We start from the raw sequence: 72,089 nt of genomic DNA, 5'->3' as shown, positions 1-72,089 counted from the left end.
ATGTAGCATGCCAATTGCGTATGTGCCGATATAGACTCGCAAATCTTTTATAACAGTTCTGGCGTCAGCCGAGCGCTGGTGTCTACATTTTTAGTGATTCTAGTCTTAAAAAATATACAATGGGACGCATTTTTCCTATTTGATTATGCGTATAGATCGCCTTATGCTCTCTATTTGGGGTCCTGGCACTACTCTGGCCGGTTCGCCACTGCGATCTCTGTTGCAGTTTTGACAGCTCATTACAAATTTGTAATGTTGCAGGCTCATCCCCGGCCACCAGTATTCTGATTGTAATTCTCTCAGAGATTCCTTGATCCCTCGGTGCCCTAGACTTTCACCCATGTGTGCGTCTGCTATTAACAAGACTCTCCTGTTCGTGTTTGGAATTACTCTATCCCTCACTCCAGGGTTTTGAGCAAAAGGAACGGAGTTTACATTGATTATGTATGTATAAATGAGTGGATAGTTCAAAGGTAATGCTGCACAGTTGCCTTGTAAAGACGTTTATACTGCCAGCATGGTTTCTCCGTCTATGTATTTTTCTGAACGCTTTTTCGTGGCTACGGAAGCCGGTCTAGTTGCTTCTGCTTTGGCTGTGTTAGCCAATGAATTCCCTGCAGCATGAACGCCATCACGCTGATGACTCAGTGTATGTATCACGTGAGTCTTTTGTAGTTCTTTCTGCAAAAGAACTATTTGTTCCCAAAGCGATTTCTGCTTGATTGTAGCACCTGTGTCATCTTGTAACCGTTTTGAACCCAGTTCTGCCAGTCATTGTTGTAGGACTTGACGCAGGAATGCGAATCGCACACTAATAGTGTCGGGAATTCGCGATCGGCAATATCAAGCGCCATTTTTAAAGCTATTAATTCAGTTTGTTGACATGAATTGTCTTTTACAGATTGAGACATTGTTACCAGTGGTCTCAATTTACCTCCGTGCCACCGGTTTTTAACAACCGAGCACGTAGCATTGTAAGCTTGCTTTCCCCAAACTGAGGGTTCTGCATATCCGTCTGTATATATTACACAGGCGTACTGTTGTAGGGGCAGAATTTCGATTGGCAGAGGATATTCTTTTTCATACGTCAGATCTTTCAGTTTTTTCATTTCTGGGTCAAAATAGTATTTCACTTTTTCTGTAGCAAGAGAATTTTCCCATTTGATCCATTTTTGATCTAATGCCACAGTAGTTAAATTACGTGGGCTTGTTAATGACTTAAAAGCTGATTCTGCTGTTAAAACAGTTATCCTTTTGCCTTCGGCTTGGGCTCTTTCTTTTGCTACAGCAGTTTGAACCGCGTTTACAATGTTTTCCGTAATACTGAATGTTTTTTCAGCTTGTGTGCACAAATGTGATTTGTAAGCTATTGGTACCTTTTCTCCCTCATTAGAGGTCAGGTACGTGAATCCGCATCTTCCTGGGATGACTCGGATTATAAGGTTGCGTGTGTTATCACGAGTTTGCAATTTTGTTTTAGCTAACATGTCTGTTTGCAATGATCTCCAAATTTCTGTGTGTTTTTGAGTCCAATTGATTGGTTTAAAATCAGGTTTTATTAGTTCATAGAGAGGTTTAACCCGCTCTGCGTAATTTAGAATGTAAGTTCTTCCGAAATTCAGGAAACCTAGTATTGATTGTAAGCTCTTCAGCGTTTTAGGTGCTTGGAGTACAGCGCATTTCTCTAAGAAATTGTCCGCTAGGCTTTTGCCTTCACTTTATAATTCATATCCTAAAAACAGGACTGTTAGATGGGCAATTCGTGACTTTTTAAAGTTGAATTTGTAACCCTCTGCTGCAAACCCAAGTATTATGGTGTTCACTCTTTTCAAGTGAGTATCCAAGTCATCATATGTTAGATAGATGTCATCGACATAGGATAATGCCTCATCATCATATATTTGTAGTAACTCTGTTACTCTTGCTGAGAATAATCCTGGGCTATTCTTGAATCCCTGTGGGAGTCGACAGACATTTCTACGACCCCATTATTGAGAAAGAGGTCAAATACCTGCTTTCAGGTGCTATGGTTTGACAAAAGAAACCATTAGAGATGTCTAATGTTGTTTTGTATTTTTTGCGCACAATGTTATTCATTAGTGCTGCACTGTGTGAGTTTTGTACTGCAAATGTCTTGCAACATGAGTTAAGGTGTCTGTAGTCCAAAACTAGACGATATGAATCGTCTGGCTTGGAGACAGGAAACAAAGGATTATTCATTTGTGAGGCGCATGTTTCAATCACCCTCTGGTATTCAAGTTGATGTAAGATCTCCCTGACTTTCTTTTTAGCTTCTTGCTTAATTGGGTACTGCCTTTGTGCAGTTGGTTGACATTTTAACTGGATTTTGTGAGGAGGAGAGTCCTCATCCCATCCTACATGATTTTTATATAATACAGGAGCTTGGGCTACTGCCCATTTTCTTGCATACGTATATTTTTTATGAATTGGAATATGATTTGAGAAGGCAGGCATAATCATTTCTTCGCCATGAGGGCACTCCCTGACAAACTCTGGTGGCCAGTCTTTCTCGGCTAGAAGGATGTCATAGCCTTTGGAAAGGTTATCCCAAAATAGACCCCTTACTTTCCTAGTCTTATCTCCCTCTATACGTAATTTTATTTTGCATATTTTATGAGGTTTGCTAACTCTGGTATCTGCAGTTTCCACCTGAATGTATTCATTCGTGTCCACTGTCTCCAGAAGATTCATTAGGATCCTGCGAGCTATGGTCACTTCTGCTGCACTGTCTAGCATTGTCTGGGCCCACTCTCCGTTTTTCAGTTGTGTCCTCAGTATCCTCGGCATGTTTAACTATTTTAATACTGGCTACCTTCTTTCTTGGAAATTGTAATTTTTTACTTTGATGAGCAGGTTCCTTGTCTTTGAACTTGACGTGCTCTTCTCTGTGTTCTGACCGTCCTCTTCTTTCCCATTTCTGCGAGGAAGTCTGAAAAGATCGAGAGGGACGTGTATCAATGTCTTGATATCTATCAGGTTTCATCAAATGATCCCTATTTCTAAGGTTGTATCTTTTCTCAGAGGGCTCCCTGTGGGGAGACTTATGTCCTTGGTCCGGAGATCTTTCTCTCCGCCGAGGAGACCTTCCTCTGGACTGGAATCTTTTTTCTTTGGGAGTGGATTGTTTATTTCCATCCCAGTTCTTTTTTGGAGTGTTTAGATTATTTTTAATAAATATAATTTCAGGATTTTCAGTTAGTTGTGGTTTTACTGGTTTCCCACCCAAACTATCTCTTCCTAGTTCTTCATAGGATTTTTCTATGATTCTGGCACGTTCAAATGGCTGTTCTGCTATATCTGTTTCTTTCAATTTCTGGAGGTATGTTATGTCCTCCGTCGCCAATTGAACTAATTCTCTATATGCCTTTGTTAATTCTTTAATTTTAACTAAAAGTTCTTCACTTGACATTTTTTCAATGTCGGGATGTGGTGTGTAGCTGGCTAGAACCGGCCACGTTGCTCCTGGTCTACCTAGTGGACCGAGCCTGGTCATGTGATTATTATGTTTTAGGGCGCCTTTAAACCAGAGCAGGTGCTCTTGATATTTTAGTGGTATTTCCACCTCCTCGAAAGGGGTGTACTCATCCGGAGGTTACTCTATTTTGTAATAGTGGAAGTCGTGTGTGACAGCGTTTGCTGCTGGAAAGTTTATCCATGAATAGAATACCTCTGTCTGACGCTATTCATGTGCCTTAATTACGAATACGACTATTCCACCTCTCGGTATTAGTCCATTTTCTATAAGTTTAAGAGTTATAGTTTTCTTTATGTTGACCGGAATGAGTATAACACTCGGGTCATTTTCTTGGAGACTTGTGTCATCCGCTAGGAGACGAGCCGCTATTCTAGCTTCCTCCCTCTCTTCTTCACTTTCTGACAGAAAGGTTTTTGTTGCAGAACAAGTTTCAAGGAAACAAAGATTAGGTGCACAATATTTTGGAACACTGTATCCTTCAACGTTGAATAAACCAAAAACTATACATAGGAATCTCTTCCTACTAAGTTCCGGCGGATTCTAACCTTTTACTCACTCCAGACGTCTTTCGGAGTATTTACGGGAAAAGGTTCTGTGTGAAAAAGCACGACTGAGTTACTCTAACGTCTTGCGTTAGATTTATCGCCTTACCAAACGTTGGGCGCCATGTAGTGTAGTTCCTATATTCCCAATAGGCTCTGCGCATTGGAATAATATATTCAGCAGTGTAGACGTTGGACTGGGGTTATCTAGGTCTATACTGACTATATTTGACTTACGTTTTTGCCAGCTAGCTCAGAGGTCACTAGAAACTTTCTCGAATAAACGAGGAGGAGTTTAACCTCCCTGGATAGACAAGAAGGGATTAGCTTCTGACAACCATATAACATGACAACTTTGCTCCCTCAGAATAAAAGTGTATCTCTAGAGTCGTGTGAAAACAATAGACAGCTATTTCACTCAGTCAAGTTTGCAAACTTATTTTCACCATAGTGCAGAGAAATGAGTGACGGGCGTTTTCAATAAAAGGTGTAATTTATTGAGCAGTCTTCTTCCTCATACAAGAGAAATGAATTGCCACGACTGCAATACTCATAGTAAAGTAAAGTGCGTACAGTAAAAGGAGGATTAAGAAATAATACTGTAAAAGCATTGATATGGTTTCTTAGCCATAAGATACTTTAAAATAGATAAAATATATATACATATATACATTGACTAACGTACTCAACTGGTGCTTCTAAATACGCCTACCCCGGTGTACCTGACCTAAGCCTAATACGTGGGAAGGAGTAAGTAAGTAGCAGTTTAAGTTAAGTTGGTTTTGCCAAGAATCTGACTCAAGAATTCTCTCTAAGGGTTTAGTCAGCTCCGTACCTGGGTATTAGAAAGCAGGAGGTCTGGTATCTCTCTCTCAGAACTCGATATCCCAGTATCCCGCGAAGGTATCTGCAAACACCGGAGCTGGATTTCTCGGCAGGAGAAAAGACAGCGTCTCTCTCAGTGCGTCAGAAGGGAGGGGCAGCGTCCGTGGGCTCTCGCATCAGCTGGGCTCTCGGGCAAGTGGATAGCTGCTCCCAATACCACCACCGTGTGTTTGCTTAAGGCAACGTTGGTATATTTATACCTGAAAGGTGCTGGGTTTGACGTAAGGTTGGACATAAGACGTCAATAAAGATGTCACTAAGAACTGGCCGGTCTTACAGTGCTTTACAGGAGTTCTAGGATGAAATCAAAACAAAAGCAAGGGGGATTTCCCAGGTTGCTGGAGGTTTGGATTGTTTAGAGATCTCGTTGTGCTTTCTAGGGGGCCGGGGAAGTAGCCTTGCTTAATGTGACAGCATGTGCTACGACTGAATATGGATATGATTATTATGCCGTTGTATGGATATTATTGATTATAACCGGACAAGGGCATAAAATAGTAATATCGATTTAGGCTCCTGGATAAAAACACAATACCACGTTGAGCGGCTCAGCGTCACCTCATAGATATGATTGGGAGGTTTGCACCACCAGAGCCTCAAAAAAAGTGACACAAGCCTCTCATAAATAAGTCCCTTAACACCATCCGTGCGGCGCATTTTCCCGCTGAGCGCTGAAGTTTTAAAAAACCCGCGTTCATGACGAGCTCAGCTCGTCATGAGCGTATGAGAGGTGTGCCTCATGACGAGCTGAGCTCGTCATGAGCGTCGAAGGGGTTAATGTTGAAATTAACTCATCAGTTCATTTCCTAAACTCAAATGTCACCACTGCGGTCGGCACACAATAACCCATTTTTTCCATGCTGTCTGAAATATGTTTCTAGGAGTTTTCACATGAGTTTCATTGAAGTCCATTTTTCAGGATATATGAGAGAAACTAAAAATCTATTTAAATAGAGAATGTTGCAAGTGTGTTACACCCAAATGCAAACTCTGCTTTCCTGCTACCACATTAACTTTCTCTGTTCCCTCCCTGTGGCCCTCGGGTGCTCTTCATTATCAGGTTTAATAAATCCGTGTAAGAATGCAGGGGCAAACAGCTCCACTTTTAGAGTACATTCTGATGTTTCTCCTATAGTAAGCATCATGCAAGTCATTACAGATTAATGACTTGCATAATTTTTGGGCCTATTTTCAGACTTTGCTTTGCATCATTTCGTAGCATAGTTGTACCCAGATAGTTATACCCAGATAGTTGTACCCAGATAGTTGTAGTTGAGCTGCTCTTTCCGTCCTTTTGAGGGTCCGGTGACATAAAGTGCATGACAAGGAAGGGTGTGGACTCTTGTTCCCTGATGTCCACAGCTGGTGTCTCTCTGATTCTCTCTCCACCTATCCTGGAGAGCCAGGGGAAGAGAGAGGCGGAGACTGTGGACCTGCATACAGCAATGTTGAAACCCTTGGAAGTATCAGGATGCACGGTCTACTGCTGGTCCACTGTCTTCAATGGAGCGCTCAACATTCCAACCTTCTTCCATAGGTTTGTAGCTCGTCATACCCGATTGTATCAGACATTAAAAGACCACATCAAGGGTCGACCCTTGCATCAGAAGTGAAAGCCTACGGCGAGTGAGTAGGGCTTTGATGAGTATAAAGGACCCTCCTACCCTGAACTAGAACTTTACGAGAAGATTGCGGCCCATGAGGTGGGCTTCCTAGTAAACACTCCTCACCTCCTGCAGTGATTGCAGAAGCAAGAAAAGGACTGCTCCAGTGTTAAAGGTCCGGGCCGAAGACCAATATCTGTACACACGGAGTAGGACCGTAACGAGGAGCAAAACCTCCTAGAGCAAAGTATGAGATTCTAACACAACAATAAGTGTATTGTGTCCTAATTAAACTCAGAGGGGGTAAGTTGAGGTTCAGCAGGCAGGGTGCCGCATCATAAGTATATCTTGCCTTCCAGACCCTTGGTGTGCCCACCAGAGAATGCTTCACCGGTCCAAGCCAAAGACATGGGACCGCTGACCTGAGGGTGTATCAGGAAGATGGTCATCAGCGGGGCACAATCAAGAGTCCTACTGCTGTGACGGCATGACACCCTACACCAGGAAACTGTGAGTCAAATCCCCTGGTAGCTCCAGTCTCCCTCATGAGTGGGAAGAAGATGTCCTTCCTCTTCCTGTCGACGGTTCCTTTGTAAAGTCTTCCAAAGTGACAATTTAAGCGGTATTTATTGTCATAAACACATGCTACTGGTATATGTCATGCTGTGGCCTCAGCACACATTTGATATTTGTCTGCACATTGGATTTCTGACTCAATATCATGCAACCAGAAGTCCCTAGTGATAAACGGTATCATTTTCCCGTGTCCTGTATGTCCTGATGCTGGTGAATCGTGACTCCACTGTAAAGGAAAACAGGCACTTGTTATAGCTCCTGGGGGTTTTAGATGTATCACGCATGTATCACGGACTTAATGACAAAAGAGCCCGCATCGTTTAGATAGTGAGAACCTGTATTAGCAAGTTTATTGTGTTTCTGTGCATTTTCAAAATTATGTAAACTGTATTTATTCAATGTACGATTAAAAAGTTTTATGACTGAACATCAATGTAATTTCCATATTAGTTTGCACTCATCTTTTATATAAATATACCTTTCAGGCCTCTCAGAGGGTAATATTTAAAAGCTCAAATGGTGTTACAAGGAGGAAAACCTTCTTGTCAATAGGCGCGCTATTTCATACATGAACCACAATGGGATTCTTCACGTGTGTAATTACTTTTATTCACTTTTAATCCCTAGTCATATATTTCCTTTTGGCTCCACTTTTAATTGATTATTTCATCTCATAATCATGTCAATTAAACATCATATTTCCATTTTATCATCAGCTTATCAACACCCAATGCATTTCGGGTCATCCAAAAAAATTGACCCTTCGTCAGGGGTCTGTAACGAAATGAAAAACAGGACCATTAGGTTCACCGACCTTTTTACATAAACAAAATGTACTACAACATAACCATAATACTCAAACGATTTAGCACATAACCGTTCAAGCGCTACCAGCTTCATGAGTGACTTAGTTACTCCTAATGCTGAACGTACTAGTAAAGTGCATGACCTGCTCAACACATTATTCGACAATCATTACAGACTCTGTGTACTTAAAGTGATTAGACAACGTTAATCGATGTGCAGTTTAAAGAAAAGACCTTTACGCGCAGCAGTGTATCGATAGCAACACTTACATCCGGATCAGCAGATCTCCATTCCTGTCTCTCTAGACTCAGTGTCTTGTCTGTTTTACGCGCCAAAATCTAACTCCTAACTAGAACCAGGCTTTAAATCACGTGATCGGCACAAGTACCAATCGGCGTGATTTAGCTTCGCGCACCAGTGTCATGTCACGGGGGTACAGACCCGCTTCCTAGTGAAGCGAACATGATGTTGTCAATAAAGTTCTTAAGAGCGGCAATGTGAATAAAATGTGGTAGCATTATCATAATGTTATGCTGTTCTACAAGTCTACAATATGCAAATAATATCACAACACGATAAATCCAAAATGCTATTTGCACAATCATTTTGAATCAGTCCCAATAAAATTTTTTAGCCACATTTTACGTGAGACCCAGTTATCCTTAAACACATGCAGTAATATATACAGTTTTTCATAGAAAACATGAGTGTTCAATACGATCATTAAGCCCCATCGGGTGGGCGGATTTTAATTTCTTAATCCAAAAAAATTCATTCCTCAGTCTTTGTTTTGTGGGATCCTGATCTCGGCGTGTTGTGAGCTTTTCCAGAACTAAGAATCTTAGTTGTGAAATTTGATGGTTGTTTTCCATCCAATGTGTCGCAATTGTAGATTTAGTGTTTTTTAAACGGATGTTACTTTTGTGTTCCGTTATGCGTGTCTTCACTTTTCTTTCAGTTTGGCCTACATAGACCTTGCCACATGGACATTTGATCATATAAATACAGTTCATCGTATCACAGGTACTTGTGTGTTTGAGTTCAATTTGAAATCCCTTGGTGGGATGTGTAACTGTTTGGCTCTCAATGACGTTTCCACAATGTGTGCAGTTGTGACATTTTAACATTCCTCGATGTTGAATGACAATTTCTTTGGTAGTACTCAATATTTCATTAATATTTCTTGAACGTTGAAAAGCATATGTTACTCTCTCATTGTATAATCCAGCTAGATCAGGTTCTAGCTGGATAAGTTTCCAATGTTTATTGATGATTGCTTTGATTCTGGAAGCATCACTCGAGTATTTCATTATACACACAGTTTTTGTGTCTGATGTTTTAGTTTGCTCTTCCATCAATTTTTCACGAGATTGGTTTGCTACTGTTTTTAAAGCTATGTTTAACACATCATCAGGATATCCTCTTTGACAATATTTATTGGTCTGTATTTCTAATGCACTTTTCAAATCTTCTTCTTCGGAAGTGATGTGTTTAATTCTGATGAATTGGGATGTGGGAAGATGTTTCTTTAACGAATCAGGATGAAAGCTTTGAAATAACAATGATGAATTTTTGTCGGTGGGTTTAATATGAACTCTGGTGATGATCTTATTCTCATGAATATTTACTTGTACATCCAGAAATGATATTGTTTCTTCATCAATGGTATGAGCAAATTTAATCCGTGGATTACAGGTGTTCAGAGTTGCAATATTCTGTTCCAATTGTTGAGAAGTACCTTTCCATATCAGAAATAGGTCGTCAATGTACCTTTTGTATGTTATCAAATGCTCCGTCCAACTTGGATTTTCTAATATGTAGTCTGTCTCAAACTTATTCATGAAAATATTAGCATATGAGGGGGCACCCCCAAAGCCCATAGATGTACCGCTGCTTTGATTGTAAAATTTACCATCCCATTCAAAGTAGCTGCTGTAAAGAGAAAATTGCATCAGTTCCAAAATCAGAATTTTTTGTTGATCTTCCAAAGTACTTTTTAATAAGACCCACTCCAATGCTTCAATGCCCTCATTGTGAGGGATTGATGTGTACAACGCTGTTACATCAATTGTGCAAAGTAAATATGTGTGATCTTTCTCCAATTGAATGCTTTTCAAAAGTTTCAAAAATGCCGTAGTATCTTTCAGATACGTGCTGCAGCCTTGCACAATAGGTTGCAAAAATGTATCAATAAACTTGCCAATCGGTTCTGAAATTGACCCACATGCCGAGACTATGGGTCTGAATGGAGGATTAGTTAAACTCTTGTGAATTTTGGGCATCATATAAAATTTTGGTCTTCTGGGGTATTTAGTGACAAAAAATTGTTTCGTTTTTTCAGTGATCCAGTTCATTTCGAACGCATGTTCAATGATCATGTTTAACATCAACTGATATTCAATCGTGGGGTCCGTAGCAAGTGGAAGATAAATGTCTGTGTTGTTAACATGGTCATTCACATTTTGCATATAAAATTCAGTGTCCATTACCACAAGGGCTCCTCCTTTATCTGCTTTTTGAAATGTTAACTTTGTGTTCTGACTCAAATTTTTCAATGTGTTCCACTCACTAGATGACAAATTACTTTTCTTCGGTTTAACAAACTTAATAGATTGTATTTCTGAAAGTACTGTATGGTTTTGTGAGTGAAAGGGGCACAAAATGAGCTCTCAGGTTTGAAATCTTTATCCCATGCTGTTGTTGATGAAGTTTGTGGTGCATCTTTAAAAAAATATCTTAATCTCAGCGTTCTAAAGATTTTAAATAAGGCAATATCCATCTCGGCTGGATTGGAACGATATGTAGGCACAAATGTCATACCTTTGTTCAATACTTTGGTTTCTGTTTTGGTTAGATTTTTTGCAGAAATATTCACAATTAGTTCATTTTTGACATCTGGCTCCTTGTCCTTTCTGCTATGCTTCGATCTGTTTCTGCCACCTCTCCTGATTGTTCTGTTAATGGTGGGGCATTCGCTGCCGGACTTATCTCTAAAAAAGCCTGTGTGTTAGAGCCACTTGTTGTTGGTTTACTTATTGGTTCTTTAGTTTTGCTGATCGGTGCCCTTGATTGAGATATCTCTGAATCTGAAACCATACTCTCTTGAGATGAAGTTATGTTAGAGGTTTTTTTAGTCTGTTGTTGGTTGGGTTTCTGTTGCCATTGTTTTTGGGTGTAGATTTCGGCCCATGTATATACCTCCTCTAACTTATAGTCCAGTGTATCTCTACGATATTTCCTCACTTTTCTGTCATTTACTTCTTTTGCATATTTTTCTAATTTCAAATTAATGTCTTCAAGTGTTTTTTGTAGATCAGGTACTTTATTTATCTCTGTTTGTAAAGTTGTGATTTCTTCTTCTAATTCTGTTAATACTTTAGATAGTTCTTCCACGATCAATACGATCAGATCTAAAGAACACTTGTTGAGGATTTGATACCAACGTTCAATGAACTTCTTACTGTTCTTGCATAGCATAGGTTTAAGGGCTATTCTTAGGCCTCTGGGTATCCGTTGATTTTTATGGTAATGAATCAGGGTGGTGGCATGCATCCTTCGGTTGATTTATTTTTTACTCATATATTCAAATTGACGTAATAATTGTGCTGTGGTGGTTTTTTGTGGGGTGAACAGTCTGGTCTCCTGTATCAAATCGTAAATCTCCAAAGCTGCTTCAGGTGTAAAACCTAATGTCTCTGCCTTGTTTGTAGTTAATAATGCTATATCATCAAGCTGCATGATTTCACAGTTGGTGCAATCAGGGATTAAAGGACTGCAGTTCCAATAATATTTCAATGTTATCCCCGTGCACGGGGATAACATTGAAATAATATTTAAAAGCCCCATTTAAAAACACAGTGTCACTTTTTCAGATGTAGTGATGGCGATAGGAGCTTTTCCTTAGTCGCAAGCCAGTGTTCAGCCAATTAATTTGGTTTACCGCCACTTTGTGGATAAGGCCCCCTTTTTTGCTGTACTTAGCGTAAAAGGGGTGGCCGATGGGTGTTACCGAGGGTGTTCCACTGCACCACCCATTGATTTGGATGCTGCCCCATATTTACAAGGGCAGCGGAAATATGAAACAGATGCACAATTAAGACCAGGAAAACCCTTGTCTTATACAGGCTCAGTGAGGAGAAAGTGTCATTTCTCCACGCTGTTGCTGTTTCTATGTGTCCTGCACCTCACATAGAAACAGCAAACGGCCATTGATTACATAAACAAGCACATTCTATGCGTGCTGCATTAAGCTAGTTTATTCTGAAAAGTGCACTCCAGCATTCCTATAAATTCCATGCATGTCCCAAACACAGATTATTGTTACGGATACAGCCCATGTGTTGGTCTCGGATGGATGCAGAAACAATTGTATTAACATGTTTCCTGGCTTTGTTAATCTCTGGACAAAATTGACTTGACCACTTTCATTTCTGCATATATTAGAGTACACCAAGAGAGTGTGAGGGAAAAGCGATATCAATTCTGCAAAGGTATCTTTCATTAGAATTTCCATCACTACCCGAGGCGATGTGCCTAGGTTGTTGCCACCACAGTGCACAATCATGAGGTGAGGAGCACGGCAATCTATAATGGATTTAACCAAAGCCAGCAACTGATGAAACTTTAACCCTCTCTGGCCAAACCAAGTAATCTCCACATTTGGCAAACCCAGGTCTCTGTCAATACCTTTCTTTTTTGCAGCCTTTTTAGCCTAATAGACATAGCTGTGGCCAACAATCCACAATCTAAGAATTTTGAAGTAAGGAGCAGTAGCAGTCAGTAGAAGGCTGGAGCTAAATGAGGTAGTTTTCTAAATGAAAAGCAATTAAAATGGCGGTGTTTTAAAAAAAATATATTATATTAAAAATATATTTGAGTGGAGTAGTGTGGCTCACTGGTTAGAGGCGGCAGGCCTGAGAGCAGAAGTCAGCCCGGGACCAGGGTTCAATTCCCGACGCGGCAGGGTCGTGGACCTTGGTAAGCGGACTCGATAATTCTCGCTTCGGTGCTTACTCTAATCAGGGGTTACACTCGGCAACTCTGGGCATTAGCTTGCCTAATCTCCACAACGGCCCCACCAATTCCGGGGATGCCTGGCTCCACCTTGGGGACTCCCAGCAAGGGACCATCCCACAGGGAAAGCCAGGACGGGTTCCCCAGAGTTATACAGCGCCGGGACGCCCCGTTGCTGGGGCAGCTGTGCGCTTTACAAGTATACTACATTGGCTGCTGTCAGCATGAAAGTGAAAAGAATTAGGTAGAGTGTTGGATGCCTTAGCAAGAACTCCTATTATTGTCTGTCGTTTAAAAAAAGAAATGTGATACAGACATGGATATGGTTTTGAATCTGTGGAGTAAACTGCACCTGCTGTATCTCATTTGGAAGTAGCTTATTCCTTCTGGACTGTGCTGTGAGCTTGTGACCTACTGGTTCCACTGGGTTACAAGGTACGCTGAGCTAAGAGTGTGTTGGAGGGGTAGGGTGTTAAAGAGACAAACTTTTTTTTTAAAAGAGTTGCAGAGTTATGACACAAATTAAGTAGTTGCAAACCTTAATTTCCAATGCAGGACTATCTAATAAACCAGTTGTTCAGTATTTAGTTAAACAAAACTGAAGGTAAATATTGCTGTGTACTATCGTCGTATTTACAATTATTCCATGATAATCGTAAAAGCATTGTGAGCATGCTGATACAGGAACCTCATTTTGAAACAGAGGGAAAGGGTTAACAGATGCTAACTATTCACAAGTGGAGAGGCAGTAGTCTAAAATGAAAGACCCCCACTCTGTACATAAGAAGCTAGGCTCCTGCATGTCAAAAATAGCTGATTGGATATGTAAATGCTCCCTGAAATTAAATTGGGATATAACGGAGCTTATGTTCCTGGGAAACCAGACTGTACACAGGAACGTTATCAGCCGGCCAATCCAGCAGGGTGAACCCCCAATCCCCAAGACAGCCATCAACAATCTGGGAGTCTGGCTAGATGATAATATAAGCATGGAAACCCAAGCAAAGAAACTCTCAGGTAAATGCTTTGGATTACTACATATGCTCCGAATTACGGGAATTCCTTATACCTGGGCGCCCCAAAATATGTCATCCATCAGCTGCAGGTGGTTCAGAATGCTGCAGCACGGATCTTGCTCCAGATTCCGAGAAAACATTCAGCCAAAACCACTCTAAAGACTTTACAGTGGCTCCCAGTTCAGGCAAGGCTCACCTTTAAAGCAGTCTGTATCACCCACAGAGCCATGAATAATAGAGGACCTGTGTTACTAAGAAAACTGTTTGCCCACTACTTCCCAATCAGGGACTTAAGATCCTCAAAAGATCTTCTCATGCACCAAGGCAGAATAAAAAAGGGCAGATGGGGAGGAAGATCTTTCCTTCACCTGGTTCCCAAGATCTGGAACTCGCTGCCCAGAGAGACACGCTTGTTAACTGATGAATTAACCTTCAGGAAGAGACTTAAAACACTGCTCTTTCCCTACAAACCCTACCTGGTGAACTGAACAAGACCACCGTTGTCATACCCTCCTAGCGCTGGGAAGCCTACGGGCAGCCATGCGCTTTATATATCCATAAACATAACCATCATTTCTTTGCTGCCTTTTTCTTGATCATAGAGTGGAACGTTGAAGAGGTTGTGTACCATTTGTGTGCTTAGTTTTTATAAATCTTACCAGGTTCAAAACTATCCAGCAAGAGCTAAAACAACAATATAATCTACACATTCACTTCACAGGTATGTATATAACTTTTTATTTAAAAAATATACATTTGAAATGAAGATGTATACGGAAGTTCAAATAAAAAGAGAATCACAGTGACGTGAAAAACAATATATCAGATGACCTGTACCTGGCAGCAGGGATGTGTTTAAGATTGTAGTACAGTTAAAAATTAACATGAGCAATGCCTTCAAAAATGACCATTTTTAAATGTCTAAGAATTATTTGCAGAACAGATATATCTATATCGTTTGCATTCTGCGAGTTGTGGTAGTTTTAGTCAATCAATCAATCAAAGCATCTTTGTTTAATTCACAGAATCATCAAAGCGTAAATAAAATACTAAAAACATTGTTAAAAGCAGGTGCAGTACATTAATCCTCTTATTATTTACAGTTAGCACCAACAAACATTTGTAACGGTACAATATATGTACACAATTCAGGTCTTCAGTTAATTCTGTTGCCAAGACTTGATTCCCAATTTACAATTTTTTTGTGATATATTCCATAAAGTGAGAAGTGCAAATTCATTGAGGCTTTTTTAACCCTTTCCATGCTGATGACGGAACCGCTCCGTCATCAGCTGCGGTTGGGCTGTGCTGATGACGGAGCGGTTCCGTCATGGCCCCGCCGCCGTGCCCGTAAAAAATGTAAATTGATACTTGTATAGCGCACTACTCACCCGCAAGGGTCTCAAGGCGCTGTACGAATACCGCTGTGGGACCCATCCTGGCTTTCCCTGTGAGGTGTCCACTCCTGGGCACCCCCAAGGTGGAGGCCAGGCATCCTTAGCATTATGGGGGCCGTTGTGGAGATTAAGCAAGCTATTGCCCAGAGTTGCAGAGTGGGACTCCATGATTGGAATAGGCACCGAGGCGAGAATTATCAGGTCCGTGGAATTTTGAGCCCAAGACCCGCCGAGGCGGGGAATTTAACCCTGGTCCCGGGCTAGACCTCTGCATCAGGGCCTTCCGCTCTAACCATTGAGCCACACTTCTCCACCTGCGCAGCGCTGATTTGTCAACTGTGCGGCGCGTTCTATTGAGCGGGCAGGGCCATGACAGAATCGCTCTGTCACGAGCACAGCTCAACCGCGGCTGGTGATGGAGCGGTTCCGTCACCAGCATGCGGCCACCGCGTGGCCGCCCCGCCCACTTAGCGCTGCGGCAGAATAGCTGCCGCAGCGATGCGGTTAACCATCCATGATTCAGAAATAAAAAAACTGCTTAAATGATATCAAAGGATACATTATAACAGGGAGTCTAAACAATGTGTATCCAAGAACGCACATTTTAAGCAACCTACAACCTAATCGCTAAAATCAAGGGTCAACCTCAATAAAAGCTGTATATGAAAATGTACGCCCTTTCTTCCTCCTCATAAAAATTAATAGTCAGTAGAAATCTACTGACACCAAACACAATTAGCTTGGAGCTATCAGTTTTTAGTACACACAACATATTGATGTATTTTCTAACACTCAAACTCCTGCCCAAAGGTTTTATCCATTTTATTCTGCCATTTACATGTGCAGGGCGGAAGAATAAGACATGTGCGATATCCTCCTTGGTTCCTAAATGGCATAAGGTACACTTACAATCTTTTTCCCAGCCGCGGGCCGTGGAGGGAGTTACGGTGGGGCAGGGAGGCGGGGAGGGGGAGGGGCAGGGTGGAGAGGGCTAAAAACCGGTGCATGGATAATTACAGGTAAGTAAACAATTTGATTAATAAAACAAATTTCGTAGCGCGCACTGCATCGCATTTTGCGATGCAGTGCGCGCTACGAAATTTGTTTTATTATTTAAATTGTTTACTTACCTGTAATTATCCATGTGCCGGTTTTTAGCCCTCTCCACCCTGCCCCTCCCCCTCCCCGCCTCCCTACCCCACCGTAACTCCCTCCACGGCCCGCGGCTGCTTTTTCCTCATCCTGTGATTTTCCCCATTTGGATGTGAAAGCCTTTGTCTTGAGAAAGCCATATCTGAATTTCAGATATATCATCTTTGCCAGTCGGGGTTCAATTTCCTCTAAAAATAGCTCAAAAGAAGGAGTAATTTTAAACATCAGGAATTGGGTTGTGAGGGTTCCAGATGTGCAATTTAAAGTGACACTGTGCCAAATAAAATTTCAATAAACGGTTTTAATTTTCCGCTTTGAGTCCGGCGTCATCATTCTTGGGTTTTCCCAGAATCTTCTCAGGCCTAAATCAAAAAGCCATTTACAGATATGAGCCACCCAAGGAAAAGTAACATGAATGTCAAGTGTCAATAGTTCGCACAATGTTTGTCTGTAAGTTTTTAATTTCTCTGTGGTCCATATTCTCACCCAGTATGACAAAGTCATCCAGATCACCTTATGTTTGAGTCGTTTTATACCCTGATCATACATTAAGGGGCTCACAGGTGTATTTTGGGGCAGGGCGATTAATCTTCTTAAGATCTTATTTTCCTCCACAATTAAAGGGGAGAGGGATTCTCCCCCCCCCCACAACTCTGAACCATACAATGCAGCAGTTTGGGCCATAGACTTAAAAACTTCTAAGGCTGGAGTAACTGCCTTTGTCATAGTTGCATACAGTTTCTTTATAACTGGTGCTGAACTTTGCAATAAGATAGATTTTGATTTCTTTATCTGTGGGTTCCAAGAGAGTTTTGAATCAATGGTTACCCCAAGGTAAACGAAACTAGAAACCCGCTCTAGAATCACTTCATTTAGCATTATGACCTGTCCATCCTCGGGGAAGCCATGTGTAGGCATTCTCGCCACACACGAAATAGACATTTGGAGGGGTTTACAAGGGAGGGCTACTAAAAGTACCTAGTCGATAAATATAATTATAACAACTGTCTCCCACTGAAATGTGTCCAGTTCCTTGTACACAGAATGCAGAAGTACTATTCAATATAGGCACCGGGATAGTTTTGTCATCAGTAACATTTCGATCCTGAAATGGCTGAAAATACTGAGTAAAATTAAATTCTGCAAAGTCAAGAATTTCACTTTTCAACCATGTAACATTTTCATATTCTGTATATAAATTCATGCAAGCATTTGGGTCAAGTGATCCTTCCCCGTTATTTCCCTGTGGATCAAACCCCTGATGTACCTCTATATAGGCCAGGGTAATTTCATAGTCCCTTTCAGAGTATCAAGATGAATCTACAGTGTAATGCATGCACATCATCGACAATAATTGAAACCAGGCCTCACAACTTCCTGAATAAGATAAAGGCAACAAAATGAAAAGATCATGTCTATGCAATACTGATGGTAGCAGACAGAGACCCAACAATTTGTCATATTTGTAGCGCTATGCGTTTGATGCAACATTTCTACAAATACATTTTTAACATAGGTCTGGCGATGCCTTTCTTTATGAGGGGCCAAAGTAAGAAAGTAATGTTCAGTCGGTGGGGTGGAAGTTCCTAACACAGTATGCATAGGATGATGAAACTCCAAATATAAATATACAACCATTATTACGATAAAAAGTGCTGCAATGGTAATCACAAAAGCAACTTTCACATGTGTAGTCCAAGGAGAAAACATAGGTACATAGGTAGACATATATCGCGGAGTGAGGGGGCGTTCCTCTTCAGGAATAAAACGACCAAAAGAATACATTCTAACTAAAAGCCCAAACTACATTAAGGGACGCAGTCCAACCTGCTAGAGGGTACTTCTTTCCTGTGTCCGTCTAGAGCCTCACAGGCAGGCTCCTATCGCTCATCAAAAACAAAACAGATCCTTGCGATGATTTTATATACAGTTGCAATGGCGGGCACCATTTCCAGTTTCTTAGTCTTTCTTTCTCAACAGAGCAATACAATATTCCCAGCTCTCAACGTGTTCAGTCCAGTGTCTCGCTCAGCACCCCCGAACTAATCTAGCAATGCCCTACTACTCAAATCTCTCCCTATCTCCTGCCATGCTGATCGGGGATACCGTGTCGTTTTCTGGGTCGCAGGTTGTAGCGAGCATGACCGGGTAACTCCTCGTCAGCAAACAAAACAGATGAAGTGGCATTCGTGATGCCTGATTTATCATGTACTTCTCGAGCTACAACAGGGGCAACAGATTCCGGAGCCAATTCCACGGTTATTGATGAGACCCCTTCCGTGCCCAATGCTCATTCCTCTTGACTATTCTCGATTCCCTGGGCATCAGTAATAAGGAACAGCACAAGGAGCTCTCTCACTCTCCTGGGTCAGAACTCCTTCCGAGTTTTGTTGATCAAAAGGAAGTGGGAGAGGTATCTTCTTTAGGTGGGAAACGTGGATCCAGTGTTTCCGACCGTTCACCTTCACCGCTGTCCGAGTAGCCAGTAGACTTTGAACTGGTTCGGTCCACCTAGACTCCAGGCTAGACTTTCGTTGATAATTCCTCACCAGCACCCACTGGCCGGGTTCCAAACGATGTCCGGGACCCTCCCGCAGTGGCTGCAGTGTATCTGAAACATGTTGATGGATAGAACGAAGACCTTTTTTTTTTTTTTTTGCAGAGTTTTATATAGCGCGAACTAGAACCGAACCGAATCAGTTTTCAGAGCGCTTTACATAGCACCAGTTACGTTACATGAGGACACACTTTCATTTTAGGTACAGGGAGATTAAGTGATTTGCCCAGAATCACAGGGGGTTTTTGGCGTCGTTACCGAGACTCGAACCCAGATCCCCATGTCCGAGGTCGAGCGCCTTAGCCGTTAGGCCAACCCCTCTACCTTTAGTCAAAGCATACAAGTAATCTGTCATCATTGGATAATCAATCTCTAGAAAATTTCTTGGCCGTTTAGAGCCCCAAACATTAGCTGGCCGTCCAAAAATAACCTCATATGGTGAGAATCCTGATCGGGAATGAGGGGTGATTCGTAAGGACATTCAACACTTCAACCCAGTGCTTTCCTGAATTTTTGCCATTTTCAATTTCAAACTCCCATTATATTTTTCAACCAACCCTGCAGACTGGGGATGCCGGGAGCATCAAATTTCTGTTTTATGTGTGATCCATTACAAATATGCTTGATAAGATCTGCATTAAAGTGCCCCCTGTTATCTGACCAGATCACTCTAGGTAATCCGTATCTAGGGAAAAACTCCTTGCTCAAGGCTTTGGCTGTCGCCAGAGCACTGTTTTCCTTGGTGGGGTAGGCTTCTACCCATTTACTGAAAGCACAAACCACCAACAAAACATATTTCAAATTTTTCACTCTTTCGAACTGAATATAATCCATCTGGAGTACTTCAAAAGGTAAAGACAGGGGTGCAAAGTTTCCACTAAGAACAGATTCCCGCCCTCCTGCATTATGTCGTAAGCAAACCATGCAATGCTGAACTAAATGAGTTGCAGTTTTGGGGATATTAGGATTATTCCAAACTGGATCTAACTAAGCACAAATGCCCTTTGCTCCAACATGTGCTGTTCCATGAGCCATAGTCACCACAGCATAACAAATGCATCGGGAAGCATCCACCTTTGTTTCTCACTTAGGTCAATCCAACAACCATTATCATCCAACCTCCCCACCTCATTTTCCCAATGGGACAGTTCAGCAGGGGGACATCTCACAGTGATGGTACCGCACGCTGTGGATACGCTCTTGAACAAAACTAAGACTCAGCACCTAACGAATGCACGTCTTACTGGATATGAATTTACTTTATACGCCCCCCCATATCACTATCAAAAGATGTGCCACTCTGAATCCGGCCACTTTACTACCCCTCCCTTCGGATGAGCCAAACAATGACATTCATTATTGTATATTTCGGACTGAGGAATAGATGAAGGGACGGTTGGATCTCACAGACTCGCCCCTATCTAACCCCCAAGGGGAGTTGTATGTGGATGGCTCTTGTTTCAAGTTACCAGATGGCACAACGACAGCTGCATAAGCAAACAACACCCTTCGCACAGTAGTTGAGACTTCTCGAGTTCCTTATCATTCAGCGCAAGCAGCATTGTTGCAGGCCTGTGAGTTAAGTGGAGGATTGAGGGTAAACATTTACACTGATAGCCAGAACGCCTTTGGCGTGGCTCATAGTTACGGAAAATTATGGGCAGAAAGGGGATTCCTCAACTCACATGGCCAACGAATACAACATGGTCCTTTCATCTTAAGGTTGTTAACTGCTTTGACTCTCCCCTAAAAGGTAGAAATTATGAAGTGTAGTGCACACAAGGCAATAGTGGATACTGTCGGAGAAGGGACCTTTTGTCACCTTCCACTGACAAATATTGCCCACTAAAATCAATAAATACTCCCTCAAATCGAGTAAAGAAATCAGACACACTCTCGTCTTTCTTCTGTTTACAAGCGGTTAATTTATCCCAGTCCACCTTACGGGCTGGGATCAAAGAATGCATATATGTGATGATCCGACCCGGCAAAGCTAACATTTCTGGTTTTGGTTTATCTCCAGGCTTCCGATCCTTGTCCCAATCTCTAGTTTGATCCCATTTTCCTCCTAGCTCATTAACGTGATAACGATCATGTACCTGTCACCATATATCGACAGGGAACAGTAACCAAAAAAAATATTCTATATCAGCTAAGGTCATCACGGCCGATGAAGCGGCCTCAGTAAGTTCTTTATAATAAGCAGTGGGATTTTTCCAAGGGTCAGGTAGCTGTGAATTTAAAGAAAGAACCTCACTTCTTTTCCAAGGCGTATAAACCCATTGCTATTGAAACCGGGATTCAACGCGGGCTTGAATGATTTGATTACCATTGTCCCTGAGCTCGTGGATTTCGGGATGATAAATGGTATGCACTTCCCGCATGGGATGCTAAGAGTCCCAATTAGGGCATTTAGTGAACAGCCTTTCGCAGTACTTCATGATAGTCAACAGATTCCTATATCCATCTTCTAGACCTAGCTCGAATATATGGGCCCGGTCCACAATGTCATATAGGACCTATGGGGCTCTTCCATCTGCGAAACATTGTTCCCACAGGGAAATTAAACGATTGGCCATGGTTTCTAAAGCATATTGGTGCATAATGGGTTTGTAATCCTTCATGGTCCCCCATATATCTGTAACAGTATAGATGGTGTTCCGCACCCATTGGGATGCTTGATCTATTACCATCTGTTTTTCCCTGGAACCCACTGTAGCGCGGGTGTACAACCATCGGGCACCCAAAGATACGGAGGTATGGGATGGGGTTGAATCAATCATAGCAGGTATCAAAGTGGTCGACAAAGATGGCCCAGCTGAGGCCGGCGAAGCTAATGTTACAGAGGTCATAATGGGGGGTGACAAGGTGTCAGTCAATAATGTAGCCGTGACTGGTACTGGGGAAGCAGAGGTGAAAATTGGCCCCGTAGGGGTAGGGGCTGTAGTAACAGCCGGGGCCGTAGCTTGTGAGGCGGACGAGGCGGGGGCCATTACAAGAGGTATCGCGGGGTATACTCGTTGCGGGGCATAAGGAGGCGGATGACGAACATCCGATAGGTCCTCTATTTCATCTTGCGGTTGAGTTCGAGCTGTGTAACTTTTATCCACCTGTATCTTAAACTGTCTGTCGATACATTCAATGTTTTTCTCGGTCTGTTCCCTATCTTATGCAACAGCCTTCTGAGTTATGGTTTGACCATTTTTTATTTTGTGCAACTTTTCTTCCCTTATACAAAGGCGTTTCACCTCTTTCTGCCACAGCATTATAGAATCGAACAGCGCCGGCCGGCTTCTTTTGGCGAACAATCGATGCTGTAAATACTGTCTCTTTTTCTCATCGAATGATCCAGTTAAGGGCCCTTGCAATTCCACATTATCCTTTGTGTATTTATGCCATAAATTATTAAACAAAGTAGGCGTAAGGCCATGTTTTACATACATATCAAAATTTGAGCTGCCCTCTGGCGGAGCAGGCTGGCTTTCATCCATTCGTCCGCTTTACGGCGACAACAACATCAGAAGCATAGTTTACTGAAACACAACATTTTGTCTATCACCAATACACCCGCTCACAAGTAATACAAACTCTCAAACATGGCCATGTTCACACATGCTGAATCTCTCCTCAAACAGAGTCTGACATACAAAATGGACAAACAAAACATACTATATTTTACATTGACATGTTTTTTTCCAGAACCAAAAACCAAAAACGGAGCCCGTCGACTCCTGTTCGTAGCGAACTCGCTGATTTTCGAACACCAGACCAACAGATACCAAAAAGCAGGCAGTCCGGAGACTACCAAGAGGCCATCAGACAGGAATTAACCACAGACCGTCCTACAGACCATCCCGGGGTCTTCCTGGTTCACCTTCAGGACTATTCTGACTGAGCCCGCTGCCTTAGCGCCGCTTCGGATGTGTCCAAAAGGCTACCCAGGTGCAACCACAGGCCTTTCCGAGAGCAGTCAGGCCGGGTGCGCACCACACGTGCCACAATAGGCATCTGATCAAAAACCTCTATTATTCACTAAACTAGTCTGTTGAGCATCTGCCCGTGCAGCCTCAATGCCACCCTGTCAGACCTCCAAAGTTCTCCGTGGTACACTGCCTACCAAAACCAAATACAGTTAACTGTTTCCAAGACGCTGCTCAACAGGGTAATCCAAAGATACCAAAATCAATACACTCACCTGGTGCACACAGGTATGAATGTATGACGTTACAACGCATACTTTTACAACGCCTACCTTTACAACACATTTTTTACACCGCAACATCCATTACAACGCACACCATTACAACGCATACCATTACAACGAATTCTTTGAAACTACCTTTACAACGCATTCCACTACAACGCATACTACATTTACAACGCATACCATTACAACGCATTACATTACATTGCATGTAAGGTAAGTGTTGGATAGTGTAGGGGTAAAAATTACTATTCTAACTCCAGGGGGTGCAACAGTAGGGTAAGTGTTGGATAGTGTAGGGGTAAAAATAACTATTCTAACTCCAGGGGGTGCAACAGTAGGGTAAGTGTTGGATAGTGTAGGGTACTATGCGTTGTAATGCTATGCGTTGTAATGGTGAGCATTGTAATGACTGCGTTGTAATGGCTTGCGTTGTAGTCGTGTGCGTTGTAGTGTCATGCGTTGTAATGACTGCGTTGTAAATGCATGCGTTGTAATGGATTTTGCGTTATAAAAGTTTCGTTGTAATGGCAGTGCGTTGTAAAAGTTGCGTTGTAAAGGTTGTATACCCACAGGTATGATTGCGTGTTCTCCACTGCCCACTCCTGAAGACCAACTCAGTCAGCTCCTGCGTTACGCCCCTAGGACTCCGGTGAGGGGTCACTAGCAGATGGGGCTCTCTGATAGCGAGAGCGGAGTTCAGCCAGAATCATTAATCGGTCCACCCCCTCGACCAGAGTTCCCCTTTATCTGTCCTTTCTCACCCCGTTTACGGGAGGATGACCCCAAATGCGGAGTCCCACCAGAGTCGCCAACTGTTGTATTACAAAATAATCTATGAAGCTATACCTACCAATAGCCCCCAGATATTGTCTTATCAAATAATCAGTCAGTTGGCAGTGAAGAAAAGTCAATCGTTTATTATACAAACAATATTCTATAGAGGAGCCTTTCCAATGTCACCCAGCCAGTGCGTAGAGAAGACTGACGATTCACACTCAATACATGACATATATATTTCATTGCGTTACATGAGATCATCGTACATGGAAAAATACTAGTAGGCACAGTAGCTTAAAGGAAAGACCATATATGGCACACAAAGCTCGTTTAGAAGTCTGCTTCTGCTATTATTGGGGAGGGTCAGAAGGGGTGACTCCCTTTCGTCTTGGTGCCTGGGAGCACGGGTACGGTGCCTCCAGGAATGTGCTTATCACCTCTGAAACCAGATGCAACCTTAGTAGTATGAATTCAGCTGTCTTGTGTAACTCAACTAACGGGGCTTACTTGAATGCTGGAGGGTAGCACATGATCCCCGTCCGAGCCTAATACATGTACAACAAAATGGCGTCAGTTTGGTTCTCAGTCCGCGTATGAGAAATACAGTGCAAGAGCGGGAAAAGAGTTCCTGTATTAGTATAACTAATTAGTCTAAACTATAATATACGTATATATAGATACATCATGCTAACACAAAAGATTACGATAAATGCAGAGAATCGATTTCACCCCTCATAAATCTGTCCCCTGCTGTATACGATCAATATGGTCATGAAGGCATTTTAACTGGCCCTGATCCAGCAATTATTCCCAACTAACAAACAACCACTTCTACGTGAAACAACTGATATCTCAGGCATTTCTTCTCACTGTAGGAGATGGCTTACACCTCTGCTAGTTATAGCTAAGATATGCACACTCAGACATTGGTAGTTGAGTAACCCGCCAACGAGTTAAGAATGGATGACTGAAATAAATAAAAAAGACTGATATGAACAAACTATTTATAGTTACAAAACAAAATGGCCGTGTTCCTTGCAATTTAGTGTCCCTTCCTGCACCAAACACTCCATGTCATGCAGAAACCCTGGCAGCAGATTGTGCACCAGCGCAGGCAGAGAATGAGCCATATCTTGATAGAATTGATGCATTTCTGCTTTTTCTGTGTCACGCAGCGCAGCAAATTGGCTCGTTGCGTGGAAATATGAAACATCTGACCCTTGGTCTCCATTTATTGATACAGGGATGAGAGATTGACATGAATGAGGGAGAGACAATCCAACTCTTGCAATGATTTCTGACAGCCGTCTGGTTCATGTGACACCTCGGCTCTTCCTACACATACACACAGTAGTGTGACGCCACAGAGACAGCCCTCAATTTCCTAAAGGAAAAATAGACAGAACACCAATACCAAAGTAAAACAGTTAAGATTCCAGCTGCTACTAAAGCATAACAGGAAAGCAGACAGGACATTGGGAAACATGTAGCATCGATGATGGTGTCAGAGGTCGATAGTGCACGGATTGTGCCACCGGGTTCAATGGTATATAAAGGGATGCCCGCTTACACTATTCAGAGTGATTAAACGGTATCTCTAATCCTAATAAATTACCTCTAACCACAAATGGAAGTGTTACCTCTGCTAGTTCATATACCCTCCTTTCTCCAAATAACACAAATAATATGTTTTCCTTTTTTTTTCTTTATTAACTACTATTGATGATAATGTATGCTGCAAACATATATAATATAGACGAGATGCATTGTAAGAAATAGTTCTGACTCACCATATACAGTTCATTCTGGTCTGGAAATATCAATTTCAGTATATGAATTTTACAGCAAAGACTAATTGGATTAATACCATGAATTGATTCATTAACACAGACTCTGCTCTTAAACACATGCAGTGCAACTAAACTGTGATGTTTTACCACAATCATTCACATGTAAACATATTACTGCGTCCCAGGACACAGAACCATATTACAGGATGAATAACCCTTCCCAGATTGTCTTCTCTGCAGTGAACCACATACAGATGATGCTTTTTGTACATAAATCCTTGTGAAGTTACTTGAAGCAATAAAAGGGTGAAGCTGTATTTACAAACTCACTGTCTCAAAAGCAACTCCTGGAAATACCCAGGACACCTCACACAGGCTACTCAAGAAACAAAACAGGTACATGTATAGACTCTAGATGAGGCGCTGCAAGACTGGTCTTTCTAAAGTGATAAACTACAACTAGACTCAAACAACAATAAAACAAATGGAATCACAACTTGAGCTGCTCAGGTACATTCCAGTCTTCTATTCTTATTCATCAACTAAAAATGCCTACTCTTTGAGCTGCATCCGCATGGACTCAAACCCATCCCTTTTGCCTTTACTATAAACATTTGTAATGTTTCCTGCACAGAGCCCAATCGTTGAACAAAATGATGATACAATTTTGGACTCAATTGTCTGCCCCCACCACCACAAAGAAAATGCATAAATTTATTATTAATGTGACTTTTAAACTTCCAGTCTGAAACTACAAATGGCCACATGAAGTCAAACGTTCTCTGGTGTTAATATTTGGACTGAAAACAATGATGTAACATTTGGGAATGAATATACAGCCCAGCAGTCCAGCGCTAGAAGTCAAGATGGCGAAGACTTCCACGGCCACCATGTACCTGCCCTTTGTGCTGACATAAGCCGGGATGAAGGAAACCCAGACGCTGCAGAACACCAGCATGCTGAATGTGATGAACTTGGCTTCGTTGAATTTATCTGGGAGGTTCCTGGCCAGGAAGGCCACAATGAAGCTGGCAAAGGCCAAGAGGGCCATGTAACCAATCACAGCGTAGAAGGCAGTGACAGAGCCCATGTCACACAGCAGGATCTTCTTGCCAGTCTCAGAGTGCATGTCAGTGCCAGGGTGAGGTGGGGAGGTGAGCAGCCAAGACACACAGATTGCCACCTCTCCCAGTGTGCACAAGAGGACAACCGAGCCAGACATCCGGGGTCCCAGCCATCGACTCAATTTGCTCCCAGGCCTGGTGGCATTAAAGGCAATGACTACAGTGATGGTTTTTGCTAAAACACAAGACACAGCAACAGCAAAAATAATCCCAAATGCAGCCTGTTGGATCAGACAGGTGAATGTTGCAGGCTGCCCAATAAATAAGAGAGAGCAGAGAAAGGCCAAAATGAGTGAGACAAGGAGTGTGTAGCTGAGATCACGGTTATTGGCCTTCACTATTGGGGTGTCCCGGTGTCTGATAAAGATTCCCAGCACTCCAGCAGTGACCATGGAGAAGAAAATAGCCGCAGTGGCCAACGTCACACCTAGGCTATCGCTGTATGAGAGGAAGTCCATGGCCTTCAGGAGGCATCCATCCTTCCGGTCATTCGGCCACTGGTCCTCGGGACACTGCATGCAGCTCTCCATGTCTGCAAGAAAGTAAAAATGATATCAGCTATATCCACTCTTTAAACTGTTAGAAATAGTCATTAGATAATGTAATAAAACATATTCCTACATTCATTTGAGCATGTTTCATTAGGAGCAATAAAGTGCTCATTTTTGACGCCTCTGGATAGAAGGCGCAGTGGCTGATTTAGGCGTGCGCTGTTCAAATGCAATCATGATCACACCTCCCACCTGAAAACCCAGACAGGAAACTGGCAGTAACGCTGCACCTGGTAGAACTGATACCAGGGATTGGCTGAAGATTGTTGGAAAACTGCTAAAGGAGCAAAAATACATTTATTTTAAATTTGTTTGGATCACCCAGGGAATTTGTGCATTTAATAGAAAAAAGCAACTTGACTCATTATTGTCCCATTCTAGGTAAAATCTGTCCCTCTCCAACCACCTTACCAATTGAGGGGTTGAGGGATCTTTGTTATCCACTATTTGAGACACTCCTCCCCGTTAATGCAGGATCTTAATTCAAATGGTTCCAAGATAACTTTCCAAACAGTAGAAGCCCAGAATCCGAGAGCTGATTAAGGTGGAGCTTTGAATTCTGGTCATTTTATTAGGGGCGGCAATCAAAGTGTCATTAGGGAGTGGAAAGGAGAACCCCCAATCAAAGCTCCAGTTACTGAAGGATGCCTCCCTCCCAGAGCAGCCTGGACCTGCCTCTTGCTGGAGGATAACATCCCTCAGCCTGAGGTGATTGATTCAACCATTCATCACATGATTATTACTGAATAATCAGCCTCAGTGATAAAACAGTTAACAAACAGCAGGTTATCTGAGGACACACAATAGACATTATCACCTGTACTTTGTGGTGGAAATTTCAATGAAACTGAATAACACATATACGAATAAAGGGGAACAAATCAAAGTCTCCAATCGCTGGTAACATGTCTGATCTTTTACAGGAAGTGATGATTAGCTAAAAAGGCCCAAAAGATTCCCAGAACACACCCCCTTGAGGTGACAGATCCTGAAGTATTCCCTTTAAACTTTAAACATTATTGCTACTGACATAATTTGAAGCCCTAAGATGGTCTCATTTTATACCCAGCCTGGTAATATTATTGAAGGTTTAAGGGATTTCACTAATGAGGAGGCTGAGGATGGATTTGTTATAATGTCTGGATTTTGTCTTCACCGTCAGGCCCACTAGAGACGGAGGTGATGCTTCGAGGCGCCCTCTAGCCAGGGTCTCAAAGCGGCCTGCAGTCGACCAAACCCCAACAATGAGGCTGGAGACCGAGAGCAATTTTGGTTCTGGGGTCACCCTAAATGTAATCAAAATGTGTCCCGGTGAATGCCTTTGATGCCTATCTTTTACTTAAGGGAGCTGAAACACATTGACTTGACATGAGGGTTTAATGATTTATTCTGGTATTTTGACCTTTTAGAAGGAAAACCTAAATAATGTAGTATCTTTATCTTTTCATATAAAATAATATTCCTGTTAGACCTGGCACCTTGGCGTGACTCTCCCTTCCTCTTTTTGCTGATGTGCCTCCGATGTTTTGCTGGTATTCGATGCTCAGGGCACTGCGCCACGGCCAATCCATGTCGCAGTGCAAGTGCTCCCAATGTAAAGTGTATGTACAATTGATTTCCATGATTGGCTTATTTGATTTACTATCAGTCCCCAGTAACATGCACGAGGAGTGCCGGGGCTTGCAGATACAAATGCTGCTGGTGGGCTTGCAGTGCTGATTGCGCCACCCACAGTAGCGGCCTCGAAAGATGTGTCTCGGGTCGCCATTGCTGACCCCGCGTGCAGTCTCGTATTGCACGCTGATTGCGCAAGTGCCCACACTTGCCAGTCCCTGAACCTTCCCTAACCTTCATATCAGTCACCCCTACGGTAGGCCTAGGGGCAGGGTGCGTTGTAAGCGTAAGATAGGACAAGCCTCGAGTGTGGCATGTCCTAGTGATGAATTACCGCCCTTTTGGTTCTTCACTATTGAAGGGCTACCTGTTCTCTTAGGCCAGACGAGCTGTCGGAGCTATTACACGCTATAGTCCCGGCAGGCTCCGGGAACACGGTAGCCGGTTGAGTTTAGTATGCCTGAACTGAATAATAAAATACTTCCTTTAGTTATGTTATGTTATGTTAGTGCTATTTGTATTGCGCACGGCTGCTCCAGCGAAGGAGCGTCCCGGCGCATCGACAAGGTGGCGAACACAACACAACAGGAAACAGAAAATATTATTAAAAATGGGGGATTTAAATTTTAACATAACTGGGAAAACAAAAGAGTTTTAGCGGCCTTGCGGAAAGAAAGCAAGTCGCCAAGAGTCCGAAATTTCAAGGGGAGAGCGTTCCAGAGTGCGGCTGCCCGCACCCTAAAGGAGCGACCCCCCGCCCGACTGAGTTTGAACCGAGGGGCTACCGCTAATTCTTGGTCCAGCGAACGCAGAGTACGGCCCGGGATATAAGGGCACAAAAATTGGCGCAATAAGGGAGGCGACAGGCCCTTCAGAATCTTGAAAGATATGCACAGCACTTTAAAGTGGATCCGCTGCCTAACGGGTAACCAGTGCAGGGCTCGCAAAGTTGGACCGACCGAGCAAAACCTAGGAAGACCTACGATTGCTCTGGCCGCTGCGTTCTGCACTCTTTGAAGTCGGGTCAGCTCGGCCTGGTTTAACCCAATAAAAAGGGAGCTGGCATAGTCCAGCCGAGCCATAACCGTAGCTTGTACCACAAGTTGACGAGTTGCGGCATCGAAATACTTAAGGGCAGGTCTCAAATTGCGCAAGATGCCGAAGCAAGCACACCTTTTGGTGTGGCCAACAAAATTGAGGGAAGGGTCGAGCCAGACCCCCAGATTTTTGATCTCCGCAACCGGAGTGGGGGTGGGACCCAGCTCAGGAGGCCACCAAGTGTCTCCCCATAGGTCCGTCCACTTCCCAAAGACCATCACCTCCGTTTTTTTGGCGTTTAGTTGGAGACAGTTGGACGTCATCCAACCCGCTACCGCCCGAAGTCCTTCTCTGAATCTTGGGGCATCCACCCTGGAGTCCTCACTGATCGTGACCGCTAGCTGGGTATCATCTGCGTACGACACCATGGTCATACCACAGAGCTTCACAACCTCAGCCAGCGGCCTCACGTAGATGTTAAACAACGTGGGACTCAGCGAGGAACCCTGCGGGACCCCAAGAGACAGAGGATGACACTTGGACTGGTAGGGCGGGGACGCCACACAGAAGGAACGATCCCTGAGAAACGAACGAAACCACTGGTGTGCAGTACCGGTCACCCCTATCTCCTCCAGGCGCTGCAGGAGAATTTCATGGGAGACCGTGTCAAAGGCGGTGCTTAGATCTAACAAAACAAGCGCCGCGGTTTGACCTGCGTCCAGAACTGCCCGCAGGTGCTCGACCATAAATAACAATGCTGTCTCCGTACTGTGGCCAGCCCGAAAACCATTCTGGGTATCGTCCAGAATGTTGGCACGCGACAGATGTTCAGTGAGGGCGGTGTTAACATGCACCTCCGCGAGTTTGGCTGGCCACGGGAGAAGCGAAATCGGGCGGTAGTTCTCCGATTTTGTGGGGTCGAGAGATGTTTTTTTGAAAATGGGCATTACTACCGCATGCTTCCATTTCAAAGGCACCTGGCCAGATGATAGCGACATGTTGATTAAGTCGCAGACCGGGCGAGCAAAAGTCTGGTCTCTGAACATAAGTGGCTTGAGCGGGTCAGCCGGCGACCCAGACTTGACTCGAAGAGCCAAGGCCGTGTAGGACTCCAAAGAGAGACAGGGGAGAGAGTCTAACACCACCTGATCCGACAGAATGGGTGGCCCCATGCTGGTTTGTGCAGTAGTGGGAAAGGCCCTATAGATGGTCTGGACCTTCTCCAGGAAGAAAGCCTCCAGCGCTTCACAATGGGTATTGGAGCTGATGGAATTACCGTCAGGCTTCCTTGCCACAAGGTCCTTAAGAGCCTTAAAGATGGTTTTGACAGGATTCCCGCTACTTCGAAACTCCAGAGCGTAGTATGCTGCCCGGGCTCTACAAACCGCACGGTGGTAGGACTTGACAGCAGCCGTATACGCGTTTTTTTTGCTGCTGTCATACCTCTTCCTCCAGTCTCTCTCTGCACGTCTACAGACACTTTTTAGGGCCCTCAGATTGCCATCATACCAGGGGCTGGGGGCGCGGAGGCCACACTTACTTGAGACCATCGGGATAAGGGAGTCGAGGGCTCTGGTTACCCATCCGCAAAAATGGTCATAACCAGATTCCACGTTCTCCACTGCACCCAGTGGGTCATCAGTGAGAAGGCGATAGAGATCTTCCGCCTTTAGTTTGCTCCAACGCCGTCTGGGCATGGCTCGCATAGATAGTCACGAGCGAGTGGTCTGACCAAGTCAGGGGGCGGGGGGAGGCCATTGTAGCCCCCTCTAAGTTGGAAAAAAAGGGGTCCAAAATGTGGCCACCACTGTGGGTGGGGTCCGAGACCAGCCGGAACAGTTGAAGGGCCTCGAGATCCGCCACCATCCCTCCCACTGAAGTGAGAGACAAAGTGTCAAAATGGAGATTCAAGTCTCCAATGATAGAAAAATTGGCCGACCCTACTGCTAGTGAACTAACTGCCTCAGTAAGGGCCTCCCGAAATGCCACGGAGCTACCAGGTGGGCGATAAATAAGCAATCCTGACAAGGTAAAATGCGATGTAACTGCAACCTTGAACAGGGCGCTTTCGCATCCCGTGATGTTCTGCACACTCCAGGCGCAAGGATAACAAGATTTGACTGCAAGAGCGACTCCGCCCCCTCTAGAAGAGCGGTTGAGCGTGTAGATGGAATACTCAGCGGGAAACGCCAGATTCAATACAGTAGAATCGGTATCCTGCAGCCATGTCTCTGTCCGACAGAAGATGTCAGGGGGGTCATTGACCATAAGATCAGCAATATCCTGATAGTGCTTGACCGCCGATCTTACGTTCAGATTCCAGATGGTAAGATGTCGCAAAGAGACATTACTGCTTATAGCAGGCTGCACTATACTGGACCCCAAGCAAGATGGTGCTTCGAGTAGCCAACCACCACAAGCACAGCGGTGAGGGCCACACAGAGGATGAACACGGGCTCCAGCACAGGGAGGCAGACAATTGTTAATCGCCAGGAGGGTTTCCCTGGTATACGTAAGCATAGTTAAAGCTGTACCTGATGTTAAAGCCACCACGAAACCAGCGCAACCGAGCGCGGACGGGCGCAGACGGGCAGGACTCTGGCACGACTCCGGCCACGCGAGGACACGCCCGCTGCGCGATCCCGCTGCGCTAGGGGAGGAGCATTAAATAGGTGTTCCCAGGCGGCGCATGCGCACTCAAGCGCTGACAGGTGGAAACGCCTCACTCCACTCACCCCACTCCAAGATGGCAGCCAAAACGAGTAGGGCACCCACCCCAGGACCAGACCCGCCCAAACGGCGGTGAGGGGCTCAGATTATTGTGCAGGTAAGGGGGGATTTTAAAAAACAGGGTCAAAATGCCCAAAGCAAACAGAAATGAAAAATAACGTTTAAAACAGCAGTTTTACTGCAAAAACGCGTGAAGCGCTCTCACAGCAGCAGCTACCTTGTCAGGGGTAAGGTTTATTTTAATATCCTGTGTTTGCAAACGCTACTTTTAGAAAGTTAGCCTTTGCTCGCCTAACTGTTCAACCGCCTCTGCCAGGATGTGTATCTGCTGTCTGGGTTTGTGTGAGTGACAGGGCTGGGAGATTCCCGGGGAAAGTCGGGTGCTCCAGGTGGTGAATAGAGTACTTACACCAGGATGGGTGAGCGGAGTAGTCCTTGACTCTGAATAGGGTTGTGCTCCTCCACCACAATGCTGGCTCCACCGCCCCGCAGAGTGTCTGATGTCTCTGCCCTGAACCCTGAAAGAAGACGGCAGCGTCCTTTCAACAAAGTGCTCCAGAACTGGGTTGAACCAGGTTCAGACCCCCTGGCCTGCAAAGACAAAACAATCACAGTATAAATGTAGGAGCTCCGCTCCTTACAGATCAGATCCAGTTTTGACCACGACGATCCTCTGCCTGACTAGAAGGACCAAGAGAAGCTGAAGGACGGAAACCAGTCTGTATCCTGTTAGACTGGCCTGCAGTGGTGCCTTGATGAGAACGGAGAGGAAAGGACCAGAAAGGACTTTGTAGACTTGTGCCTGAAACGATCTCCAAGGGCTTGATCGAGAGCTTGCCCCCTGAACGGAACCCCAGGACAATTGGGTTCTATCTGCTTGTGCCCATCTGCTGTTGGGCCTTAGTTCTTATTCCCTCGCCAGAGTTGTGACTCGGGTGCCTTCGCCCCCTCCCAGGTCGTGACAGCTCGGAGCCTGGTCGCCCCGCCGTAGAGAGCCCCGCTCATCCCTGAGTCGCTCTCCGCTTCAGTGCCGGGCCGCCTGCTCTCCTGTCACCTCACCACTAACGGAGCGCAACTGGGTACCTCTCATCTCTCCACCCGGAATCTGCACGGAGAACATTTCCATAGACTCGGACGGTCCGTACGTCGACGCGTACCCGACTGTCTCGCTTTGTCCTCCTGCATACCAAGGCTCGTGCCGCACCTCAAGAAAGGCCTCCCCGTACAGTGGTACTGGAAGCCTGGTGCTACACCCGTCTGTCCGAGAACGCCCCTCACAGATCCACGAGTACGACCCGGCGTGCTAAGAAGTAGTACGCCCCGCAGGCCTGAACGGCGCCTCGCCCCGTGAGCTGCATTGATCCCGGATCGCCGCAACCCTCCACAGTCTAGCTCCCCCGCCTCGCTCCTCGAGGGGGACCGAGCCGGAGAGATCCTCTGGAGAACCGTCGGCCTCGTTCGGGGTCAGCCCTCACCGGCCGCGCCTGAAATGCCTCGGACTTCCACAGCAAGGTACACTTGAACTCCGTCTCGAGTTCATATCGGATCCAGGGTCCGCAACATTCTTATTTCCCTGTCATCGTACCTTGCCGAACAATGAACATTGAAAGACTAAGTTTGCTATTGTAATCTGGTGGCCCCCATTCGCTAAACGTTATTGTTGGTCTTGTGATAATTCTGCTTGAATATATCTTTTATATAAAGTATACATATTTTTGATACAACCATTTGACTGGTGTCCGTTTGTGGTGGGTCAGTGGGTTTACTGTGCGTGATCATAAATGCTTCACTTACTATCGCCCTGAAGATTAGCCTTGTCTGCTCGCGCCACGTTGCCTAGATGGTGAGCAGGGGTTATTCGAAGGAGTAGTTCCCTTGCCCTGACGATTGGGTCTCAGGGTCCCTGCTTGTCACAAGTACCTACCTGTGCCAACCAGAGACCTTCGGGTTCCAACATTGGTACCAGCGGAAAGGATTTCGGATTTGCATTTATGATTTATATACAGTGAATTACTGATCACCACGTAGTGAGAGCAGACCAAATAACGAAGCCACAGATTACGTTCTCGACGAGAGATCTTCAATCTTCCAACCATGCCTGGTTCACTTCCGGTACCAGCACCTTCCGTTGTACTCTCTGTGTTCTCTGGAATCGACGATGTTGACTGGGAAGGGCTAGAAAATTGCAAACTCGAGCAATTGAGAGCCCTGTGCGAAAAGTTTTGAGTTTCCCAGGCGGGCTGCAAAACCAGAGTCCAACGCATCACGGCACTGAGAGCCTGGAAAGAGTCCAGAGAGCCAGCCAATCGGGTGGTGGTGGATCCACCTGATAGCATTATTGAGGTACCGGGAGGCCCATCGTCAGAAGAGCTGGCGGACAGGGCCGCAACCAGAGGGCATGAAGGGGAGATGGCCAGATTGAAAGGTCAGATGCCCATGGAGAAAAAAAAGGCTCCAGCTGGAGCATGAAGTGCGAATGAAAGAATTGGAGCTGAAAGCAAAGCGCTTGGACGCAGCTCCTGGTGGCAGCACAACGCCAGCCCAGGTAGAGTCAAGGGTCTACGTACCGAAAGATGTGGTGAAGGAATACTTTTAGGGTGATGACATAGGACAGTGGTTCCGGGCCTACGAGGTAGCCATGTCTTCCCACCGGGTCCCTGAGAAGGATTGGAGAGCGGGGTTGTGGGGACGGTTCCTGACCGAGGGGCGGGATACCCTGTTAGATCTCCCTTCCAAAGAGTCCAATTCCTACCCACGAATGAAAGAAGCCCTGATGAATCGGTTTGGTTTCACTCCTGAAATGTACCGACAGCGGTTTAGGAAGTGTGTGAAGATTCAAGGGGGTACGTATGTGGAGTATGTGACCTTTTTCTGCAGAGCGCTGGATGGTTGGGTGAAGGGTAGCAAGGTAAATGATTTTCAAGGGCTGCTTGATTTCATAGCATGGGAGCACTTGTCGGATAATTGTTTTCCTGAGTTACGCCAGCACCTGATCGATAGCAAGCTGTCCAACCCGAGGACGCTTGCTGAGGAAGCGGACCGCTGGCTCAGCACCAGGGTCCACAAGGGTCCAGTGGGAGACTCAGCCAAAGGTGGGCAGGGTCCCCAGCAGAATAGTGGGGGGGACAAGGGAAAACAGAAAGGGTTCCAGAAAGGCCCCCAAAGTAATCCCCAAGGGAACCAAGGGAAAGGTTCTCAGTCTTCCCCACCCCCGAAATCAACCGGGGCCCGACAGGTAAACCTGTTCAAACGGGGCCCATCACCTGTTTTAGGTGTGGCGACCTGGGTCACATTGCCTCTGACCCTAAGTGTCGCTTATTTGCAAAACCCGCACCCACTGGTGCTCCCCCCCGGCAACTAGCTAATGTTAACTTTGGGGAGGAAGTAGCCGTCCAAATGGGTGGGGGTCCCGTTCAGATGACCCTAGTCTCGTTAGGAGACAGTGAGATGGTCCCCGAAAACTACCTGCCCAGTAACACTAAAAAATATGCGCAGGTAGTGACCATCAACGGTAAGAAGGCGGAGGCTCTTTGAGATACAGGAGCCAGTGTGACTGCAGTGAGGCATCACCTGGAATCTCAAGAGCAGTTGGTACCGCACGCATACTGTAGGGTTATCCATGCGGAAAATTCTGAGAGCCAGTGTCCGATGGCTCAGGTTCCCTTTGAGTGGGGGGGGGTCTTCTCAGGTACTCTGCAAGTCGCTGCGAGGACCTCCAGGCCTGTTGATTGTCTGCTAGGGAACGATTTGGAGAACTCCCCTTGGGAAAAGGTGGAGAAAACGACTCATCTGCGGATGGTGGGTCTACCCGACTGGGCGTGCGTGACCACACGGTCCATGGCAGCCAGTAGGGGTGTTGAAAAGGTCCTGGAGCCTGAAGGAGAGGCCCAGGAACCGGCCTTAGAGAGGCGGCCCCGGGGGCGTGGACAGCCGGTCCCCGATGCTCCCACGGCCCAGGAGGAAGCAGACCTCGAGGGGAATGCCCTGGAGCCTACAGGGGAACAGATCGACGAACTGGGAGACTTGACTGAGCTGACCCATTGGCAGCAAGAAGGAGGTCCCTCCAGGGAGGAATTCTGTGAGGAGCAGAAAACGTGCCCTTCTCTAGTGGGTATGCGGCAGCAGGCTGCAGACCAGGCCAATGGTGATCGGTCCGGAACTCACTTGGTGTACTGGGAGAACGATCTCCTGTATTCAGAGCCTAAGGCTGCTGAACCTGGGTCAGCCCGTGTGCTGGTGGTACCACAGAAGTTCAGGGCCTTCCTACTGGGTTTGACTCACGATGTGCCGTTAGCAGGACATCTGGGGATGGACAGGACCTATGACAGGCTTGTCACCCACTTTTACTGGCCCCAGATGCATCGGAGCTCAGACGCTCATTGCAGAACTTGCCAGACTTGCCAGGCAAGCGGGAAGTGCGGAGGGAAGAACAAGGCTCCCCTCCAACCATTCCCCGTCGTCAGTACCCCATTCCAGCGAGTGGGAATTGACATTGTGGGGCCTCTGGACCCCAAGACAGCCCTGGGCAACAGGTTCATCCTGGTCTTGGTGGACCATGCCACCCGGTACCCTGAAGCCATCCCTCTGAGAACAGTGACGGCCCCCGTGGTGGGACGAGCGCTGATGGGAATTTTCTCTCGAGTAGGATTCCCTCTAGAGGTGGTGTCTGACAGAGGTACCAATTTCATATCGAAATATATGAAATCCCTTTGGCAAGAGTGTGGTGTAACGTACAAGTTCACCACCCCTTACCGCCCCCAAGGAAACGGGTTGGTTGAGAGATTCAACCGAACCTTGAAAGGCATGATTATGGGCCTAGAAGGACCGATGAGGCGTAAGTGGGACGTCCTCTTACCATGTCTACTGTTTGCGTACCGAGAGGTGCCACAAAAGTCGCTCGGGTTCAGTCACTTCGAGCTTTTGTACGGTCACCCGGTACGAGGACCTCTGAGTCTGGTTTGGGAAGGCTGGGAGCAATCTCCCAGGAAACCTCCCCAGAATGTTTATAGCTACATGCTGGCCTTCCGAAACCAGACCCGGCGATTCAGGAAACTTGCTGAGGCAAACCTGGAAGCCAGCCAGGAGGAGATGAAGCTGTGGTACGACCAGAATGCCACTCTGGTAGAGCTTCAGCCTGGACAAAAGGTGTGGGTCTTGGCCCCAGTGGAGCCCTGTGCACTTCAGGATAAGTGGACGGGTCCATTTGAGGTTGTGGAGCGCAAGAGTCCTGTCACCTACCTGGTGAACTTGCAAACTCCCAGGAACCCTTTGAGGGTCCTACATGTTAACCGCCTTAAGCCCCACTTGGAGAGGCCAGAAGTGGGCATGCTGTTGGCTACCGATGACGGAATGGAGGAGGAGACCGAGCCTCTCCCAGACCTCTTGGTGGCCTCCGAGCGAGATGGGTCAGTGGATGGAGTTAATCTCTCACCCTCCCTGACCTCCGAACAGCAGGACAATTGCCGCCAGTTGCTGGGGCAATTCTCTGACTTGATCTCCCTGGTTCCGGGTGTCACAGATTGGTGCATCCATGATGTGGACACCGGAGACAGCTTGCCGGTGAAGCACAAGGCTTACCGCGTGACTGACAGGGTGCGAGCTTGCATCAAGGAGGAAGTCTTGAAGATGTTCGCTCTTGGGGTGATTGAGTCCTCCAGCAGTCCTTGGGCCAGCCCAGTGGTCTTGGTCTCAAAGGCTGCGACGCCGGGAGCCACACACGAACTCCGGTTCTGTGTGGACTATCGAGGACTCAATTCGGTCACGAAGACTGACGCGCACCCCATCCCCAGAGCTGATGAGCTTATCGATCGGTTGGGTGCTGCCCGGTACCTCAGTACGTTTGACTTAACGTCTGGGTACTGGCAGATTGCCTTAACTGACGGGGCCAAAGAGATGTCAGCGTTTTCAACCCCAGATGGGCACTACCAATTTCCGGGTTATGCCCTTCGGGATGAAAAACGCCCCTGCCACCTTCCAGAGGTTGGTCAACCAGGTGTTGGTTGGACTGGACGCGTTCAGTGCCGCCTACCTGGACGACATCGCAGTGTTCAGCGGAACATGGGAAGAACACTTGCTGCACCTTTGGGAAGTGTTGGCGGCTCTGCGAAAGGCAGGCCTCACGATCAAGGCAAGCAAGTGCCATATCGGGCAGGGATCCGTGGTGTATTTGGGACACCAAGTGGGGAGCGGCCAGGTGGCGCCCCTTCAACCCAAAATTCAGACCATCCTGGCTTGGGAAGCCCCCAAGACCCAAACGGAGGTGAGGGCCTTCCTCGGATTCACCGGGTACTACAGGAGGTTTGTCAAGGGATACGGCACCATCGTTGCCCCCTTGACCGAGCTGACTTCGAAGAAGCAGCCCCGGAAAGTGATCTGGACCGACGCTTGTCAGGAAGCCTTCGACACCCTGAAGAAAGCCATGTGCACGGTGCCCGTGCTCCTGGCTCCTGATTTCTCCAAAGAGTTTGTAGTGCAGACAGACGCTTCAGAGCATGGGATTGGGGCTGTCCTTTCACAGACGACTGAGGAGGGCTGGGATCACCCTGTGGCCTTCATCAGTCGGAGGTTACTTCCACGGGAACAGAAGTGGAGTGCGATTGAGCGAGAAGCTTTTGCTGTGGTCTGGGCCCTGAAGAAGCTAAGACCCTACTTGTTTGGGTCTCACTTCCGAGTTCAGACGGACCACAGGCCCCTCAGATGTTTGATGCAAATGAGGGGTGAGAACCCGAAACTGTTGAGGTGGTCCATTTCTCTACGGAGTATGGACTTTACGGTGGAACATCGCCCTGGCATAGACCACGCCAATGCTGACGGTCTGTCAAGGTTTTTCCGCCTTAGTGATGAGGAACTCCCTGGGCAAGGGTAGTTCTCCCCACATTTCAGCTGTAGGGGACATGTGTTAGACCTGGCACCTTGGCGTGAGTCTCCCTTTCCTCTTTTTGCTGATGTGTCTCTGATGTTTTGCTGGTATTCGTTGCTCAGGGCACTGCGCCACGGCCAATCCATGTCGCAGTGCAAGTGCTCCCAATGTAAAGTGTATGTACAATTGATTTCCATGATTGGCTTTTTGATTTACTATCAGTCCCCAGTAACGTGCACGAGCAGTGCCGGGGCTTGTAGATACAAATGCTGCTGGTGGGCTTGCAGTGCTGATTGCGCCACCCACAGAACCGGCCTCGAAAGATGTGTCTCGGGTCCGCCATTGCTGACCCCGCGTGCAGTCTCGTATTGCACGCTGATTGCGCAAGTGCCCACACTTGCCAGTCCCTGAACCTTCCCTAACCTTCATATCAGTCACCCCTATGGTAGGCCTACGGGCAGGGTGCGTTGTAAGCATAAGGTAGGACAAGCCTCGAGTGTGGCATGTCCTAGGAGTGAATTACCGCCCTTTTGGTTCTTCACTATTGAAGGGCTACCTGTTCTCTTAGGCCAGACGAGCTGTCAGAGCTATTACGCGCTATAGTCCCGGCAGGCTCCGGGAACACAGTAGCCGGTCGAGTTTAGTATGCCTGAACTCAGAATAATAAAATACTTCCTTTGGTAAGGTTTATTTTAATATCCTGTGTTTGCAAACGCTACTTTTAGAAAGTTAGCCTTTGCTCGCCTAACTGTTCAACCGCCTCTGCCAGGATGTGTATCTGCTGTCTGGGTTTGTGTGAGGGACAGGGCTGGGAGATTCCCGGGGAAAGTCGGGTGCTCCAGGTGGTGAATAGAGTACTTACACCAGGATGGGTGGGCGGAGTAGTCCTTGACTCTGAATAGGGTTGTGCTCCTCCACCACAATGCTGGCTCCACCGCCCAGCAGAGCTTCTGATGTCTCTGCCCTGAACCCTGAAAGAAGACGTCAGCGTCCTGTCAACAAAGTGCTCCAGAACTGGGTTGAACCAGACTCATGCCCCCTGGCCTGCAAAGATAAAAGAATCACAGTATAAATGTAGGAGCTCCGCTCCTTACAGATCAGATCCAGTTTTGACCACGACGATCCTCTGCCTGACTAGAAGGACCAAGAGAAGCTGAAGGACGGAAACCAGTCTGTATCCTGTTAGACTGGCCTGCACTGGTGCCTTGCTGAGAACGGAGAGGAAAGGACCAGAAAGGACTTTGTAGACTTGTGCCTGAATCGATCTCCAAGGGCTTGATCGAGAGCTTGCCCCCTGAACGGAACCCCAGGACCATTGGGTTCTATCTGCTTGTGCCCATCTGCTGTTTGGCCTTAGTTCTAATTCCCTGGCCAGAGTTGTGACTCGGGTGCCTTCGCCCCCTCCCAGGTCGTGACAGCTCGGAGCCTGGTCGCCGTGCCGTAGAGAGCCCCGCTCATCCCTGAGTCGCTCTCCGCTTCAGTGCCGGGCCGCCTGCTCTCCTGTCACCTAGCCGCTACCGGAGCGCGATTGTGTACCTCTCATCTCTCCAGCCGGAATCTGCACGGAGAACATTTCCATAGCCTCGGATAGTCCGTACGTCGACGCGTACCCGACTGTCTCGCTTTGTCCTCCTGCATACCAAGGCTCGTGCCGCACCTCAAGAAAGGCCTCCCCGTACAGTGGTACTGGAAGCCTGGTGCTGCACCCGTCTGTCCGAGAACGCGACACCCCTCACAGATCCACGAGTGCGACCCGGCGTGCTAAGAAGTAGTACACCCCGCAGGCCTGAACGGCGCCTCGCCCCGTGAGCTGCATCGATCCCGGATCGCCGCATCCCTCCACAGTCCTCGAGGGGGACCGAGCCGGAGAGATCCTCTGGAGAACCGTCGGCCTCGTTTGGGGTCAGCCCTTACCGGCCGCGCCTGAAATGCCTCGGACTTCCACAGCAAGGTACACTTGAACTCCGTCTCGAGTTCACATCGGATCCAGGGTCCGCGACGTTCTTATTTCCCTGTCATTGTACCTTGCCGTACAACGAACATTGAAAGACTTAGTTTGCCTATTGTAATCTGGTGGCCCCCATTCGCTAAACGTTATTGTTGGTCTTGTGATAATTCTGCTTGAATATATCTTTTATATAAAGTATACGTTTTTTTGATACAACCATTTGACTGGTGTCCGTTTGTGGTGGGTCAGTGGGTTTACTGTGTGTGATCATAAATGCTTCACTTACTATCGCCCTGAAGATTAGCCTTGTCTGCTCGCGCCACGTTGCCTAGAGGGTGAGCAGGGGTTATTCGAAGGAGTAGTTCCCTTGGCCTGACGATGGGGTCTCAGGGTTCCTGCTTGTCACAAGTACCTACCTGTGCCAACCAGAGACCTTTGGGTTCCAACAATTCCTGTTCTGGTGATGCTTATGTATTTGGGAAGATGTGTTTCCATTGATAGAGCTTGTACAAATGAGATGAAGGAAGTGTGGGGCTGTCCTACTAATGAAGTGATGAAGTGACTGCTTAGTTGATCCCCCACTTTATGAATAGAGTCATGCTTGCAAGCCACATCATACATTCCTTAGCTTAGGAAAGAGAAACTAGAAGCCACATACTAGGCTTTTATCAGAGCAGTAGGGTGTGGTTTGTTCTTTAGCTTTTGTATTGCCCTTCATCCATCCTTTATTGTTATCCTTGTATATATGAGTTGACTCTTACAGTGCCCTAAGAATAGGAGCAATCACTGTGACTAAACTGCTGTCACTTTACCAGTGGAGGAGCATACAGATGGGGATCCCGGACTCTATTACACTAGCGAAGGTCAAACCAAGTAGCCAAAGCAGGATTTTCTTGCTATAGGTAGGAGGTAGGTTTACCGTCTAGCCACAAGTATGACTGACGCGCATGATGAAGTGGTGCGGCACCTTATGTGAACCTTGTGGTCTTGTGAACTGTATTAACTATAAGAGCTAACCAGACTGTAGTGTAGTTCCTATATTCCCAATAGGCTCTGCGCATTGGAATAATATATCCTGTAGTTTAGACGTAGGACTGAGGTCGACTAGGTCTCTACCGAATATATTAAACTTAATTGTGAGTGCCAGCTAGCTCAGAGGTCACTAGAATCTTTCTCGAATTTACAAGAAGGGATTAGTTTCTGACAACCGCATAAACATGGCAACTTTGTTTCTCAAGTATAAGAAATCAATCTCTAGAGGCGCGGAAACAATAGATAGCTATTTTACTCAGTCAATTGTGCATGCTTCGTTTCACCAGAGTTGCTGAGAAATAAAGAGACAGGCGTTTTCAATAAAAAGTATTTATTGAACAGTCTTCTTTCGCAAGTATAAGAAATGTACTGCTACAATCGTAATACTGGTTATAAAGTACACTGCATATAATACGAAGAGTATTAGAAAATAGTACTGTAAAAGCATGATATGGTTTCTAAGTCATAAAATACATAAAATACATAAAATACAAAAAATAAATTCAGTGATAAATAATGACTAAAAGTACTCAACTGGTGCGTCTAAAATACGCCTACCCCGGTGTACCTAACCTAAGTCTAGTACAAGGGAAGAAGTAAGTGAGGTCTAGTTTAAGTTTAGTATTCTTTGCCAAGAATCTATTGCAAGAATTCTCTAAGGGTTTAGTCGGCTCCATACTTTGGTTTTAGAATGAAGGAGGTCTTGTATCTCTCTCTCAGGACTCGATTTCCCAGCAACCCGCAAGGGTAGCCTGGAAACACTGGAGCTGGATTTCTCGGCAGGAGAAAAGACAGCGTCACTGAGTGCGTCAGCTGGAGGGTCGGCTTCCTTCAGCACTTGCTGCTGCTGGGCGCGTCGGGCAAGTAGATAGTCGAACTGCTCCAAACCACCGTGTGTTTGTCTGGGCAAATGTAGGCATATTTATACTTTGAAGGTGCCAAGTTTGACGTATGATTGAACATTAAAACGTCATCAAAGACTCAGTTCTTTGAAAACTCCATGATTTCCTAGATAAATTAGTATTTAGGCAAGGGGAGGTCCCTAGCTGCTGAAGGCGGATTTTTCTAAGAAATCGTTGTTAATTCTCTGAACTTAGTGGAAGTAGCCATGCCGTATTTGGGCTGCATAGGCTCAGTCTAAATATGGTAATGAGTTCTATGCCTATAAAAGGATCGGGTAATTTATACCTATATATGGGCATGAATCAGGAAAATCACACTAGGGTCCTAGATTCCTACACAACACCCACTCCACGATATTAAGTTCAATAAAACTAAATGTATAAGCACTGAACATATATAAGGCAAGTGCTTACAATCCTACCCAAAATACTAATTGCATTTAAAAGGTTTGTTCGCATGAAATGAGTATAAGCTGTATGAAAAAATAGGTCTCAACTGATATGAAGCATAGTTTGAGAGCATACTTTCTAACATTTATGAAAGACGAAATTACATTCATGAAATGTCTCTTAAAGGTACAGAAGAAAAAAATCGAGACTATCCCATAGTATAACATTTAAACTGTTTCGTTTTTTAGACCAAGGCCAAATATTGTCATTAGGAAGTTTTCAAAAGAAAACTTGTTCTCTAAGAATAGTTCTACTTTAAGCAGATTATTTTGTGCCAACAAGTTCTATTTTGGAAAAAAATCAAATTTGTTAGACTGTTTGTTTTGAAAAACGAAGGCAGAATTTCAGAGTTCAGGGAACGCTGTGTGAATTAGTCAAAAGTTATTCTCAGTTTCAGGAAAAAATATCAGATCGTCTAGTCTGGCAAAGAAACCGTCTACCATAGTAGGCGAAAGTAGAACCACTTCAGTTAGCAGGTCAAATGTGCATAGATGAGGATCATCGCCGTCAGCGTTTGAAGCATTAGCAATGTCCGCAGTAGGTGCTACCGGTGTGCCTGTAGTGTCATGTATCTCACCCTCAGTTAGATTTGCTGGTGAGACCTCAATGAAGGCCGTCATCAGAATAGGCAGCCGTTGGGGGCAACACGATGCATGAGTCGTTACCGGACCTAGCAAAGCGTCAACATCCGATGGCAGGACTGATGGGAGTGTAAGACAAACGTCCAACACGCATTCTTCTCCGCAAAGCAGGCATCGCAGAACAGGTAAGATGCAATCTTGCCAGATTGGTCTGAACGAAAGGAACCAAGTTGTGTTCAGAACCCTTAAACGAGCCAAGCCAATAATCTGTGTAATTCTCTCACGAAACCTAAGGGCAAGGAGGGCTTCTTCCATGGTAGTCTGGGTATCGCTGGTCACTGGACTTGCCATATCGGAGCAGAAGGAATAAAAACAGAATTCCTGCTACAAGTCCCAAGATGAGAGGCAGGCCGCCGAACACAGGGTTCACGAAATTTGGAAAAATGCCGAGGACTGCTTCAAATGGTGCTAACAGTCCCAAAAAAAGCATCTTAAATACATGTGCGATGCCACTGGTATCAGACATATTTAAGATTTGACTTAACATTTCTGCGAAATGTACTGGGCAGTTTGTTGATAATAATGCATGTATCTCTGCAGAAGTCCTTGCAACTTGCAGATCATGCGTTTCTCTAGACGAGGTCAGTGGCATATTTTTTTGTAAAAGAATGACTTCCATTCTGCTTAAAGTATCAATTCGTATAGAAGAGATATTCAGTGAAGGCCATAACGCCGTCTCCCTTACTGTCTCAATTTTTGTATACAATACTTGCATACAACAAGTGACCCTGGATGACAAACTAACTAGATACGATCTTCCTGGCAACATGCCACAACAGCTGTTGTCATTGAGCGTAACGTAACTGCCATTGGCTAGCTGTCTGAAAATTGGTTCTATCACTGTGGAGGGTGAACCGTGCAGGTGGTAAGGGAGGTTATTTGCAGAACCTTCGCAGACTCCGTGTAAATTAATACCTTGGCACAAACGTGTACCACTTAGTGAGTTCTTACCATTTTTACCACTAAGGAATACCTCCTTTTCCCCATTCCAACATTTGTGTGTGTATGGTAAATTCCAGGTTGACTTACTGTATTTTTTACCCAACCTTTCATACATGCCCGCTGGTATATGCTGTAGACAATATTGAAATTGGAAAATCGTCACTATTATCATGATGGTGCCATTTATTATCCATTTAATGACAGGCTTCTCAGAAACTGTCAATGATAATCTTTCCAATTTATCAATGCTCAGCACCGTATATTCTGCTCCTCTTTGTGCCAAAGAGATTTGTTTATCTGTAAGGTTAAACATAGTAAACAATGACTTGGTATTGATTAGACGCCATGGCACATAGCCTGAACGGAGATTTTGTAATATCCAGCCTAGCAGCATTATGGAACATATTTGAGACTGGCGATGTTGTAACATTAGCAAATCTTGCTCTATTATGTCAATTGCAGATGATACGATGCTGTCCAGAAAATACATTCTGAAGGACAGAGTGGTTAACCCATTGTCCACTACAGAGAAGATATTCTCTAAATTAATACAATCAATTTCTTGTATTTTTTCTGCAGTCTCCATTTGAGTTATTTTCCATGCTTCATTGTAAGCAGCGTATATGAAAAGTTTTTGACGTGGTTTGCGAGGCCCCATTAAAAAATCTCGCAAATCATTGTCTTCTTTAAGTAACGATAAGTGTTGTTTGATTTCTGGAAGTGTAGATTTATGTAGCCACTCAAGGCATAGCTTTCCTACTCTGTAAGTAGTTACTATCCCTGGATGTTGTCTCTGGGAATATCTTGGATCTGGCCTATTCAATGTGAACCCCTGTGTTTTGTTCAGGAATCTATCTTGACAGTTAGTCGTGTCTGTGGGCCATAGTAACCATTTTCTCCAATCAGGATTAGTTCTGTTTTGTTTAAAAATATAGGGTATGTCTACCTCCTCTTCTATAGTGTCATTACTGTCAGATGTGGGCTTAGGTATAGACGGTTTGTTTAAATCTTTTATCTTAGCCAGGCCAAGACAAGACGTTTGTTGAACAGTGTCATTTAAAAACATTATTTGTTCTGGGATGATGCAGGCTCTGAATAAGGCTTCTAAACCTTGCACCTGCCAATCTTTTGTGCCCCAGAAAGTTTTTGTCTCAATGTTGTCTTTCCAAAAGTCAAAACCTAATATAGACAGCTGAGCATAAAAGTTTGCAGAATAAATTTGTTTAGTATTCGTCAACATTGTTTTCATTCCTGTCTTATTTATATTTTTAAAATAAAACGTTTCTGGATTTGTAACATTAAACCCTGAGAAGTATGGACATTTTTCATAAAATGTTTTTGAGCTACCCCTTGGTGGTGTTGGACAATGTTCCCATTGATTGTAAGTAAAAACATGTCTAGGGCTTGCAGATTTATGCAAATAATGGTGAACGTAATGATTAAAACAATACATTTGTTCGTAATCTGATGTACCTTCTAGGTATTCATCTTCTGTAAATTTAGCTGCGCGTATCAAGAGAGAGAGAGAGGACTAGAAAGCTAGTCCGAGTCCCCGTAGTTTATATGTGTTATCAAAAGAGACTAGCTTAAATATGACCAATATTGTTAGGACTCTGATTAGATTTGTCATGGGCACCTCGTTGGTGAGTTCATGAAGCCCTCACCCACCAACCTGGTTGGTGGCATGCTTCATCATCGGGCCCACCCAGTGACACCTAATGTGTCCCGGGTGTGCTGCGACGCCTGATTACAGCGGAGCTGGTATTTTACTGAGAGTGCAGAGTGAGGTGTAAAATAAAGTGTGAGTTAAAACGGATTAACCACCAATATCTTTGTTATAATAATGATACTGTGGCGGAAATTCCTGCATGTGTAGATGCCAGTCATTCGTGTTCTGCTAAGATCAGTCCTAACCTATATTCCATATTTGGAATTGCCCTGTCCCCCACTCCAGGGATTTGAGCAAAAGGAACATTATTCGCATCAGTTATATAGGAGTACTTTACTGGAAAGCCTTTCGGGAGTGTCTTACCACTGTCTTTAATTGAAGCAGTGACAGCCTGCATTATTTCGCTGTCTATTTTTGTTTTCGACCGAGTGATCGCGGCTACGGAAGCCATTTGCACCGCTGCCTTCGCGGCTTCATCAGCCAATGAATTCCCTGCAACGTGAACGCCATCATGCTGATGACTCAGTGTATGTATCACGTGAGTCTTTTGTAGTTCTTTCTATAATAGAACTGTAGTTGTACAGTCTCCAAGCGATTGAGTTTCAGTGACCATAGGTCGAAATTTGCCTTTGCGCCAGCGACCTTTAACAATTGTGCATGCAGCACTATAGGCTTGTTTACCTCCAATTGCGGGCTGTGCTGATCCGTCTGTATAGATTATACATCCGTAATGTTCTAGAGGCAGAATTTCGCTCGGCAGAGGACATTCGTGTTCGTATTGTAGGAATTCTTGTGCCTTCAAGTAGGGGTCAAATACGCATTCAACGTCTGTTGCAGCAAGAGAATTAACCCATTGAATCCATCTCAGATGTAAAGCCTTAGCATAGGGAATGCTTGCTTTCGTCACTGCCTCTAAGGCAGGTACTGGTGTAACGATCATTATGCGTTTACCCTGCGCGAGAGCTCTTTCTTTTGCTACTGCAGTTTGAACCGCTGTCGGAACTTTTTCTGTAGAAGTGAATTTTATTTCCGCTTGTGTGTACAAGTGTGATTTGTATGCTATTGGTACCTTTTCACCTTCATTAAAGGTCAGATATGTGAATCCGCTTCTCCCTGGAATGATTCGGATCACAAGACTGCGCTCATTATCGCGTGTTTCTAACTGTGTTTTTGCTAACATGTCTGTTTGCACGGAACACAACATTTCTGTATGGTTTTGAGTCCAATTAGTTGGTTTGAAATCAGGTTTGTTTAGTTCGTAGAGAGGTTTACCCCTTTCTGCATAAGTTGTTCCTAAATTCAGGAAACCTAGATTGATTGTAAGTTTTTCAGCATTTTAGGAGGTTGGAGCAGTGCACATTTCTCTTGGAAGTTTTCTGCCAGACTCTTGCCTTCATTTGCTAACTCGTATCCTAAAAATAGGATGTTGAGGTGGGCAATTCGTGATTTCTTAAAGTTGAATTTATACCCTTCAGAAGCAAACTCAAGTAATATGGTGTTCAGTTTTTTCAAGTGTACGTCCAAATCATCGTCTGTAAGATAGATGTCATCGACATAGGATAATGCCTCATCAGAGTACATTTGTAGTAACTCTGTTACTCTGGCTGGAAATAAAACTGAAGTATTCTTGAATCCCTGGGGGAGACAGCAAAATTGTCGCTATGTCCCCATGATTGAGAAAGCGGTCAAATGCCTGCTTTCAGGTGCAATGTTTTGACAGAAAAACCCACTTGAAATAACTAATGTGGTTTTATATGTTTTACGCACTATGTTATTCATCATTGCTGCACTGTGTGCGTTTTGTACTGCAAATGTTTTGCAACAAGAGTTTAAGTGTCTGTAGTCCAACACTAGACGATATGTATTGACTGGTTAGGAGACAAGAAACAAAGGATTGTTCATTGATGAGGTGCATGTTTCAATCTCCCCTTGGTATTCAAGTTGATTTAAAATCTCCCAGACCTGTTTTCTAGCTTCTTGTTTTACAGGATAATGTCTTTGCATTGTTGGTTGATTTTTTAGCTGGATTTTATGATGAGGATAATCCTCATCCCATTTTATATAATGATGGAGCCTGAGCTACTGCCCATTTCCTGGCATATGTGTATTTTTTAAGAATCAGAATGTGATTTGAGAAGGCTGGCATAATTATCTCTTCGCCATGTGGGCACTCCCTGACAAATTCAGGTGGCCCATCTTGTTCAGCTAGAAGAATGTCATAACCCTTGGAAAGCTTATCCCAAAAGAGAGCTTTTATTTTCCTAGTTATGTCCCCCTCCATCCGAAGTGTTACTTCACATAACTTGTAGGGTACACTAACCCTGGTGTCGGCACTTTCAACTTAAATGCATTCATTCAAGTCCACTGTCTCCAGATGTTCCTTCAGGATCTTGTCAGCCCATTCCCCGTTCTTAAATTGTGTCCTCAAGATCCTCGACATGACTCATTTTTACACTTGCTACCTTCTTCTTGAAGAATTGAGTTTTCTTATTTTTTTGGAATGTGCTGTTTGTCTTTGGACTTCACGCGTTCTTCTTTTAGTTCTGATCGTCCTTTTCTTTCTGATTTCTGCAAGGAAGTCTGAAAGGTACGAGAGGAACGTGTATTAGTATCTTGATATCTATCAGGTTTTCTTAAGTTATCCCTATTTCTGAGGTTGTACCTCTTTTCAGAGGGCTCCAGTTGGGGAGATCTTCCTCTGGACTGGGAATGCTTCTCTTTAGGAAGTGTTTGTTTAGTGTTTTCCCACTTCTTTTTAGAAGTAGTGAGATTATTTTTAATAAAAAGTTTTTCAGGATTTTCTGTTAGTTGGGGTTTTAATGGTTTCCCGCCCAAACTATCTCTACCTAGTTCTTCATAGGATTTTTCAATAATTCTGGCAAGCTCATATGGTTGCTCAGTAATATCTGTTTCTTTTAACTTCTGGCGGATTGCCACTGATGCTGCTACACCTTTAATGTTGGCTAATAATATAGCCGAGACATGTTTGAAATCTTTTAGTAATTTCATACCAAGATTTAAGGCCGGTTCTGGACCGTATTCATTTTGAATCTGTCTTAGAACGTCTGGTATTACCGGGATAGACGGGACACCACAGTCCTCCACATGTGATGATATCCCCATTGGTAAACAGATTGTCAGAAATCTCTGTTTCTCATGAGGTGTTCTATCAGGGAATACTGCCTCAATTTTAGTAATTTTTTGAGCTAACCAGAATGGAATGTGTTCCCTTTCTGCTGGTAATTTACCAATGACTGATTGTATAGTCTGTGGTGTGATTTTGTTTGTGTTCCCCTGGTGAGGGGTGTGATGTGGGATCCTCACAGTAGGTTGGACTCTTAAGGTCCGCATTACGTATTAAACTAATTGTCTATGTATTTTTTAATAATTGTTTTATCTGTATTAACAGTTCTGACCTGTCATGTTTTCAATGTCAGGATGTGGTGTATAGCTAGCTAGTACCGGCCATGTTTCTCCTGGTCTACCTAGTGGACCAAGCCTGGTTATGTGATTTTCATGTTGTAGGGCGCCTTTAAACCAGAGCTGATGCTCTTGGTAAGTTAATGGAATTTCAATGTCCTCGTAAGGAACGTATTCCTCCGGAGGTTCCTCTACTTTGTAGTAGTGAAACTTGTGTGTTCCTGCATCTGCTGGAGGAAACTGAATCCATGAATAAAATACTTCTGTCTGCTGATATTCATGTGCCTCTATAACAAAGATTACTTTACCACCTCTAGATGAAACTCCATTGTTTATGAGTTTGTAAGTTGTAGTTTTTCTTACATTTACCAGGATGATTATAACATCCGGGTCATTCTGTAGGAGATTTCTCTCATCTAAAACTGCTTAAGCTGCAGCTGCAACTGCGGCTAATTCTTCGTCACTATTCATTATTTTGTTGACATTGGGCCCTCACACTTAAGTCACCAACCTCCAGAGCTGAGGAGTCTCCTTTTCATGATACACAGGCCCTCACCCACCTAGGTGACATGCTTTATCATTGGGTCATGCCCCATGTGTGGTCTGACGTGCAATCCCCAACTCCGTGGTGAATCACTTTTTGAAGATCTTTTTTGTAGATCACAGGACCCTAAAGTTGAGGTTCCTTTTTGTGGTCTGGCTTGACATCACAGCTGTGAGAATCAACAGGAGAGGGGCTTTGGCTTCACTAAATGTTGGGAAACAGGAGTATATGTTCTGATTGGGCAGAAGTTGTGTGGTTCCTAAAAAAAGTGCTAGCCATCCATGCAAATGTGATAATTTCCTTTATTTAGACAGCTGCCTGAGCTTGAACTTTGAGGGGCACACACATGACATCATAATACTGTTAAAGTGTCTTAGATAACTAGATAATTTAAAGTACTTTTTCTTTGACAGTGGCAGAGATGGGAGTAGGGCAGTAATTAACATACATGGACCTTTAGATCAGTCTTGAAAGTGCAAATCAGCAAATGATCAGGAAAAAAGAACTATCAGAATCCTACAGAGAGGGGCCTAGACCACAATTCACAAAGTTAAAGTTAGACCAAAAGTCTAACTTAGACCAAGAATCTAAATTAACAACCTTTCTGTATTCACAAAGGTAAGCTAGTACTAGTAATTTTATTACTAGTAATTATTTAAGTCGAAACGTTACTACTAGCAACTTTACTACTAGTAAGTTTACAAATAGTAAAAGTCATAGTAGTAACTAACCTTTATGACTATTGAAAAGTAATGAAATTAGACTTATGGTCTAACTTTGACCAAAAGTCTAACTTTACTACTTTTTGGTATTTACAAAGGTAATCTACTACTAGTAACTTTACTACAAGTAATTCTACCACTCTTGACTTGACTATTAGTAACTTTACTACTATTTAAATACTAAAGGAGATAGTAGTAACAAACCTTTATGAATACCAAAAGTAGTAAAGTTACACTTTTGTTCTACATTAGACTTTTGATCTAAATTTACCTTTGGACATTGAGCCCTCAGACTTTAGGTCTAAAGTTAGAGTCCAGGTGTATAGTTAGATGTCAGGTGTAAAGTTAGACTCCAGGTGTAAAGTTAGATGTCAGGTGTAAAGTTAGCCTTCAGGTCTGAGGGTTATTTATGAGCCCATTCTGACACTTTTGCATCGCTGTTGAGTCACTTTTTGGTGGCTGAGTAAATAATGTGCCACGCTGCAACATATTTACAAAGTGATGCATCTAGGCAGATGTGCCACTTTATAAAACACTGTGCTGCATTATACCTGCACCAGGTATAATCAATGCAAAGTGGGCGTTCCCACGCATCAAAACCTTATGCCTGCCTCACAGCAGTTGTAAGAGTGACACAGGCCCTTTTGACATGGGGCTTGGCCCACGTGAAAGGACACATTGTTGGAGTTGTATCTGTTTTGAGACAACCCCCAGCAATTTGTCACTTTTGCAGCTACAGATATGTCAGGATTCCGGATGTATCTGTAAATCCTTGCGACATGAGCTGTGGACCGTAAATACAGAGCATCCATGGTGTAGCAGGGAGAGCGCACTGAAAAATGTTGCATCACTGGTTTATCCCAGTGATGCAACACTTTTCATAAATGAGGGCCTACGACTGTTAATCTAAAGTCACATGTTGGTCCCACTGAGTTCAGGATTTGATTGGGCTTAGTTTGTGCGCTTCCACTAAAAATGACTTTTATGGCTGTATTCCAGATGGTTGCTTTGTACGAAGCTCACACTTAATAAAATGGGATTAGATTGGGTATGGACGCAAGCCAATGATAAAGGCTATATGCCTCATTGTTTATTATTTAAAGCTACAACAAAGGCAACAGTATTTTATAGTCAATCGGCATTAGAGAGTGGACTGTTATTATTCTAAATTAAAGTCTAAATATGTTTTTTTGTTCCATGGAATCTCACAGATCACTTTAATAGGCGAGGATGGATTGTTATTACTCTGAATTAGGGCAAGGGCTTTGGTGTTAGTTACTCCCTCTGACAAGCAATGAGTACTGAAGATTTGCACTTTGAGAATTCTTCTTAACCCCAATTATAACATATGCTGTTCTGCTTTGCCAACTATAATTTTTTTATATGTTTGCAGTTTTATGACTCTATGCCAGCTGGTTGCTATTTGGGGAAGCTTATAATCAGCATAGTTGTCCTGAGTTAATTACACTGATAAACAATTGATAACAGGCCTAATTAGTTCACTAGAAAAATTATTTCTGCTGCCATATGTCTGATCTGTTTATTATGAAAGTTATAATAAACGCATTAGGGTTGATTGTGAAAAGCATATTTTAAAATCAGCACTAGTTTAAGGGTGGGTTTTTATCCCTCTATATTGAAGCCTACAGATAGGTATTTTGTTACATGAAATGGTAGATGACCTTTGGTAGGGAATGATTTTAGTATTGGGTATTGCCTTTGACGAATCCCAGAAGGAAATGTGCAGGGTAACAGTTCTTGATAGGATCTCTTAGATTTCTGTCAGGATCATGTAATAACAATCATTAAATATTACATCCCTCCATATATATAAATCTGTTTCCATACAGATACATTGAGAGCCTGCGGCTCCACTCTGTTCTACCATTGGGCTCTCTGAGTATCATTACTATCTGCTTCCATCTTTGACAGGGACCTGCGTGGGAAAAGGGTTCAGTCTGCATCTGATCATTTCTTTACACACTGTGATTGGGTCTTTTTCATGCTGTAATTGGTGAATCCCACTTTGGACTTTCGCCGATTCAAGCATTGAGAACCATACTATCAACGGAATGAGGTTAGGTAGATGGAACTAATGCGAATCTTCTTTGTATACCATAATACCAAATGTTCTCTCCTAGGAGGGTGAATTGAACAATGGCCAGGTGACTGCTGTGAGGAAGCTTCAGTGCCCTCCGTTCTGAGAAGTGACAGGATTTATTATTGTCTTCCAGGTTAGGATGGATGTCACAACAAAGTGAAAGTACCTCTGCTATCACACATGAATTATGACAATATAGGCCATGTCACAAGATAGTAGTACAAGCATCTATCACACTTTCAAAACAACATTGAAGGAAGGTCCTTGAGTGCAGGAGTATCCCTTAATCCTATTATTCAAGACATACCCTCAGGTCAAACACACACCACGTCAACAACCCTGATACATCTCACTCCCCCCATCAGAAGGGAACAGGGTGTTGAAGCATGTTACTTACTGTGGGTGTAATGTCAATGTCCTTTGAACAACTGATTGATGATGATTTTATTAAATAACCATCATAGAACTGTGAACACAGATCGCAGGTTATTGTTGCTGTTTATCGAAATTTGATCTCAAGTTGGGATAAGATTTCGCCCCGTTATACCATCTGTGGATGGGAAGTTTTTGACCGCTTGATATGATGGTTTTCCTAGGGTGGTAAATCAACAAATAATTCCAATCACTGTGATCACAACACACAGTTTTTTAAGCCCTGATGAAGTTCCTTTTTGTCATGGAATCAAACACGTTAGCTGGATTTTAAATCTGTACAATACAAATGATCAATATTTCAAGACAATGACCTCAACTTTGCAAAATTGAACTTCTTTCCTGGTGCACCTTGCTTTTGAAGAATAGAACTGTGTATATTTGTAGCGTGTGAATTTTCTGGGGGAGAAGTTGTAACGTTTCTAAGTGTGCCTCTGTGGATTTGTAAAGTTACTAATATCATTATCCTGCTACTATGAAATATGTAATGTGGTATTGTACATGTTGATGACAGAAGGGTGGTGGGAGTAGCAGATCACATACAACATAAACACTCTTATTCCCTATCCTAGCAGGTGTTATGTTGCAGGCAGTGCTAACTTTGCGAACGTTAAATATGACGTCCCCCTAGTTTTGGACATCTATTTAAGGCTTTAGAATATGAATGTTTCACTCACCAGAGCGAATTGAAAACTCTCCTTCCGCACATAGCACACATAAATAGCAGCAAATGGGCATTTCTGGTATTGGGACTTTGCGGTACCCAGGAAGGCAGCTCTCACTGCAGACAGAGCGGAGAGTCTGTGAGGAACAACAGAGCAAAGAAGAATTACATATGCAATACCTAATATGTGCAGTGGCTGCTAGAAGTTAGCCTGAAAGTTACCTTTCACTACTGGCCCTTATTTCCATTTGAACTGATCTTTTTAGTCAAGAAAGTATGCAGTACCATGGCCTGCCATGTGCTGGTGCCCCATATAGCCCGACTTCTCTTTTTCGGTGTAAAAATATATAAACAAATGTATTCATTTGTACCAGTTTATAATCACTGAATGTAGCATGTTAGACTGTACTTCATTCCAATCAATTAAAAAACAAAGCACACATATGTGAGTTTTTTAAGCCTTGTGAAATGTAATTTTGGGGATGGTATGCTGCAGAAGCAGGTACTATACTCATTGCTGCAACCACTCAGAAACCAGTGCTAAAATGCAACTGTCATAGGCTGACCGAGTGACACACAGAGCCGCCGATAATACTGAGAAAAGATATGGTTTTATGGCTTCAAGGAATATTGCGTGGTTTTGGATACTTCTAATACTCACAAAGAGAGATTTCCAGAACTTCGGAGCAAGAGAACGGAATGAGCGCCCTCCAGCCCGTGCTCTATTAACTCGGGGGATGACCACCCGATGCTGGCCCATGGAGCATAGCTGATGCATGGGTGTGCAGGGCATAAGGAGATTGATCAAGATATGCATAGATAGAGAATTCATAATTCTATGGTAGATACAGAGAGTTTTGAAGTGGATACATTTCACCACTGGCAGCCAATGCAGTCTACGAATAGGATCTGTGGTGTAACACGATATTGGCAAGTCGAGAAGTCTACAACCCACTGTATTTTGTGCTAGTTGAAGATGCAGTACCTCAGCTTGGTTAGCCCCTAGATATAGGGAAATAGCATAATCCAGCCTGGAAAGTATTGTGGCCTGGATGATCACCTGACTGAAGGTAGGGTCGATGAAGCATAACATTGGTTTAAGCCCTCAAAGGAACCCAAAACAGACCCTAGTTACCACCTTTGTTTGAGCCTTTAAAGTTAGAGTTGAGTCCACCCATACTTCCAGATTTTTAACTTCCTGCTTTGGGGCTGGCTGAAGACCCATACTGGATGGCCACCAATGCTCGCTCCATAGATGATTAGCTTTGCCCACCAAAAAGATCTCGGATTTACTGGCATTAAGTTGGAGACACCTGGCATACATACACTGATGTGTGATTGAGTGGGCAGTCTGAGGGTCGTATGCTTCCACTATTGGCGGCTGGGGGGCAAACCGCACACATAGCGCATACATAGTAAATTGGTGCAAATATAGGAATGCCAAGGAAGATTAATCGGCACTTGAAAGTGCAATGAGGAATTTAAGAGAGGTAAGGGCCGGAACATGAAAAAGCAGAACTACAAAAATGTGAGCCTTTTGTAATTCACCAAAGTAACACACACACCGACTCCAGTAATCTACAGTAAAAAGAAACTTAACTATTTTTATTTTATAAAGAATTAGCACTAACAAGGAAAGACAAGCGTCAATTAAGCATTCAAACAAGAACAATGACAAAGGGGGTATGAAAGAACATCACATTAAGCTAGAACAATAGCAAACTGCGGAAGGAACAAACAATTCCTTATAGGAGTATAGCAGCGGACTCTGTGCTTCAAGTTGTAGGTCCAAAACAGTCAAAACAAACGATACATGGCCAATTAAGGCAAGAACTTGTTCAATACAATAGGATTATTTTTACTTCCGTTTTGAAAGCAACCATGGAGGAGAATATGCAGACATCAGGGGGGAGAGAGTTCCAGATCTTTGGGGCAGAGCCTGAGAAAGCTCTGTGACTTATTCTCTTTTTGCGAAAAATCGGTGATTTCAAGAGGAACGAGTTTGCACTTCTTATTGGTCTACCACCTCCAGATAATTCAAGCTTTTGAGCCAGGTAACAGGGGGTTTTGAAATGGAGGGCTTTATAAGTTATGCAAGCAATCTTTAGCTGTGTTTTTTATTCGTAGGGCAACGAAATTTGTAATTTTAGTAGGGCTGGGCGTAGATTGCGAAGTGGCATTTCACGAAGCTATGCAAAGTGCACTTTGCACTATGCGAGCTATGTGTAGCACTACACAAACTGCGTAGTAGCAAGTTCGCACTGTACAAGATGCCGTTTCCAATGATTGCACAGTGCGGACAAGCATCCGGCACTGTGCAATCATTGAAAACGGCATCTTGCACAGTGCGAGATCTAGTTTTCCTGCGCTCGAGAAGATTTTTTCCTCGAGCGGTAGCTTTCTCAATGCGGTCTGGTAGTTTCTCATCGCAAGCGTTGCGAGCATTCGCGACCATACGCAATGAGAAACGAGACCTCCCCGTGTTGAGAATCTCGCAGGGCGGTTTATTTTCCTCGCTCGCAATCGGCAACTTGATGTTACTGATCGCAAACGAGGAAAAAGTCTCGCCAGGATGTCATTTTGCTTGCTCGCGGTTGCCAACTTGATGTTGAGGACCGCGAGCAAGCAAGAAATGACCGCTGCACTACACTATGCTACGCGTGTTCGCACTGTGCTACGTGCAGTTCGCGTAGTGCGAAGTTGCGCAAACTTTCAAACTACGCGAGCATAGCCTAGTGCTTTGCCCAGGCCTAGATTTTAGTACTGAGGATATGTGAGCATTTCTTTTTGTATTTGCTTATATACCACAGCCAAGACATGGAGTAAGTCATACACTTTACATGAGCACACATGGATACTGAAATGGAATCACCCTTTAACCACATCAATGCTGATGGTATTCCCCTCCTGTGCTGAGATTTGTTGATTCCCATGTTTCATGACGAGCTGGGCTCGTCATGAGCGTGCGAGGAGGCTACCTCATGACGAGCCCAGCTCGTCATGAGCGTGGGAGGGGTTAACCAATGCAAGGAGGGAGTAACACTACCAGCATAAAGCACAACGCCTAAAGAAATAAAAAGAAAACAACGGTCTTATAATATTAGACAATCTATGCACTAATATACATCATACTGTACATATGTAATAACATAAAAATTACCTACTGGCAGTTAGTTATACTTAGGACCTATTTTCCATAGGAAATCCGCAACATTTTATTTGGAATAACTTTGGCGCCGGTTGATGAATCTTCACGAAATTTTCAAAACTTACAGTCAGCTCCGGTTTGCTTCTTTTCTGAAAGTTTGGGGGTGATTGGTGAAGCGGGGGCCGAGAAAAAAGGGGGGTCCCAAAACACATTTTCAACATGCAATTTCCCATAGGACCTTTAGCCACAGCTACAGCCCGAACTGCTGAACGGAATTACAGCAAATTTGGCAAAGAGGTAGTCCTCAGTTCAGACTTGTGCCTTTAGCTTAACCCCTCCGCTGCTAGGCCTTTTCCCCTCCTGTGCTAAGCCTTTTTTTTGGCGATTTGGGATAGTGCGCGCTTAGGCCCATGTAACTTTTTGACCACATAGGGTATCCACGCCAAATTTGCGTCCTTTTCTTCCAACATCATGTGGATTCTAAAGGTGCCCAGGGTTTGTGGATTCCCTTGGAGGGGTCCCAGAAATTAACCAAAATAAAGTGAAATTTTTGTTTTTTTCAGAAAAATTGGAAAAACGGGCTGCAAATGAAAGCCTCTGGGTTTTTCCCTGCAAATGGTTTGTGGGGATGAAATCTCCATTTTCTCAGCTTTTAGGGAATGACAGTCTTTTGTCAGAGAACCAACATTTTTCACACAGTTTTGGCATTTTTCTGGGACATAGCCTATTTTTGCTATTTTTAGAGCTTTTCACCTCCTTCCAGTTAATGGTAGAGATGCGTATGAAAGCAATAAGGGATCCTAGAAAGCTATACATTTTCGAAAAGTAGACAATTTTTTTAATTCATAAAGGGGTCATTTGTTTAAATCCATGAAGGTTTCTTTGTAGAAACTAACAGTTAAATATTGGAATAATTGAAAATTTGTTGAAAAAAACAGCCTTTTGTCTCAACATTTTCACCTATAACTCTTTCACCTATAACTTCTTGTAATTTTGACAGCTCTTGGACAGCAATGTACCATTACATTCGTTAGATGTTCCTGGTTGTGGGGATATATAGGACTTGTAGTTTCTCCAAGAACCCGACGAACCCAGATCCAAAAACTGAGCAGCAACTTGCAATGATTTTTTTTTATTTACTGGGTATAGAGCACTTATTCTTGGAAAATGTATATGTGGAAAAATCGGCATGAAAGACACATATGTATTTCTGAATTGGGTACAAATTATAGAGTCTAGAAACAGTATATATTCGCACATTTTCAAAATTGGGAATACTCATAATAGCATGAGAATTGTTGGTCATTTTTTAAAAAGATTTTTTTTTTACACAATGTCTTTCATTGAGAAGGGAGAAATGCATGAAAACTCAATTGCTAATAACAGTTGACTAACAAATCTGAATTACTCTAAGTCTCCCGATAAAAATGGTACCTCACTTGTGTAGGTCGGCCTTGTGCCTGCGACAGGAAACGGCGCAAAATGCAACGTGGTCACACCTCAATTTTGCAGTTAAAAATTGACCCTTTTATGGCAAAGTGCCTACCTGTAGTTTTTGCACCCTAGCTCTGCCGGCACCTAGGGAAACCTAGCAAGCCTATACATTTTTGAAAAGTAGACACCCAGGGAAAATCAGGATGGGGTGACTCGACTGCCTACCACCAGGTTTTGTTACCCAGAATTCCTTGCAAAGCTAAGAATTTGACAAAAAAAACATATTTTCCTCACATTTCTGTGGTGGAAAGTTCTGGAATCTGCGTGGATCAACAAATTTCTACACACCCAGCGTTCCCCCAGGTCTCCCAAAAAAAATGGTACCTCACTTGCGTGGGTAGGCATAGTGGCTGCGACATGAAACAGCGCATAACGCAACGTGGTCGCACCTCAATTTCCCAATGAAATCTTGCGCTTTTTAAACAAAGAGACCACCTTTTGTTTTTGAGCCCTAGCTCTGCCAGCACCTAGGGAAACCTTGCAAACCTATAAATTTTTCAAAACTAGACACCACGGGGTATTCAGGATGGGGTGACTCGACTGCTTACCACCAGGCTTTGTTACCCAGAATCCCTTGCAAAGCTAGGAATTTGACAAAAAAAACAAATTTTCCTCACATTTCTGTGGTGGAAAGTTCTGGAATCTGCCTGGATCAACAAATTTCTTCCCACCCAGTGTTCCCCCAGGTCTCCCAAAAAAAATGGTACCTCACTTGCGTGGGTAGGCATAGTGGCTGCGACATGAAACAGCGCAAAACGCAACGTTGTCGCACCTCAATTTCCCAGTGAAATCTTGCCCTTTTTGGACAAAGAGACTACCTTTTGTTTTTGAGCCCTAGCTCTGCCAGCACCTAGGGAAACCTAGCAAACCTATACTTTTGTGAAAACTAGACACCCAGGGGAATTCAGGATGGGGTGACTCGACTGCCTACCACCAGGTTTTGTTACCCAGAATCCCTTGCAAAGCTAAGAATTTGACAAACAAAACACATTTTCCTCACATTTCTGTGGTGGAAAGTTCTGGAATGTGCGTGGATCAACAAATTTCCACACACCCAGCGTTCCCCCAGGTCTCCCGAAAAAAATGGTACCTCACTTGCGTGGGTAGGCATAGTGGCTGCGACATGAAACAGCGCAAAACGCAACGTGCTCGCACCTCAATTTCCCAATGAAATCTTGCGCTTTTGGGACAAAGAGACTAGCTTTTGTTTTTGAGCCCTAGCTCTGTCAGCACCTAGGTAAACCTAGCAAACCTATACATTTTTGAAAACTAGACACCCAGGGAAATTCAGGATGGGGGTGACTCGACTGCCTACCTCCAGGTTTTGTTACCCAGAATCCCTTGCAAAGCTAAGAATTTGACAAAAAAAAACACATTTTCCTCATATTTCTGTGGTGGAAAGTTCTGGAATCTGCGCGGATCAACAAATTTCCACCCACCCCGCGTTCTCCCAGGTCTCCCAAAAAATGCTACCTTACTTGCGTGGGTAGGCATAGTGGCTGCGACATGAAACAGCGCAAAACGCAACGTGGTCGCACCTCAATTTCCCAGTGAAATCTTGCGCATTTTGGACAAAGCGACCACCTTTTGTTTTTGAGCCCTAGCTCTGCCAGCACCTAGGGAAACCTAGCAAACCTATACATTTTTGAAAACTAGACACCCAGGGGAATTCAGGATGGGGTGACTCGACTGCCTACCACCAGGGTTTGTTACACAGAATCCCTTGCAAATCTAAGAATTTGACAAAAAAACACATTTTCCCCACATTTCTGTGGTGGAATGTTCTAGAATCTGCGTGGATCAAAAAATGTCCATGCACCCAGGGTTCCCCCAGGTCTCCCCAAAAAAATTGGTACCTCAGTTGCGTGGGTAGGCATAGTGGCTGCGACATGAAACAGCGCAAAACGCAACGTGGTGGAACTTCAATTTTCCAGTGAAATCTTGCCCTTTTTGGACAAAGAGACTACCTTTTGTTTTTGAGCCCTAGCTCTGCCAGCACCTAGGGAAACCTAGCAAACCTATACTTTTTTGAAAACTAGACACCCAGGGGAATTCAGGATGGGATGACTCGACTGCCTACCACCAGGTTTTGTTACCCAGAATCCCTTGCAAAGCTAAGAATTTGACAAAAAAACACATTGTCCTCACATTTCTGTGGTGGAAAGTTCTGGAATCTGCGTGGATCAACAAATTTCCATGCACCCAGCGTTCCCCCAGGTCTCCCAAAAAAAATGGTACCTCACTTGCGTGGGTAGGCATAGTGGCTGCGACATGAAACAGCGCAAAATGCAACGTGGTCGCACTTCAATTTCCCAGTGAAATCTTGCCCTTTTTGGACAAAGAGACTACCTTTTGTTTTTGAGTCCTAGCTCTGCCAGCACCTAATGAAACCTAGCAAACCTATACATTTTTGAAAACTAGACACCCAGGGGAATTCTGGATGGGGTGACTCGACTGCCTACCACCAGGTTTTGTTACCCAGAATCCCTTGCAAAGCTAAGAATTTGACAAAAAAAACACATTTTCCTCACATTTCTGTGGTGGAAAGTTCTGGAATCTGCGTGGATCAACAAATTTCCACACACCCAGCGTTCCCCCAGGTCTCCCGAAAAAATGGTACCTCACTTGCGTGGGTAGGCATAGTGGCTGCGACATGAAACAGCGCAAAACGCAACGTGCTCGCACCTCAATTTCCCAATGAAATCTTGCGCTTTTGGGACAAAGAGACTAGCTTTTGTTTTTGAGCCCTAGCTCTGTCAGCACCTAGGGAAACCTAGCAAACCTATACATTTTTGAAAACTAGACACCCAGGGAAATTCAGGATGGGGTGACTCGACTGCCTACCTCCAGGTTTTGTTACCCAGAATCCCTTGCAAAGCTAAGAATTTGACAAAAAAAAAAACATTTTCCTCATATTTCTGTGGTGGAAAGTTCTGGAATCTGCGCGGATCAACAAATTTCCACCCACCCCGCGTTCTCCCAGGTCTCCCAAAAAATGCTACCTTACTTGCGTGGGTAGGCATAGTGGCTGCGACATGAAACAGCGCAAAACGCAATGTGGTCGCACCTCAATTTCCCAGTGAAATCTTGCGCATTTTGGACAAAGCGACCACCTTTTGTTTTTGAGCCCTAGCTCTGCCAGCACCTAGGGAAACCTAGCAAACCTATACATTTTTGAAAACTAGACACCCAGGGGAATTCAGGATGGGGTGACTCGACTGCCTACCACCAGGTTTTGTTACCCAGAATCCCTTGCAAAGCTAAGAATTTGACAAAAAAACACATTGTCCTCACATTTCTGTGGTGGAAAGTTCTGGAATCTGCGTGGATCAACAAATTTCCATGTACCCAGCGTTCCCCCAGGTCTCCCGAAAAAAATGGTACCTCACTTGCGTGGGTAGGCATAGTGGCTGCGACATGAAACAGCGCAAAACGCAACGTGGTCGCACCTCAATTTCCCAGTGAAATCTTGCCCTTTTTGGACAAAGAGACTACCTTTTGTTTTTGAGCCCTAGCTCTGCCAGCACCTAGGGAAACCTAGCAAACCTATACATTTTTGAAAACTAGGCACCCAGGGAAATTCAGGATGGGGTGACTCGACTGCCTACCACCAGGTTTTGTTACCCAGAATCCCTTGCAAAGCTAAGAATTTGACCAAAAAAACACATTTTCCTCACATTTCTGTGGTGAAAAAGTTCTGGAATCTGTGCGGATCAACAAATTTCCACCCACCCCGCGTTCCCCCAGGTCTCCCCAAAAAATGCTACCTTACTTGCGTAGGTAGGCATAGTGGCTGCGACATGAAACAGCGCAAAACGCAACGTGGTCGCACTTCAATTTCCCAGTGAAATCCTGCCCTTTTTGGACAAAGAGACTACCTTTTGTTTTGTTACCCAGAATCCCTTGCAAATCTAGGAATTTGCCAAAAAAACACATTTTCTTCACATTTCTGTGGTGGAAAGTTCTGGGATCTGCGTCAATCAACAAATTTCCACCCACCCCGCGTTCCCCTAGGTCTCCCAAAAAAATGGTACCTCACTTGCGTGGGTAGGCATAGTGGCTGCGACATGAAAGAGCGCAAAACGCAACGTGGTCGCACCTCAATTTCCCAGTGAAATCTTGCGCCTTTTGGACAAAGAGACTACCTTTGGTTTTTGAGCACTAGCTCTGCCAGCACCTGGGGAAACCTAGCAAACCTATACATTTTTGAAAACTAGACACCCAGGGGAATTCTGGATGGGGTGACTTGACTGCCTACCACCAGGTTTTGGTTCCGTGAATCCCTTGCAAAGCTAAGAATTTGACAAAAAAAAACACATTTTCCTCACATTTCTGTTGTGGAAAGTTCTGGGATATGCGCAGATCAACAAATTTCCACCCACCCCGCGTTCCCCCAGGTCTCCCGAAAAAAATGGTACCTCACTTGCGTGGGTAGGCATAGTGGCTGCGACATGAAACAGCGCAAAATGCAACGTGGTCGCACCTCAATTTTGCAGTGAAATCTTGCGCTTTTTGGACAAAGAGACTACCTTTTGTTTTTGAGCCCTAGCTCTGCCAGCACCTAGGGAAACCTAGCAAACCTATACATTTTTGAAAACTAGACACCCAGGGGAATTCAGGACAGGGTGACTCGACTTCCTACCACCAGGATTTGTTACCCAGAATCCCTTGCAAAGCTAAGAATTTGACCAAAAAAACACATTTTCCTCACATTTCTGTGGTGGAAAGTTCTGGAATCTGCGCGGATCAACAAATTTCCACCCACCCCGCGTTCCCCCAGGTCTCCCAAAAAAAATGGTACCTCACTTGCGTGGGTAGGCATAGTGGCTGCGACATGAAAGAGCGCAAAACGCAACGTGGTCGCACCTCAATTTCCCAGTGAAATCTTGCGCCTTTTGGACAAAGAGACTACCTTTGGTTTTTTAGCACTAGCTCTGCCAGCACCTGGGGAAACCTAGCAAACCTATACATTTTTGAAAACTAGACACCCAGGGGAATTAAGGACGGGGTGACTCGACTGCCTACCACCAGGTTTTGTTACCCAGAATCCCTTGCAAAGCTAAGAATTTGACAAAAAAAACACATTTTCCTCACATTTCTGTTGTGGAAAGTTCTGGGATATGCGTGGATCAACAAATTTCCACCCACCCCGCGTTCCCCCAGGTCTCCCGAAAAAAATGGTACCTCACTTGCGTGGGTAGGCATAGTGGCTGCGACATGAAACAGCGCAAAATGCAACGTGGTCGCACCTCAATTTTGCAGTGAAATCTTGCGCTTTTTGGACAAAGAGACTACCTTTTGTTTTTGAGCCCTAGCTCTGCCAGCACCTAGGGAAACCTAGCAAACCTATACATTTTTTAAAACTAGACACCCAGGGGAATTCAGGACGGGGTGACTCGACTTCCTACCACCAGGATTTGTTACCCAGAATCCCTTGCAAAGCTAAGAATTTGACAAAAAAAACACATTTTCCTCACATTTCTGTGGTGGAAAGTTCTGGAATCTGCGCGGATGAACAAATTTCCACCCACCCCGCGTTCCTCCATGTCTCCCAAAAAAAATAGTACCTCACTTGCGTGGGTAGGCATAGTGGCTGCGACATGAAAGAGCGCAAAATGCAACATGGTTGCACCTCAATTTCCCAGTGAAATCTAGCGCTTTTTGGACAAAGAGACCACCTTTTGTTTTTGAGCCCTAGCTCTGCCAGCACCTAGAGAAACCTAGCAAACCTATACATTTTTGAAAACTAGACACCCAGGGGAATTCTGGATGGGGTGACTCGACTGCCGACCACCAGGTTTTGGTTCCCAGAATCCCTTGCAAAGCTAAGAATTTGACAAAAAAAACACATTTTCCTCACATTTCTGTTGTGGAAAGTTCTGGGATATGCGTGGATCAACAAATTTCCACCCACCCCGCGTTTCCCCAGGTCTCCCGAAAAAAATGGTACCTCACTTGCGTGGGTAGGCATAGTGGCTGCGACATGAAACAGCGCAAAATGCAACGTGGTCGCACCTCAATTTTGCAGTGAAATCTTGCGCTTTTTGGACAAAGAGACTACCTTTTGTTTTTGAGCCCTAGCTCTGCCAGCACCTAGGGAAACCTAGCAAACCTATACATTTTTTAAAACTAGACACCCAGGGGAATTCAGGACAGGGTGACTCGACTTCCTACCACCAGGATTTGTTACCCAGAATCCCTTGCAAAGCTAAGAATTTGACAAAAAAAACACATTTTCCTCACATTTCTGTGGTGGAAAGATCTGGAATCTGCGCGGATCAACACATTTCCACCCACCCCGCGTTCCCCCAGGTCTCCCAAAAAAAATGGTACCTCACTTGCGTGGGTAGGCATAGTGGCTGCGACATGAAAGAGCGCAAAACGCAACGTTGTCGCACCTCAATTTCCCAGTGAAATCTTGCACCTTTTGGACAAAGAGACTACCTTTGGTTTTTTAGCACTAGCTCTGCCAGCACCTGGGGAAACCTAGCAAACCTATACATTTTTGAAAACTAGACACCCAGGGGAATTCAGGACGGGGTGACTCGACTGCCTACCACCAGGTTTTGTTACCCAGAATCCCTTGCAAAGCTAAGAATTTGACAAAAAAAACACATTTTCCTCACATTTCTGTTGTGGAAAGTTCTGGGATATGCGTGGATCAACAAATTTCCACCCACCCCGCGTTCCCCCAGGTCTCCCGAAAAAAATGGTACCTCACTTGCGTGGGTAGGCATAGTGGCTGCGACATGAAACAGCGCAAAATGCAACGTGGTCGCACCTCAATTTTGCAGTGAAATCTTGCGCTTTTTGGACAAAGAGACTACCTTTTGTTTTTGAGCCCTAGCTCTGCCAGCACCTAGGGAAACCTAGCAAACCTATACATTTTTGAAAACTAGACACCCAGGGGAATTCAGGACAGGGTGACTCGACTTCTTACCACCAGGATTTGTTACCCAGAATCCCTTGCAAATCTAGGAATTTGACAAAAAAACACATTTTCCTCACATTTCTGTGGTGGAAAGTTCTGGGATCTGCGTCAATCAACAAATTTCCACCCACCCCGCGTTCCCCCAGGTCTCCCAAAAAAAATGGTACCTCACTTGCGTGGGTAGGCATAGTGGCTGCGACATGAAAGAGCGCAAAACGCAACGTGGTCGCACCTCAATTTCCCAGTGAAATCTTGCGCCTTTTGGACAAAGAGACTACCTTTGGTTTTTGAGCACTAGCTCTGCCAGCACCTGGGGAAACCTAGCAAACCTATACATTTTTGAAAACTAGACACCCAGGGGAATTCAGGACGGGATGACTCGACTTCCTACCACCAGGATTTGTTACCCAGAATCCCTTGCAAAGCTAAGAATTTGACAAAAAAAACAAATTTTCCTCACATTTCTGTGGTGGAAAGTTCTGGAATCTGCGCTGATCAACAAATTTCCACCCACCCCTAGTTCACCCAGGTCTCCCAAAAAAATGGTACCTCACTTGCGTGGGTAGGCATAGTGGCTGCGACATGAAACAGCGCAAAATGCAACGTGGTTGCACCTCAATTTCCCAGTGAAATCTAGCGCTTTTTGGACAAAGAGACCACCTTTTGTTTTTGAGCCCTAGCTCTGCCAGCACCTAGAGAAACCTAGCAAACCTATAAATTTTTGAAAACTAGACACCCAGGGGAATTCTGGATGGGGTGACTCGACTGCCGACCACCAGGTTTTGGTTCCCAGAATCCCTTGCAAAGCTAAGAATTTGACAAAAAAAACACATTTTCCTCACATTTCTGTTGTGGAAAGTTCTGGGATATGCGTGGATCAACAAATTTCCACCCACCCCGCGTTCCCCCAGGTCTCCCGAAAAAAATGGTACCTCACTTGCGTGGGTAGGCATAGTGGCTGCGACATGAAACAGCGCAAAATGCAACGTGGTCGCACCTCAATTTTGCAGTGAAATCTTGCGCTTTTGGACAAAGAGACTACCTTTTGTTTTTGAGCCCTAGCTCTGCCAGCACCTAGGGAAACCTAGCAAACCTATACATTTTTTAGAACTAGACACCCAGGGGAATTCAGGACGGGGTGACTCGACTTCCTACCACCAGGATTTGTTACCCAGAATCCCTTGCAAAGCTAAGAATTTGACAAAAAAAACACATTTTCCTCACATTTCTGTGGTGGAAAGTTTTGGAATCTGCGCGGATCAACAAATTTCCACCCACCCCGCGTTCCTCCAGGTCTCCCAAAAAAAATGGTACCTCACTTGCGTGGGTAGGCATAGTGGCTGCGACATGAAAGAGCGCAAAACGCAACATGGTTGCACCTCAATTTCCCAGTGAAATCTAGCGCTTTTTGGACAAAGAGACCACCTTTTGTTTTTGAGCCCTAGCTCTGCCAGCACCTAGAGAAACCTAGCAAACCTATACATTTTTGAAAACTAGACACCCAGGGGAATTCTGGATGGGGTGACTCGACTGCCGACCACCAGGTTTTGGTTCCCAGAATCCCTTGCAAAGCTAAGAATTTGACAAAAAAACACATTTTCCTCACATTTCTGTTGTGGAAAGTTCTGGGATATGCGTGGATCAACAAATTTCCACCCACCCCGCGTTTCCCCAGGTCTCCCGAAAAAAATGGTACCTCACTTGCGTGGGTAGGCATAGTGGCTGCGACATGAAACAGCGCAAAATGCAACGTGGTCGCACCTCAATTTTGCAGTGAAATCTTGCGCTTTTTGGACAAAGAGACTACCTTTTGTTTTTGAGCCCTAGCTCTGCCAGCACCTAGGGAAACCTAGCAAACCTATACATTTTTTAAAACTAGACACCCAGGGGAATTCAGGACAGGGTGACTCGACTTCCTACCACCAGGATTTGTTACCCAGAATCCCTTGCAAATCTAAGAATTTGACAAAAAAAACACATTTTCCTCACATTTCTGTGGTGGAAAGATCTGGAATCTGCGCGGATCAACAAATTTCCACACACCCCGCGTTCCCCCAGGTCTCCCAAAAAAAATGGTACCTCACTTGCGTGGGTAGGCATAGTGGCTGCGACATGAAAGAGCGCAAAACGCAACATGGTTGCACCTCAATTTCCCAGTGAAATCTTGCACCTTTTGGACAAAGAGACTACCTTTGGTTTTTGAGCACTAGCTCTGCCAGCACCTGAGGAAACCTAGCAAACCTATACATTTTTGAAAACTAGACACCCAGGGGAATTCAGGACGGGGTGACTCGACTGCCTACCACCAGGTTTTGGTTCCCAGAATCCCTTGCAAAGCTAAGAATTTTACAAAAAAACACATTTTCCTCACATTTCTGTGGTGGAAAGTTCTGGGATCTGCGTCAATGAACAAATTTCCACCCACCCCGCGTTCCCCCAGGTCTCCCAAAAAAAATGGTACCTCACTTGCGTGGGTAGGCATAGTGGCTGCGACATGAAACAGCGCAAAATGCAACGTGGTTGCACCTCAATTTCCCAGTGAAATGTAGCGCTTTTTGGACAAAGAGACCACTTTTTGTTTTTGAGCCCTAGCTCTGCCAGCACCTAGAGAAACCTATCAAACCTATACATTTTTGAAAACTAGACACCCAGGGGAATTCTGGATGGGGTGACTCGACTGCCTACCACCAGGTTTTGGTTCCCAGAATCCCTTGCAAAGCTAAGAATTTGACAAAAAAAATACATTTTCCTCACATTTCTGTTGTGGAAAGTTCTGGGATATGCGTGGATCAACAAATTTCCACCCACCCCGCGTTTCCCCAGGTCTCCCGAAAAAAATGGTACCTCACTTGCGTGGGTAGGCATAGTGGCTGCGACATGAAACAGAGCAAAATGCAACGTGGTCGCACCTCAATTTTGCAGTGAAATCTTGTGCTTTTTGAACAAAGAGACTACCTTTTGTTTTTGAGCCCTAGCTCTGCCAGCACCTAGGGAAACCTAGCAAACCTATACATTTTTGAAAACTAGACACCCAGGGGATTTCAGGATGGGGTGACTCGACTGCCTACCACCAGGGTTTGTTACACAGAATCCCTTGCAAAGCTAGGAATTTGACAAAAAAAACACATTTTCCTCACATTTCTGTGGTGGAAAGTTCTAGAATCTGCGTGGATCAACACATTTCCATGCACCCAGCGTTCCCCCAGGTCTCCCAAAAAAATGGTACCTCACTTGCATCGGTGGGCATAGTGGCTGCGACATGAAACAGCGCAAAACGCAACGTGGTCACACCTCATTTTCCCTGTGAAATCTTGCGCTTTTTGGACAAAAAGACTACCTTTTGTTTTTGAGCCCTAGCTCTGCCAGCACCTAGGGAAACCTAGCAAACCTATACAAGTTTGAAAACTAGACACCCAGGGGAATTTAGGATGGGGTGACTCGACTGCCTACCACCAGGTTTTGTTACCCAGAATCCCTTGCAAAGCTAAGAATGTGACAAAAAAACAAATTTTCCTCACATTTCTATGGTGGAAAGTTCTGGGATCTGCAAGGATCATTAAATTTCCACCCACCCCGCGTTCCTCCAGGTCTCCCGAAAAAAATGGTACCTCCCTTGCGGGGGTAGGCATAGTGGCTGCGACATGAAACACCGCAAAACGCAACGTGGTCGCACCTAAATTTCCCAGTGAAATCTTGCGCTTTTTGGACAAAGAGACCACCTTTTGTTTTTGAGCCCTAGCTCTGCCAGCACCTAGAGAAACCTAGCAAACCTATACATTTTTGAAAACTAGACACCCAGGGAAATTCAGGATGGGGTGACTCGACTGCCTACCACTAGGGTCTGTTACACAGAATCCCTTGCAAAGTCAAGAATTAGCCAAAAAAAACACATTTTCCTCACATTTCTGTGGTGGAAAGTTCTAGAATCTGCGTGGATCAACAAATTTCCATGCACCCAGCGTTCCCTCATGTCTCCCAAAAAAAATGATACCTCACTTGCGTGGGTAGGCATAGTGGCTGTGACATTAAACAGCGCAAAGCGCAACGTGGTCACACCTCAATTTCCCAGTGAAATCTTGCGCTTTTTGGACAAAGAGACTACATTTTGTTGCTGAGCCCTAGCTCTGCCAGCACCTAGGGAAACCTAGCAAACCTATACATTTTTGGAAACTAGACACCCAGGGGAATTCAGGATGGGGTGACTTGACTGCCTACCACCAGGTTTTGTTACCCAGAATCCCATGCAATGCTAAGAATTTGACAAAAAAAATCACATTTTCGTCATATTTCTGTGGTGGAAAGTTCTGGAATCTGCGTGGATCAACAAATTTCCACCCACCCAGCGTTCCCCCAGGTCTCCCGAAAAAAATGGTACCTCACTTGCGTGGGTAGGCATAGTGGCTGTGACATGAAACAGCACAAAACGCAACGTGGTCGCACCTCAATTTCCCAGTGAACTCTTGCGCTTTTTGGACAAAGAGACTACCTTTAGTTTTTGAGCCCTAGCTCTGCCAGCACCTAGGGAAACCTAGCAAACCTATACATTTTTAAAAACTAGACACCCAGGGGAATTCAGGACGGGGTGACTCGACTTCCTACCACCAGGATTTGTTACCCAGAATCCCTTGCAAAGCTAAGAATTTGACAAAAAAAACACATTTTCCTCACATTTCTGTGGTGGAAAGTTCTGGAATCTGCGTGGATCAACAAATTTCCACCCACCCAGCGTTCCCCCAGGTATCCTAAAAAAAATGGTACCTCACTTGCGTGGGTAGGCATAGTGGCTGCAACAGGAAAAGCTTCAAATCGTATGGTGGTGAATTTACAATACCCTATAGCAAAACTACCTTGATTTTTTTGTGGGGGGCACCTGAGTTTTTGGCCCGGGGCTCGGTGGTCATCTTTGGAAACTACCAAACTCGAACATTTCTGAAAACTAGACACCCGGGGGAGTTCAGGGAGGTATGGCATGCGTGGGTCTCCCAATGTTTTCCTACCCAGAATTCCTTGCAAACCTTAAAATTAGGTAAAAATATCACTTTTCCAAACATTTTTGCGTGGGACCTCCGTGCCGGTAAAAAAGTCCTACCACCCAGCGTTCCCCTTTTACTCCCGAGTAAAATGATACCTCACTTGTGTGGGTGCCCCAAAGCAGAACATGCTAAAAATGAATTTTTAAAAAATGTAGTATTTAAGTTTGACAAATTAAGCACCCCACCTTAGTCACAGGCCTTTGGCCCACCCACACAAGTGAGGTATCATTTTACTCGGGAGAACAAGGAGAATGCTGGGTGGTAGGACATTTGTGCCGGCA

The 72,089-nt window shown here is 44.6% G+C and overlaps 1 protein-coding gene across 1 annotated transcript; it reads right to left on the bottom strand.

Annotated features, from left to right (window-relative positions):
* Nucleotides 1-26,570: 26,570 nt before the first annotated feature.
* LOC144824369 (vomeronasal type-2 receptor 26-like) lies at nt 26,571-55,332 on the bottom strand. The gene is made up of 2 exons (XM_078683481.1): nt 55,216-55,332; nt 26,571-27,475 (listed from the first exon to the last, which is right to left on the bottom strand). The coding sequence occupies exons 1-2, from the start codon at nt 55,274-55,276 to the stop codon at nt 26,571-26,573; spliced, it is 966 nt and encodes a 321-aa protein (XP_078539607.1). The 5' UTR covers nt 55,277-55,332.
* Nucleotides 55,333-72,089: the final 16,757 nt, after the last annotated feature.

This window comes from Lissotriton helveticus, chromosome 3_1 (assembly GCF_964261635.1).
Source record: "Lissotriton helveticus chromosome 3_1, aLisHel1.1, whole genome shotgun sequence".
In the NCBI taxonomy this organism is placed as follows: domain Eukaryota; kingdom Metazoa; phylum Chordata; class Amphibia; order Caudata; family Salamandridae; genus Lissotriton; species Lissotriton helveticus.
The sequence above is the reverse complement of the archived record's forward strand: the minus strand, read 5'-3'. Positions and strand labels throughout refer to the sequence as shown.

Excerpts from the sequence above, each read along its gene's own strand:
- LOC144824369 (XM_078683481.1), bottom strand. The coding sequence starts at position 55,276 with ATGCCCATTTGCTGCTATTTATGTGTGCTATGTGCGGAAGGAGAGTTT. Across the intron at positions 27,476-55,215 it reads AGAGTTTTCAATTCGCTCTG|ACATGGAGAGCTGCATGCAG; the intron begins GTGAGTGAAACA and ends ACTTTCTTGCAG.